This window comes from Vicia villosa, unplaced genomic scaffold (assembly GCF_029867415.1).
Source record: "Vicia villosa cultivar HV-30 ecotype Madison, WI unplaced genomic scaffold, Vvil1.0 ctg.000672F_1_1, whole genome shotgun sequence".
In the NCBI taxonomy this organism is placed as follows: Eukaryota; Viridiplantae; Streptophyta; class Magnoliopsida; order Fabales; family Fabaceae; genus Vicia; species Vicia villosa.
This window is the reverse complement of record NW_026705298.1, coordinates 324,259-382,626: the sequence shown is the minus strand read 5'-3', so window position 1 is coordinate 382,626 and position 58,368 is coordinate 324,259. Positions and strand designations below refer to the sequence as shown.

Below are 58,368 nucleotides of genomic sequence, written 5' to 3'. Positions count from 1 at the left end.
ATTCCCTTATTAGGGGGATCTCACTCAAAAAATTCTTAATACGCCAACATTTGACGTGGTTCCGAAAGATAAGTTAGAATAGAAGTTTGAGAGGAATGATTTGTTCTCTGTGCATATCGCTTATCGTTTTTGTGTTTCTGAAGCCATCGTCACTTCTCATTTTAGGATTAATGAGAGGTGAAATTTAATATGGAATGTTAAAGCTCCCCTAAGGATTAAATTTTTGTGGCGCGTTTGCAGTAATTGTGTGCCTACTAGAAGACATCTTTTAGACAAAGGCGTGAATTGTCCTGCTACTTGTGTTGGTTGTAGGAATGGTGAAGAAAATAATTATCATATGTTTCTTCTGTGCTCGAAGAATGTTGAGTGTTGGGAAAGAAAGGTATTATGACCAATGTTACAACTGTTGATTGTTAGTGGGGAAACTTTTGCTACTGTTATTTTTTCTTCCGTGCAGGTTTTCAACCAAAATTAACAAGCGGTCTTTTATACTACTTTATGGAGTATTTGAAAATGTAGGAATAATAACATTTGGCAAAATATTTTGTAATCTCCCGTTACTATCTGTAATAGAGTCTCACAACTTTGATAAGATGGAAGAAGCTCAGCAGTTACGCGATAATAACATAAATCAGAATCTCAGATATATGGTAACCAAGTGGATTAGACCTTCGACGGGCCGTTACAAATGTAATATTGATGCCTCATTCTCTCACAACAAGGTAGGAATATATGCTTGTATTAGAGATGAAGAATGTGGATTTTATTGTAGCCTGAACCGATTGGTTTTCTCTTATCACTGATGTTGATACTGGAGAAGCTCTAGGACTATTAGCAGCAATCAAATGGATGCACGAGTTGGGTTTTGACAAAATGGATTTCGAGCTTGATGCTAAAATTATGATGGATAGTGTGAACAACTCAAAATTAAATAATTCAAATTTTGGTGTGATTGCTCAAGAATGTAATCGTCTTCTGACCCTTATGTTTTCAAAATCTCATGTTAAGTTCGCTAAGATACAAACTAATGAGGTTGCTCATGCTTTGACATGAGTGACTCCATCTCTTATTAGTTTTCATATTTTTACCGATGTTCTAACATGCATTTATAACTTTATGAATTATATGAGTTTATCTTTTTATGTTAAAGAAAAGTCATATCATTCACCTAATTTGCATATGTGGCGCACTCGCTAGCTATTTTTTTTTTTGGGCCACCTAACGATTTAATGTCACGTTAATAATAAATTAATTATATCTTTTATGAAAGAAAAAATTAATACATTCTCCTTCTTTGGAGAAGACCACATAAGAAAAGTATTTGGAGAAGACCACAAGCTTATGATATCAAGGTGTTGGCAAAAATAGAGTTTTATGGAGTATATAAAAAAAATTAAAGGCTAAATTTTGATGGTGTGAAGAGGATGAAGATAATAGATGAATATGACAATACTTTATCTCTAATGTGATCACTAGTTTTAATATACTCTTTTCCTCTTATGTATAAGCAACTCTACAAAAAAAATCACCCTTTAAAAAATATTTAAATGCATTTAAATCTTACACTTTTCTAATTTTATCCCTACTTTTTACTTTGAAAATCCTTAAAAACATATCAATATGAAAAACAAATAAGGGTATATTTGGAATAACGACATTAAATATAATAATTATATGAGACTTTTGTTTAAATTTTAAGATCATTAAATTTTTTGTTGTTGTTTATATTTAAGACCGGTGAGAGTAGACTAACATTTGTACATAAATGAAGATGGTGAATGAAGATGAAAACATTTTGTCTCTAATTTATCTAATAAGAGTTTTAGTGACCGGTTTTCTAGATTTATGCATGAACACAATAAAGATAGTGGATGAAAATGAAGAATTATATATATTTTTTAGGTTTATATGAAAATTGGGGATAAAAATGTGCAAATAAATTTAAAATTAATCATTAATTCAACCGTTAACGAATAAATTCTGACTAAATTCTAAGTTTATCTTTATATAAGTCCAAAATTATATTTATCAAACAATGCATATGATCAACTTAAATATGTAATATAAAGGCTATGTCATTAATGCAAATTATTAATCACAAATTACTCAAGCATATTAGAAAATATGAAATTCAATCATTTGAATGTTTGATATTAAATTGATATCATACATGTGGGAGTATCATATCTTGTTCCTGAAGATTTGGACAATTATAACTTGCTTTAACATATTTTAGAAAGCAAGACCTGATCAACAAACTACAATAACAAATGAGTCTTATCCTGCCATATTTTTTAATTTAAACTCACTCCTTATGATTAAATAACACGATTAATAAATTTTCCAACTCAATTCTTAAGTTTTGTATATTTAGGTTTTTTATGTATGAAACCTCTGCCCACTTTTGGTTGCTCTTCGAGTATTGTGTGTGCGGGGTTAAAGCATTCAACAATTAATGTTTGATCTTAGATTGTTGAATGAGAAATTATCCATATTGTTAATTGAGTGTGAAATGAAAATTGAAATTTTTATTGGGTAGCCATCCATCCATAAAAATGTATGGGTTTTAAGGATGAACTCATGGAAAAGACGAAGATATGTCGATTTCATCACTTTCAATTTCTTGTTCATAACAAACAATACTAATTTCATTTACTTTTTATCTCTCTTTTTCATTATTTGAAATATTTTTCAATTCAAAAGGTGAAAACATATCTCATTCATATGAGGAGATTTTTCGTATGTACTTGTAAGTACTTCTTCTCTTTCATTTTCAATTTTATTTGTTTTCAATAGTTACTTGTTTATGTCGATTTTATGTTTGTTTTCTAGTTTGTTTCATTGATCCCTTTTGAAAATGAAATTGATATGAACACTAAGGTATTCTGGAACTGAATCCTAGAGAACAATTGTTATTTAATGAAAGGCTTTTTAAGATAATAACACATTTATTGACATTGGATCTGATTTGATATTTCTATCTTTCAGGAATCTAATCCCTTTCATTTATCTCTTTAGTTGTTTCTCTTCTCACTTGTCTACATGCGTTTTCGTTAAATATTCTTCTATAAACCATTTTGATTTCTCTTTCCCTCTCTCTTCAACCCTAATAGAAACCTTGAAACCCTAAAAAAATTTAAACAATTCAGCAACCTAATGAAAATGTTCAGGAAAAACTGCTAAGCAAGATCCTTAACATTTCATCTTCTCCTAAAGATGTAATCGTTGAATTGAAAGAACGAGTACCACAACTGAAGAAGAAACTATTGAGTTTCGATCTGAGTGAAGTTTATTGATGGGAGAAATATAAGCTTGGGCCATTTTTGTTACTCTATTTGTCGCTTTACGTGATTACAGCAGAGAGACCAAGTTGACAAATAACAAAATGTTTGAGTTTGAGTTTTCACTTCCTTTGCCAACCTATTTCACAAGTTTTCCTTTTCTTTTCGAAATTGATTTAGATTTTTTTATTAGTATTGTCTGAGTTGGATTTAGGTTCATCAAGTTTGAATTTAGGATTTAGGTTTTTTTTTCTTTTGGAATTGATGTTAAAATTCAGTTATCATATAATAGTATTTTTTTTCAGTTTGTAGTATAAGTTTATATACTTGTTTTACAAGGTTGTAATTAAACAGTTCAGCGGTAGAAGTTATGAGAGCCCTGATGTTGTGATCATTGATGAAGTTGAAATGCAAAGATATTAACATATGGAGAAGTATATTCAGTATTCATGGTGAGTGATAACAATGTTGCATGCGATCAGGGATCAGGATGGTTAGATTTGTTTATGCAGATGTAGGTCTTTATGCTTACTATTATAAAATCCCGATATTGCTTAGGATATGCATGGTCACTTATGCTGCAAATTCATCTTCAACAATATATTTGAGTTATTTTATTAATTCATAGTTTGTATAGTGTGAATTATAACATCACGCAAATTTGTGCTAGTTGTTTTTTTATGTTCTGATATTGTGTTAATGATTACTCTATTTTAGAAAACAATGTGGATTATAATTTCTTGGGTTTAATATACTTCACCCCCTTGCCAATATAGCGAGTTTCGGTTTGGCCCCCTTGAATGTTTTTTTTTAGCAAAGGCCCCTTATAAAACCCAAAACCTAGATTTACCAAACCCTTTTACCACATTTGCTGACTGGGCTTTGACTTGGAGATGATGTGGCAAAAGAGTTATATAATTAATTAATTGAATTATATTTAACGATTAATACCTCCACTTTCCACCACCTCCACCTCCACCTCCACTTCCTCCATATCCACTATCCCAGCTTGCACTGTTCTTCATGTAAACATCTCTAAACATTCATAGCAGCTTCTCCATGTGATCTGTCAGCACTGCAGAGTTTCCTAGCTTTCTCGGGCACGTCAACCAGCCGCAGTGTTGCCATGTCCAAGGCAGCCCTCCCACCAAAAGATGGCTCTCCGTCTTCATTACCATTTATAGTCTGGTTTTGATCTAAACTTGAACCCAATGCTGAAAAAGATAAAGTTGTGCTTAATCTAGCAAGAGTAGCTCTTAAAGATGCTTCGAAGACAGAGGAACTGCTTGTCAAACTATCTGCAACTGTAAGGATCTGCAGTGCCCCTTGGACCATGGACCATTCCTCTTCATTTGAGACCAAATCAACTCTCTGTTCGAAAGATATATGCTAAATCATCACAATTTTCAACTTCCAATTCTCTATTCGAAATTAAACTCAAAGGTCATTTGGAGAGGAAAAAATGAACGAGATATACAAATATCATGATCCAGTGAGACAAGTGTCAGAAGAACCAAGGAACTGATAGTTACCAAAATTATGAGCTGGAAAAATGACTTAAAATGAAACTAAGTATGGTTTGGCAAGGTCAAAGCATTATCGAATAACTTAAAGCACATAAACTCGTATGATCAAAGTAGAGTTGTTTGGTAACGATATTCCATAACATGCTGAAACAGTTTATTCACTAGCTTATAGAGCTTTTTGAGATGCTACTTCAAGTAGAGTTTGAGCAATAACTTATAGTGTATCATTTTTGAGGGATGAGAACGTGAGGTTGAGGGAGAGAGTTTTACGAGATCATTGTTGTTTGAGAGAGAGGGACCGAATTGAGAGTGACCTTGGAAATCATAAGAGTAGACCTTTTGTTGTTGTTTCGGTCAACACAGAGCAGGGAGATCGTGAAAGATGTTACGGCTGAAAGAGGAGATGGTTAGTGCTTTTAAGGTTTCTTTTCTTTGCTTTAAGTCTAGTTGGGCCTTTAACCTAATAATCGACAATCTTGATGTTGTAGTGCATCGTTTGGTTGAAGATGTTGCGTCTAATGCTGGGATAGTGGATATGGAGGAAGTGGAGGTGGAGGTGGAGGTGGTGGTGGTGGAAAGTGGAGGTATTAGTGGTTAAATATAATTCAATTAATTAATTATACAACTCTTTTGCCACATCATCTCCAAGTCAAAGCCCAGTCAGCAAATGTGGTAAAAGAGTTTGGTAAATCCAGGTTTTGGGTTTTATAAGGGGCGTTTGCTAAAAAAAAACATTCAAGGGGGCCAAACCGAAACTCGCTATACTGGCAGGGGGTGAAGTATATTAAACCCTAATTTCTTTTACACATTAGTAACAAGTTGTTGGCTTTTTAACATCTGAAAACAAAACCTCTTAAGTTTAAATAAATATTTGATTTTTTTAATATATATATTGATTCAGTTTATTAACAAATGTCTTGTTGTCATATCACATACGTAACATTAATGTTTTTTCAGAAAATTTAACGATAATAACTAATTTGACTAACGAAACAATTTCTAATGAACTAAAATATAACATTTATTAAATAAGAGATTAAAATAAATTTTAAAATTAAGTTAAATAACTTCCTCACTAATTAAATCTTTATTATATTTAATACATGTTTAGACACACACAACTCTTTGGATGCAGAGTAAAGCTTCCGCCATTTAATTACTAAAAACTAAACTACCCTTCCCTCTACTTAGCATAAAGGATTAAAAAATTGTAAATATTTGCGTCACAAAAAATGAAAAATCATAAAGAGAGGGACATGAATATTGATTATTTGGAATAGTAAATTGTCTCATTCATCCGTTAAAAAAAATAAAAGAAGAGTAATACTAAATAGTATAAGGTTCAATTTCAAAAATTACAAGAATGTTATTTATTTCAATATGATTGGTAGGTCAATAAATCAACTACTATTTATATTAGTTTATGGGATGGTGGTATTAAACTTCTTTTTATAATAATTTATTTAAGAAAAAATATAGAAAAAAAATAATCTTCACTTTTTACTAGGCATGGCAACGGGCGGATCGGGGACGGTTTTTACCTCCCCCAAACCCAAACCCGAATCCCCAATCAATCCCCGTTACCCGCCCCAAACCCAAACGGGGATGGGGAATTAAAACCCAAACCCGTCCTTAACGGGTTCGGGTTGGGTTCGGGTATCCCCGCCCCGCCACCATGTATTTCGTAAAATCAATTTTTTAATAAAAATATTTATTTTTTCGAAAATCAAATTACATTATAAATAACAATATAAAACAATCTCAAAAAAATTTCATACATATATTTCAAATATTTAAAATAATAAATACAAATCAAACTATTAAAACATTAGCCACATATTTAATAATATAAATTATGAAATATAAATAATAATGTACATATTGAAATAAACGGGGCGGGTTCGGGGACGGGTTCGGGGTGGGTACTAGTGTCCCCATTACCCGACCCATCCCCATGTTTTCTAATCGGGGAAAACCCAAACCCGAACCCAAACCCAGTCAAAGCGGGTTTTCCCCGTCAACTTTGGGGTGGGTTCGGGTGGGTACCCGTGGGTCTGGGTTTTATTGCCATGTCTACTTTTTACCAAGACTTTTGCTGACACCTAAATATTCTTCACTTTTATTATCAATTTCTTTAATAAGAATAAGCATTTTCCATAAAAGAAATAGTTTCTATTAATGTGATAGAGAGTAATTAGTGTGTTATTGGAGAATGGAAAAATAGTTAGAACTATTTTTACTAATTAGAAATTGTAGATTGTTGGATGATAATATTAATTAATTAATTAATTAATAATAATAATAATAATAATAATAATTTTGATAATGAGTTGAGGTATTGGAAATTTATCACTACGTGGGGTATTTATTTTAATTACATGTTTAATTTTTATTTAATTAATTACTATTACTAAAAGTAATAGATAATATATATATATATATATATATATATATATATATATATATATATATATATATATATATATATATATATATATATATATATATATATATATCAAGTGAGAGCATTTTAAAATGAGAGATGAAATTATTGGATTCATCAAGAAAGAGAAATTAATAGCAACATTAATGCAGTAATATTCTTTCTCTTGATGAATCCAATGGTTGATATTTATTTTTCTCATCTCTCATTTTAAAATACTCTCACTTGATATACTATATATATATATATATATATATATATATATATATATATATCAATGAAATCTTCTTTTTGAAAAATGAATGAGTTCATATAGTTCTATATTTAGTAATTCCTGAACTCTAGCTTCTATATTGAGGATCATCGAAATAAAAAAATACTATTTCTATGAAAAATACATTGATAGGTATTTCAATGGAGATACTAGAAGGGGACATTAGTTCGTTCTTTAGTTCTTGAATGGATTGGAATAGAAATGGAATAAGAAATCCATTTCTTTGCCTTTTCGATATATATATATATATATATATATATATATATATATATATATATATATATATATATATATATATATATATATATATATATATATATACATGTTCTTCCTACAAGAGTAAGAAGACTCAAAAGTCTTGGTAAATTTATAACACGATATGGTAGTGAGAGTTTGTTCACAATGGTGAGAAGTCTTTACGATGATATTTTGAGGTGATTCAATAAACATGCTCACGCGAGGTAAGATGCTCTGCTGATATTTGGTGATGCTTGGTAGGGGTGATCGCGGTGCGGTTTGGGCGGTTTTGACGAAAAAAATCATCTGAACTGCAAGAGAAAAAATCGTGCGGTTTGGTTTGGTTTGGTTGGCTTTTAAAAAAAATCCGAACCAAACCAAACCAACCTAATGCGATTTGGTTCGGTGCGGTTGGTTCGGTTTTTTAGAAATATTTTATTGAACCATTCATATACATATAGATGATAACATAACTTTGTATTTAGACATTCATACACTATCAAATAACAACAAAACCCGTCATATTTTGACAATAACTTTCTATTTAATATGTAAAAATTAAATTAGACAAAAGTGGAACAATAAACATAAAATAATAGTATAAAATAATATAAAAATTATTAGAATGAAACAAAAAAAAAAAGAAGATACGAGAGATTAGTGAATGTGAAAAAGAAAAAACAAAAGAGTTGAGAGATTAGAGAAGAAGATGTGCCATAAAAACGAAACTGAAATAGGGAACATTTGCATAAAAATGAGAAGGTGAAAAAGAAAAAATATAAGAGAGTAAAGATTATAGAAAAAGAGGGAAGATGTATGTGGCAAAGAAGAAGCGATAATGCTATTAGAGATTTGAGAAGATCGGGACTAAAATCATGTGTAAGGATGAGAAAATTGTTCATAATCATAAGGTTAAGGTATTATAGATTTAAGTTTGGGTTGGATGCGAGTTAAGTAAAAGTTAGGTTGTAACATAATGCGGTTTGATTCGGTTTGGTTCGGTTTATAAAATACAAACCGCAAACCAAACCGAACCATGCGGTTTTGTTAAAAGATGACCCAAACTAATCCGAACCAAATGCGGTTTTTTGCGGTTTCGATTTGGTTTGGTTTGGTTTGCGGTTTTCTATTGGGTTGGTTTGGTTTTGATCACCCCTAATGCTTGGTAGCAAGTACTATGTACTAACGAAGGTCGTGTATTAAAGCTATAATGAGTGTTGCGCTCTTTATGGTGTAAAGTGTGTATTACTTGAACTATTTCTTTTCTCTCAGAGAGGAGATGTACTTATAGAAATTTTTTGGACCTAGTGTTTTCTCGGAAAAAAACTATCGCCGCTTAGTCAATAATGGATAATTGAATCTTTATTTGCAAGAGAGTCATGGTCAACTAATGACCTTGATTTTCTTTCTACTCAAGAAATGTCTTATATCATATGCTCATGTAGGGGCGAGGAAAAATGCAGGGTTGTACAATACTTTTTTTAAGGAGATATTTTATCGCCGCCTATTTTAGAATAGTCCAAGAGGATCGCCTTAGACGAGATTTTTTATAAATAAAACACTAGTTAATGTAAATATTTATTTTAATTATATATTTAATTTTTTATTTAGTTTAGTTAATTACTAGTAATAGAAAATTTTTATATTTATTTAATTTAATTATTATTTATATTAGTATTTAATTTTTTTGCATTTATTTAATTTACTTTTTATTATAGATTTTAGATGAAGATTTAGGTAAAAAAAAAACTTTTTAGGATTATAATAGATAGATATAGATATAGATATAGATTAAGAAAAATTATAAATTTAGATTTTACATATGATTGGATCTGACGGCCGAACCTGCCAGCCATCTTCTCTCTGTATTCTTCCCAACTCTCCAACGCAAACACACAAACCCCAAACCCTCACGCGACGACAACATTCTTATCATTCACAAATTCATAATCAAACATTAATTAAACATGCACGTGTTATGTTAATCTTCTTTCTTTTCATCTCATCATCATTAATTAACTAATAATTAAACAAAAAAAACAAAATAATATTCCTTTCTCTTTTTCTCATATTCTTCTAGGGTTCCCAAATCCGAAACAATAACATAACCATAACCCCATTTTTTCATTCTCTCCGAACCGGAACAATAATGGAAGCTATTCTCTCCGATCCTGAACCGGTTCGGGTCAAGAGAAAAACCCTTCAAACCGTTCTCGAACAGTGTCAGCGAGCCCTTGAACTCATCAACAACGACGCTTCCGATCAAGTTTCCGATCAAGCTTCCGATCAAGACGCCGACGGCCACGTTTCTGATTCTAACGATGATAATCTCCCTTCTACACCTCCCGATCCAGAAGCCGATCAGGTAACTTTTACCTTTCCCTTTTTTGATTCAAGCAAAATAATTGTACAATTTCGACCTGTTTGGATCAATTAGGACCTGTTTGGATAAACAGCTTATTTACATAAGTGCTTAACAAAAAAAACAAAATAATATTCCTTTCTCTTTTTCTCATATTCTTCTAGGGTTCCCAAATCCGAAACAATAACATAACCATAACCCCATTTTTTCATTCTCTCCGAACCGGAACAATAATGGAAGCTATTCTCTCCGATCCTGAACCGGTTCGGGTCAAGAGAAAAACCCTTCAAACCGTTCTCGAACAGTGTCAGCGAGCCCTTGAACTCATCAACAACGACGCTTCCGATCAAGTTTCCGATCAAGCTTCCGATCAAGACGCCGACGGCCACGTTTCTGATTCTAACGATGATAATCTCCCTTCTACACCTCCCGATCCAGAAGCCGATCAGGTAACTTTTACCTTTCCCTTTTTTGATTCAAGCAAAATAATTGTACAATTTCGACCTGTTTGGATCAATTAGGACCTGTTTGGATAAACAGCTTATTTACATAAGTGCTTAACAAAAAAAACAAAATAATATTCCTTTCTCTTTTTCTCATATTCTTCTAGGGTTCCCAAATCCGAAACAATAACATAACCATAACCCCATTTTTTCATTCTCTCCGAACCGGAACAATAATGGAAGCTATTCTCTCCGATCCTGAACCGGTTCGGGTCAAGAGAAAAACCCTTCAAACCGTTCTCGAACAGTGTCAGCGAGCCCTTGAACTCATCAACAACGACGCTTCCGATCAAGTTTCCGATCAAGCTTCCGATCAAGACGCCGACGGCCACGTTTCTGATTCTAACGATGATAATCTCCCTTCTACACCTCCCGATCCAGAAGCCGATCAGGTAACTTTTACCTTTCCCTTTTTTGATTCAAGCAAAATAATTGTACAATTTCGACCTGTTTGGATCAATTAGGACCTGTTTGGATAAACAGCTTATTTACATAAGTGCTTAACAAAAAAAACAAAATAATATTCCTTTCTCTTTTTCTCATATTCTTCTAGGGTTCCCAAATCCGAAACAATAACATAACCATAACCCCATTTTTTCATTCTCTCCGAACCGGAACAATAATGGAAGCTATTCTCTCCGATCCTGAACCGGTTCGGGTCAAGAGAAAAACCCTTCAAACCGTTCTCGAACAGTGTCAGCGAGCCCTTGAACTCATCAACAACGACGCTTCCGATCAAGTTTCCGATCAAGCTTCCGATCAAGACGCCGACGGCCACGTTTCTGATTCTAACGATGATAATCTCCCTTCTACACCTCCCGATCCAGAAGCCGATCAGGTAACTTTTACCTTTCCCTTTTTTGATTCAAGCAAAATAATTGTACAATTTCGACCTGTTTGGATCAATTAGGACCTGTTTGGATAAACAGCTTATTTACATAAGTGCTTAACAAAAAAAACAAAATAATATTCCTTTCTCTTTTTCTCATATTCTTCTAGGGTTCCCAAATCCGAAACAATAACATAACCATAACCCCATTTTTTCATTCTCTCCGAACCGGAACAATAATGGAAGCTATTCTCTCCGATCCTGAACCGGTTCGGGTCAAGAGAAAAACCCTTCAAACCGTTCTCGAACAGTGTCAGCGAGCCCTTGAACTCATCAACAACGACGCTTCCGATCAAGTTTCCGATCAAGCTTCCGATCAAGACGCCGACGGCCACGTTTCTGATTCTAACGATGATAATCTCCCTTCTACACCTCCCGATCCAGAAGCCGATCAGGTAACTTTTACCTTTCCCTTTTTTGATTCAAGCAAAATAATTGTACAATTTCGACCTGTTTGGATCAATTAGGACCTGTTTGGATAAACAGCTTATTTACATAAGTGCTTAACAAAAAAAACAAAATAATATTCCTTTCTCTTTTTCTCATATTCTTCTAGGGTTCCCAAATCCGAAACAATAACATAACCATAACCCCATTTTTTCATTCTCTCCGAACCGGAACAATAATGGAAGCTATTCTCTCCGATCCTGAACCGGTTCGGGTCAAGAGAAAAACCCTTCAAACCGTTCTCGAACAGTGTCAGCGAGCCCTTGAACTCATCAACAACGACGCTTCCGATCAAGTTTCCGATCAAGCTTCCGATCAAGACGCCGACGGCCACGTTTCTGATTCTAACGATGATAATCTCCCTTCTACACCTCCCGATCCAGAAGCCGATCAGGTAACTTTTACCTTTCCCTTTTTTGATTCAAGCAAAATAATTGTACAATTTCGACCTGTTTGGATAAACAGCTTATTTGCATAAGTGCTTAACAAAATAAGCGCTTATGAATAAGCTCGAAATTCGCATGAGCTGATTTTATAACAAATCCATTTAAACTATTTGTTTGTCATTGTGCAGTTGTGTGACTTGCTGAAATCACGACTTGAGTGTCCTGATTTCCTTGAGAAGTTAGAGTGTGCGCAGGCGTCGGTTTATCAGAACACGGGCGGTATGTAACGAATCGTCTTTGTACTCTGTACTCGGTGTTTGGGTTTTAGGATTTTTAATGAGATTTAGCTTGTTTGGATTGTTGTTGTTGCAGAAGAAGGAAGTTCTTGGGATTTGGTGAGTGAAAATGATCTTTGGGAAGGGATTGACTCTGATGAAGAAGATTATGTTCTTGTTAGACAAGATGATATAGTGGATGGAATTGCTTGCTTTATGGCTGCTTATTTGTTGTCCCTTAAGAAAACCAAGGTATGTATTGTTATCTGCATGTTCTTTTGTTACGTTGTTGGGGGCTCTGCGCCATACCTGAGAATTTGATGTGGTATATGGTAGATTTATGCTATAGTCTGAATTGCTATCGTCAGTTGACTTGCAAATTCCACCCTGAAATAGTTACGAGTTTCCTGAAGGATTGTGAGGAGGGAATTATTTTACCCTAACCTTTTCTAAGGTTGTCTAATGTGTCCTTTCTGTTTGCTTTTTCAGCAACCGGGATTATTTGGTATTTAAATGCTTTTGTTTCTTTGGTTCTTCTTAGTCTTACCTTTGTTTAATATTCAAAAAATGCGAAAACCCTTGGTTGATATCAAGAGTATTGTTGACCAAGTTAAAATGGAAACTTGCATGCTTAAAGACTATGTTAACAAAACTTATTTTAATTACAAAGATGTCCATTTTGAAGACCCAAGTGTTTGAATATCAGGAACAGCATTACAGATTGAGCATTGCATTAACAATAACTTCCAGATAGAGACCCTTTCTTCTGTCTACATCACAGGCAGATTTTTTTTGGGGGTGTATAAATCTAGATTGATCTTGCTTCCATCTTATCTTTAAATTATTGAGTATGAAGAATAGTCGGATCATATATTTTCCTTTTCCGTAGTATAATTGTCTGTAGGTTCTTTGCTTTAGTATTATCTAGATTGTGAATTAAATTGTAAGCTCGCACAATTTTACACTAATGCTACCCTTGAACAAGATTGCATGCAAACTTGTGTCTGAGTGGGATTGTAAGGAAAATCAGTTAGATCTGTCTATCTCAATTTCTCTAAGCAATCCCAAAAATGGTGATTTTTTATGTGACCATACAATCTTGCTAGAAAGGAGGCAATTGGATCCTCCTACTAACAATTATTGATACATTTCTATTGAATGATGTGTTTCTTGCTATTCTTTTCTTCCAATGGAATAATTGGTTTTGACGAAGTGATGAATGTCTTTAGCTTTTTTTTACGGTATTTTGGATTTTGAAGTTTTTGGAGGTGTGAAACTGAAGCATGAGGAATATATGTGTTTTTAAAGTTGGTCTATAGGGGATGCTTCTTTTCTTATTAAAACAATTCTTATTTTATGCTTCTTTATTTTTATAGCTTAACATAAAACAAATCCTAATAAATATGTCTCGACTTTGATCTATAATGGGAAATATATTGTATTTGATGCATCTGTTATATCTTAGTTTCTATGGTTGCTTGTCCTTTCTCTAATTAATTGCTTTTTTTCCTGCAGGATTTGACTCCAAATCAACTCCAAGATGGTGAGTTTGATTGCTTCCCTCCTAATAAAACATCTTTTTCTACAGTTATTGTTAAGTTAGATAAAAGATTGGGAATAAATTTCTGAAACTTCATTTTGGCTTGTTTATATCAGCACTCAGCAAGACATTTTCGGTGAAAAAGAAAAAGGGAAAGCTTCGAAAGGCGTGGGATGGGAGCAGATGGGAGCAAAGTTATTTATAATGTTGCATCATGGGGGGCTACAGCCATAGGGTAAGTGGCTGACTCACTTCCTATTCTCTTCAAATATTTAGGAATTGATTAATTCATAATCAAATCAGCGCTATATGGCTGAATTCTGCGTTTAGTGTTGGTTTGTTTTTTGAGGTTGTTGGAATTGGTTTTTTCCTCTCTTTAGTTAACAATTTAATTCTTGACAGGATATATCAAAATCCTGTTATTCTAAGGGCTGCAACTAAAGCATTCTGGACTTCTTGTCAAGTGATATCAAAGCTAATCTGATCTGGCAATGCAGCTTGGAGAAACATTGTGATATAGTTATTTAACTGTTGTACTTTGCTTTGCTTGCTGCTGCATTTCAGTTTGATGTACAGTTAAATTTGTTTGCACTACAGATCAATTGATCTTAATGTAGCTCAATTTGATTTCAATCTTGTAAATATCTCTATTCAAATGCTCCGAGTGCAAATAAGATTCACTATTTCAAGCCTTGAAACATAACCAATCTTATTTATTGTAGGTCGATTCAATTGGATTTCGATCTTGTAAATATCTATTCATATGCTGAGTGCAAATAAGATTCTCTATTTCAAGCCTTAAAATTAACCTGCATTTTTCTCAGTATCATCACTTATGCTTGCTTTGTTGCTCTCTATTGGAAGGTGTTAGATAATCGAAACGCACTAGGCCATTTGTATTTACCTTTATTTTTGGGTGAAGCGGCTTCGACAACATTATACATTTTAAACGTCATTCATCTTAGAGTTTTTGAATCAATGTGTTTCATACATGTTCTTAAACAATTGAGGAAGAAGCTAGTTGATCGAAGTCAAACTATTCCTAAACAATTTGACAGGGGCATACGGTCACAGCGTGAAAAATATCAGAGAATAAAATACAACATATGTCTACGACGACGAGGGGGGTGAATTAGTCACCAACCATAATTGGTTCTTTTAAAAATTAAGCAATTAAAGTCAACTATCAAGTTATTAAAATTTAAAAAAATTGTAAAACAAAAAAGGTATTTTAGTCATTTCATAAACACCATAATTTTTACACTCATTATAACGTATGTTTATGCCACTTGTCCCAAGACATTTTCATTCATATTTCATTCTCTCTCTTTCATCCATTTTCAATTCTTATTTGATCTCATTTCTCTTTCCACATTTATTTTTCATTTTACTTCTAATTACCTTTCTCTCTTTTGACTTTTTTTCTTCAATATTTTCACTTTCATTTTAATTTTCTCTCTCTCAATTTTCTCTTTTTTTTTTCTAAACATAAATATATTAATAAATTTAATTAACATAATTATTAAAAATAATATTTTCAAATGTTAAAATTAATCATAATTATTAAAAAATACAAATGTCAAAATTTTCTACTTTTCCGACTGATCACTATCAGCAAAACACCTATTTTATTTTAGTTAACACTATATTTATTTGAGACACAATTCTTATTTTCAAATGTCAATATTTTTATTTTTCTCACGGGGAACTATCAGCAAATAACTATTTTATTTTGATTAACAATTATCTTTATTTAATATACAAAATTCTTATTTTCAAATGTCAAAATGTCTATTTTTCTCATGGGGCACTATCAATAAAATACTTACAAGTATATTTAAATAAAAATTTTATCGTATTAAATAAATTTGTAACGGGACACGATGAGTTAAATTCATGTAATTTTTATTTATAAATATTACTTTCAATATGTATTTGAGTACAAATTGACCATACAAATTTATTTTAACATATGCAAACGCATGAATATTATTATTCTTTATACAATTATATTTATCATTTAATCTTATAAATATCTAAATAAATTATATATATAGTATCAAATAAATGTACCCGGCAGCACGGGTAGTTTACTAGTTTATTTGAAAAGCAAATTGAGCGCAAGGTTTTTAGCTTAGATCAAAATAATAGCCTAAACGAACCTAGTTATTTAAAATTCGGATATGCGCAAGTCGTATGGAATTAATACAATGATAAAAATAATCAACACAATTATTTCTGAATTAACTATTTACCACAAATCACAATGGTTGCCTATTTTCAATGATGCATTGATAAAATGGAAAACAAGCAATTTATCAAATATTTGGCATGCGATCAATTTTTCAGAATTTTCCTTTAAACTTTATTAATATGAAAAAAGCACTTACAATCAAAGTGATTGTAAGATAATCAACAAAATAATTTTCAACTTTAATAATCAAGCAAAATAATTGTACAATTTCGACCTGTTTGGATCAATTAGGACCTGTTTGGATAAACAGCTTATTTACATAAGTGCTTAACAAAAAAAACAAAATAATATTCCTTTCTCTTTTTCTCATATTCTTCTAGGGTTCCCAAATCCGAAACAATAACATAACCATAACCCCATTTTTTCATTCTCTCCGAACCGGAACAATAATGGAAGCTATTCTCTCCGATCCTGAACCGGTTCGGGTCAAGAGAAAAACCCTTCAAACCGTTCTCGAACAGTGTCAGCGAGCCCTTGAACTCATCAACAACGACGCTTCCGATCAAGTTTCCGATCAAGCTTCCGATCAAGACGCCGACGGCCACGTTTCTGATTCTAACGATGATAATCTCCCTTCTACACCTCCCGATCCAGAAGCCGATCAGGTAACTTTTACCTTTCCCTTTTTTGATTCAAGCAAAATAATTGTACAATTTCGACCTGTTTGGATCAATTAGGACCTGTTTGGATAAACAGCTTATTTACATAAGTGCTTAACAAAAAAAACAAAATAATATTCCTTTCTCTTTTTCTCATATTCTTCTAGGGTTCCCAAATCCGAAACAATAACATAACCATAACCCCATTTTTTCATTCTCTCCGAACCGGAACAATAATGGAAGCTATTCTCTCCGATCCTGAACCGGTTCGGGTCAAGAGAAAAACCCTTCAAACCGTTCTCGAACAGTGTCAGCGAGCCCTTGAACTCATCAACAACGACGCTTCCGATCAAGTTTCCGATCAAGCTTCCGATCAAGACGCCGACGGCCACGTTTCTGATTCTAACGATGATAATCTCCCTTCTACACCTCCCGATCCAGAAGCCGATCAGGTAACTTTTACCTTTCCCTTTTTTGATTCAAGCAAAATAATTGTACAATTTCGACCTGTTTGGATCAATTAGGACCTGTTTGGATAAACAGCTTATTTACATAAGTGCTTAACAAAAAAAACAAAATAATATTCCTTTCTCTTTTTCTCATATTCTTCTAGGGTTCCCAAATCCGAAACAATAACATAACCATAACCCCATTTTTTCATTCTCTCCGAACCGGAACAATAATGGAAGCTATTCTCTCCGATCCTGAACCGGTTCGGGTCAAGAGAAAAACCCTTCAAACCGTTCTCGAACAGTGTCAGCGAGCCCTTGAACTCATCAACAACGACGCTTCCGATCAAGTTTCCGATCAAGCTTCCGATCAAGACGCCGACGGCCACGTTTCTGATTCTAACGATGATAATCTCCCTTCTACACCTCCCGATCCAGAAGCCGATCAGGTAACTTTTACCTTTCCCTTTTTTGATTCAAGCAAAATAATTGTACAATTTCGACCTGTTTGGATAAACAGCTTATTTGCATAAGTGCTTAACAAAATAAGCGCTTATGAATAAGCTCGAAATTCGCATGAGCTGATTTTATAACAAATCCATTTAAACTATTTGTTTGTCATTGTGCAGTTGTGTGACTTGCTGAAATCACGACTTGAGTGTCCTGATTTCCTTGAGAAGTTAGAGTGTGCGCAGGCGTCGGTTTATCAGAACACGGGCGGTATGTAACGAATCGTCTTTGTACTCTGTACTCGGTGTTTGGGTTTTAGGATTTTTAATGAGATTTAGCTTGTTTGGATTGTTGTTGTTGCAGAAGAAGGAAGTTCTTGGGATTTGGTGAGTGAAAATGATCTTTGGGAAGGGATTGACTCTGATGAAGAAGATTATGTTCTTGTTAGACAAGATGATATAGTGGATGGAATTGCTTGCTTTATGGCTGCTTATTTGTTGTCCCTTAAGAAAACCAAGGTATGTATTGTTATCTGCATGTTCTTTTGTTACGTTGTTGGGGGCTCTGCGCCATACCTGAGAATTTGATGTGGTATATGGTAGATTTATGCTATAGTCTGAATTGCTATCGTCAGTTGACTTGCAAATTCCACCCTGAAATAGTTACGAGTTTCCTGAAGGATTGTGAGGAGGGAATTATTCTACCCTAACCTTTTCTAAGGTTGTCTAATGTGTCCTTTCTGTTTGCTTTTTCAGCAACCGGGATTATTTGGTATTTAAATGCTTTTGTTTCTTTGGTTCTTCTTAGTCTTACCTTTGTTTAATATTCAAAAAATGCGAAAACCCTTGGTTGATATCAAGAGTATTGTTGACCAAGTTAAAATGGAAACTTGCATGCTTAAAGACTATGTTAACAAAACTTATTTTAATTACAAAGATGTCCATTTTGAAGACCCAAGTGTTTGAATATCAGGAACAGCATTACAGATTGAGCATTGCATTAACAATAACTTCCAGATAGAGACCCTTTCTTCTGTCTACATCACAGGCAGATTTTTTTTGGGGGTGTATAAATCTAGATTGATCTTGCTTCCATCTTATCTTTAAATTATTGAGTATGAAGAATAGTCGGATCATATATTTTCCTTTTCCGTAGTATAATTGTCTGTAGGTTCTTTGCTTTAGTATTATCTAGATTGTGAATTAAATTGTAAGCTCGCACAATTTTACACTAATGCTACCCTTGAACAAGATTGCATGCAAACTTGTGTCTGAGTGGGATTGTAAGGAAAATCAGTTAGATCTGTCTATCTCAATTTCTCTAAGCAATCCCAAAAATGGTGATTTTTTATGTGACCATACAATCTTGCTAGAAAGGAGGCAATTGGATCCTCCTACTAACAATTATTGATACATTTCTATTGAATGATGTGTTTCTTGCTATTCTTTTCTTCCAATGGAATAATTGGTTTTGACGAAGTGATGAATGTCTTTAGCTTTTTTTTACGGTATTTTGGATTTTGAAGTTTTTGGAGGTGTGAAACTGAAGCATGAGGAATATATGTGTTTTTAAAGTTGGTCTATAGGGGATGCTTCTTTTCTTATTAAAACAATTCTTATTTTATGCTTCTTTATTTTTATAGCTTAACATAAAACAAATCCTAATAAATATGTCTCGACTTTGATCTATAATGGGAAATATATTGTATTTGATGCATCTGTTATATCTTAGTTTCTATGGTTGCTTGTCCTTTCTCTAATTAATTGCTTTTTTTCCTGCAGGATTTGACTCCAAATCAACTCCAAGATGGTGAGTTTGATTGCTTCCCTCCTAATAAAACATCTTTTTCTACAGTTATTGTTAAGTTAGATAAAAGATTGGGAATAAATTTCTGAAACTTCATTTTGGCTTGTTTATATCAGCACTCAGCAAGACATTTTCGGTGAAAAAGAAAAAGGGAAAGCTTCGAAAGGCGTGGGATGGGAGCAGATGGGAGCAAAGTTATTTATAATGTTGCATCATGGGGGGCTACAGCCATAGGGTAAGTGGCTGACTCACTTCCTATTCTCTTCAAATATTTAGGAATTGATTAATTCATAATCAAATCAGCGCTATATGGCTGAATTCTGCGTTTAGTGTTGGTTTGTTTTTTGAGGTTGTTGGAATTGGTTTTTTCCTCTCTTTAGTTAACAATTTAATTCTTGACAGGATATATCAAAATCCTGTTATTCTAAGGGCTGCAACTAAAGCATTCTGGACTTCTTGTCAAGTGATATCAAAGCTAATCTGATCTGGCAATGCAGCTTGGAGAAACATTGTGATATAGTTATTTAACTGTTGTACTTTGCTTTGCTTGCTGCTGCATTTCAGTTTGATGTACAGTTAAATTTGTTTGCACTACAGATCAATTGATCTTAATGTAGCTCAATTTGATTTCAATCTTGTAAATATCTCTATTCAAATGCTCCGAGTGCAAATAAGATTCACTATTTCAAGCCTTGAAACATAACCAATCTTATTTATTGTAGGTCGATTCAATTGGATTTCGATCTTGTAAATATCTATTCATATGCTGAGTGCAAATAAGATTCTCTATTTCAAGCCTTAAAATTAACCTGCATTTTTCTCAGTATCATCACTTATGCTTGCTTTGTTGCTCTCTATTGGAAGGTGTTAGATAATCGAAACGCACTAGGCCATTTGTATTTACCTTTATTTTTGGGTGAAGCGGCTTCGACAACATTATACATTTTAAACGTCATTCATCTTAGAGTTTTTGAATCAATGTGTTTCATACATGTTCTTAAACAATTGAGGAAGAAGCTAGTTGATCGAAGTCAAACTATTCCTAAACAATTTGACAGGGGCATACGGTCACAGCGTGAAAAATATCAGAGAATAAAATACAACATATGTCTACGACGACGAGGGGGGTGAATTAGTCACCAACCATAATTGGTTCTTTTAAAAATTAAGCAATTAAAGTCAACTATCAAGTTATTAAAATTTAAAAAAATTGTAAAACAAAAAAGGTATTTTAGTCATTTCATAAACACCATAATTTTTACACTCATTATAACGTATGTTTATGCCACTTGTCCCAAGACATTTTCATTCATATTTCATTCTCTCTCTTTCATCCATTTTCAATTCTTATTTGATCTCATTTCTCTTTCCACATTTATTTTTCATTTTACTTCTAATTACCTTTCTCTCTTTTGACTTTTTTTCTTCAATATTTTCACTTTCATTTTAATTTTCTCTCTCTCAATTTTCTCTTTTTTTTTTCTAAACATAAATATATTAATAAATTTAATTAACATAATTATTAAAAATAATATTTTCAAATGTTAAAATTAATCATAATTATTAAAAAATACAAATGTCAAAATTTTCTACTTTTCCGACTGATCACTATCAGCAAAACACCTATTTTATTTTAGTTAACACTATATTTATTTGAGACACAATTCTTATTTTCAAATGTCAATATTTTTATTTTTCTCACGGGGAACTATCAGCAAATAACTATTTTATTTTGATTAACAATTATCTTTATTTAATATACAAAATTCTTATTTTCAAATGTCAAAATGTCTATTTTTCTCATGGGGCACTATCAATAAAATACTTACAAGTATATTTAAATAAAAATTTTATCGTATTAAATAAATTTGTAACGGGACACGATGAGTTAAATTCATGTAATTTTTATTTATAAATATTACTTTCAATATGTATTTGAGTACAAATTGACCATACAAATTTATTTTAACATATGCAAACGCATGAATATTATTATTCTTTATACAATTATATTTATCATTTAATCTTATAAATATCTAAATAAATTATATATATAGTATCAAATAAATGTACCCGGCAGCACGGGTAGTTTACTAGTTTATTTGAAAAGCAAATTGAGCGCAAGGTTTTTAGCTTAGATCAAAATAATAGCCTAAACGAACCTAGTTATTTAAAATTCGGATATGCGCAAGTCGTATGGAATTAATACAATGATAAAAATAATCAACACAATTATTTCTGAATTAACTATTTACCACAAATCACAATGGTTGCCTATTTTCAATGATGCATTGATAAAATGGAAAACAAGCAATTTATCAAATATTTGGCATGCGATCAATTTTTCAGAATTTTCCTTTAAACTTTATTAATATGAAAAAAGCACTTACAATCAAAGTGATTGTAAGATAATCAACAAAATAATTTTCAACTTTAATAATCAAGGAAAATATTTATACGAATTGATCAATCAAAAAACTCATTCAACAAATTGCATATAGAATTTAAATGAGAGTAGGAGAGAAAGAGATAGAGAGTAACACAAAGATTTGGTAAGGCAGTTCCCCAAGTCGATCTCGCATGTGAGTACGCATGCCCTCAATTTCAAATGAAATTGGGAAGTTCTTTCTTACTTTGCAAAAGTAACTGTAAAAGAAGTGTTCCGAGAGCAACTGTTACAAACCCTAATTGTTTGTCGTTGATTCAACTCATTCTTCCAATGATCTTTATAACAAGATTCAGCTTGCAATCAATTGCCAATTAACTTTTCGACTATTGTTACTTCTTTGCGTACAAAGCTTTCGTGCACGATCAATTGTAACTATTGTACACAAGACTTTCAATTCAATCCGTCATTCTCACGCTACTCTTTTGTCTAATTTATCTCTAAAGCTTTCATTAGGCGTGATTTCCTCTTAACTTGTCGCAGAACCCCCAAATCAACGGATCTTTGAGGACAAACCCTAACAAATAGTTTTTCTGGATAAATCTCCCTACAAATCTCAACTCAATATTCTCTAATACAACAAACCTAATTGGACGTTATCAAACCTCGTCTAGATGACACCCCGACAAAAGATGATTATGTGTGATTTGTCAATGTGTATGCATAGTTTGGAGGTTGAAGATAAAGAGCAAATGCACTACATATCAATTGATCTTAATGTAGCTCAATTTGATTTCGATCTTGTAAATATCTCTATTCAAATGCTTCGAGTGCAAATAAGATTCACTATTAAGCCCTGAAACATAACCGATTTTATTGTAGGTTGATTCAATTGGATTTCGATCTTGTAAATATCTATTCATATGCTCTGAGTGCAAATAAGATTCTCTATTTCAAGCCTTAAAACTTAACCTGCATTTTTCTCAGGATAATCATTTATGCTTGCTTTGTTGCTCTCTATTTGGAAGGTGTTAGAAAACGGAAACGCACTAGGCCATTTATATTTACCTTTATTTAAATCTGCAGTCTTTATTATATTTTAACTATATTTTAATTCTCCACAATATACTTCACGATATATTGCATGTGGTAAGAGAAGAACCTATTTTATAAATATAGATTAAGAATAAATAATATTTTTGAAAAATTAAACTTAAAATTTTGTGATTTTGTTGGAACTAAACATATTTTATCCTAAAATTTTAGCGGATTAATAATAAACTACTCTAATCCTAAAATTTTAGCGGATTAATAATAAACTACTCTATTGAATTCAACAGATCTACTTAATATAAATGTAAAGAAGTAATGATGATAACCCTAGCAAACTCTAGCTTATGTGTCAATCTCACAACAATCTAAGCTTATGTGTCAATCTCACAAAAATCCAATCTTATTTCAAATTTTAAAAACATAATAAAATTGATATAATTATTATATAATACCAATTTTTTTATCACTAACAATATTTCGTTAGTCATTTATATAAATATTTTATATTAGAGAAGAAATAATAATATTAATATTTTTAATAAGAATAAATTACAATATTTCTTATTCTATTGTATATAATATTTATATTATCCTAATTCTAATTCTTTTTATAAAAAATATTTAATTTACAAATAATAATAATAATAATAATTATAATTATAATTTTCGTTTTATATTTATACAAACAACTTTACCAATCTTTCAACAACTCACCTAATAGCTTTATTAATATGAAATTTTAATAACCAATTCATATTTTAATCTCTGCTATTAGAAATCTCTAACCTCTAATTTCTTTAATTTATAATTACTATGAGACTCTTCTTTAACTCATCGTTATTCATACTTTTATAACTACAAATTATCTTTTAATAATCAAAGATAAGTTTAATTGATTTTTGGAGCTACCACAATAATGTTGTCATTATTTCATTATTCAATGTGGAAGTGTAGTACTGGTATATAAAAAACGAAAAACAATGTAATCGCAAGACAAATAAGGTCACTGATATGTTTAATACTTTCCACTAAAAGTGAGAGCTACATCAAGAAAAAAGTCATCATTTATGCATGAATAATTTTGTTTTGATAATTTAATAGTCTAGGTTCTATAATCCTTTCTCCGCTCCTTAAAATATGTCATCTAATGATATTGTTGTCAACCTTTCAGCTTCTAAATGATTTCTTTCTATCTTTTAATCTAACTATTATTTCTTCTAATTTTAAGAAGTTGGCTTTAAATTAGAATTTTATAGGCAGTTGAATGTCCAAACATTTGTAGGCTAAAACAATTTCACAGTTCTAAGAAATTTAGAGACCATGGGATATATGGTGGTGGTTAGCTTGAAAATGGATATGAGCTTGGAAAAATTTGTTTGTAAATTGTCGTGTAATTACAAATCAACACAAGTAATTTATATATATATATATATATATATATATATATATATATATATATATATATATATATATATATATATATATATATATATATATATATATATATATATATATATATATATATATATATTTCTGCAATTTTTATTCCATTATTATTAAATTAAATCGATATTAATACCTAATAATAATTATTAATTATTATAACTACGACTAATCCTAAATATATTATTTGCTCACCACTTTTATACTTTGGTCGTCTATTTCACAAATTCATTTTTTTAAAATTGGCACAATATCATACGAGTAAGATTTTTTCCCCTTATCTCTTCTTAATCGATCAAATTAATTTATATTCTTTTCATTTTTAACACCAAAATAACTCAAATGATTAGAGTCCTATCTTTTCTCAATGATATCACAAATGATTGAGATTAAATTAGCAAATCATAAAAATATAATGATCTCACAAATCATTGAGAACATAACTAAGCGAAAGAAATTTATTTACATTATAATTTAAGTTTTTCTTAAAACTATTTCTTACTTTAAATAGTTTAACATTGTATTACTTATCTTTCTATTTCTATTACATGATGTATTGTTATTTTTGTGATATGATGTTTTTTTTCCTCTTAATTCACATATATTCATACCATCTTTTTTTAAATTCATTTTCTCTAATAGATGTATATCATTATCCACACCCAAAATATAAATCTTTATTATTTTTATATTTTATATTTTTAATTGACATGTGTCTTCATAATTGTTGATTTTTATTTTTATTTTTTGTGCATGAGAATGAAATATACATGTTTTAGAGTTATAGTTAAACTTATAGAAGGTTTGTCTAAAAAATATGTGGCTAATCATTTTTTTTCTTTCTTTTTGTGTAGGAGAACAAAATATACATATTTTATATTTATAGGTCAACTTATAAAAAAATTGTTTAAAAATTTGTGTCTATCCCATTTTTCCATGTATTTTCATATATATATAAATATATAAATTAATTATTTTTATTGAATTTCTCATATTTGTCATCTAATACTAAATTTTCAATGACAATAATATCTCAATAGTTTAAAATTTGCATAATTATGTATACATACCATTAATAATATATTTTCTTTTATGTAGATTATTTATTTATTTAAATGATGACCACATCATTTTAAGAAATGCTAAAAATATATGAGAATATATTAATATTTAAGTGACAATTTTAATTAGATAATAAATATTTTAGTGAAAATAATATGTCATTAAAAAAACTATTAAAATAAAAAAACACTAAATTTGATTTAAAGAATAACATAATAATATATTTATATAATTATTTTAAATTAACATTAATATTAAAATAATAATAATAATAATAATAATAATAATAATAATAATAATAATAATAATAATAATAATAATAATAATTTTCAATTCTAAGGTACCCGTGCATTGCACGGGCCAACAATCTAGTTTTTTACAAAAAAAATCATGAAGATTGATGGGAAGAGCTTATTATGAAAACTCATACATGTTTTTTTATCTTTAACTAGAGTATTCAGAATTGTCTCTTGAGACAATAAATATTCCATTAAAAAGCGTGTATTCAATGTTTTAAAACTTTAAATATGACATTATTATATTTAATTATATTTAACTTTTTCTAACTATGTCATCGACATTCGACACTAAGTTTCCAGACACTGGCACAAATATTTGTTTTTAAAGGTGTTGTTTAGAACAATGACACGACACAATTTTCTAACAAGACACTAATATGAACACTAGTAATAATTTAAAAAATACTGTAAGACATTGGTAATAATTTATAAAGTTAATAGATTAAACATATCATCGATTTTATACGCTAATACAGACACTTTTTTCAAAGATATTGACTTCAGACACTGATATATGGACACATTTTTTTCCAGAAACATCGGTTTCAGATATCGACACTAACATGAACCCACTTTTTTCAAAGGTGTTTGTGCTATATGGCATACCGTTTTTAATACCACTAAAGAATTCGATTAAATAACTGATGCATGGTATGAACAAATAATATGTTGAGCAAAATTTGGATTGCATTTCTTACAAAAAGGGCAAGAGATTAGATTAATGGAAAGCAAAAAGCTAGTACAAGTATTTAAAAAATGCACTATTTTCCATTTCTCAGTAAGTAAAAATCATATGAATATTGGAGTTCCTTACTCCTGCAGTCCTGCTACAAAATTGGTAACATCATCATATTATTTACATGTGTATTAATGGCCTAATAGTAAAAACTGTTATCCTTGTGGTTAGGTGCATCTTTACATAGCATAGATCGAACTTCCATGATGCATCTAGGTGCCTCCATGTCCTTCTCTTGTATTGCATTTCCTAGAACTTGTTGCATCTGCGATGCAAATGTATCATCCAGAACCTGCACACATACATTCATGTTACAATCCATAGAATCCGGATGCCGAGCGTGCATTAAGAGAGCTTGTTACTTACAGAAACAGCCACCCTTGAACCCTTGTACCACGATCTGTTCTCTTTTCGGTTCTCCAAGAAACTCAAAATTTCCTGTCACATAAAGGACATATTACATGAGCAAATTTTCCATAGAGGTGGAGAAATCCGAGACGGAGGTGAAGTTAGTTACCTGTCCCATTCGATCCCAATAACCTCAACAGATGGAAATGAAAACATGAGTCTCGCAGACACTGTGAATGTGACTTATGGTACTGGCTATCTGCTCTTTCAATGGCAGCATTCTACCTTTTAAATCCGACTCTACCACTGTTTCCTTGGATTCTTGAAGAATCTTTTTTAACTTGGTAGCATTCTGTAACTTTGTCTGAAACAAAATCAAAAGATACATGTTAGCACGCTATTTGACAACACTTTGTACTAAAATGTGTATCGCAGAACAATAGCTTATGTTCAGATTCGGCTAAGCTAGAGCACCGCTATTTGACAACACTAGTCCTCAGCGCACCGAGTATTGAAATAATAACAGCAATAAATTTGATTTCAAAAGTCTACTAACATTCTCGACAAGTTTTTCTACAATTGCCTGCAGGTAGTTTCGGAACTTCGCTCTCAGCATCACTGTCACTTCACTGAGTCGCTCACCAGGTGCTGTATTTCCAGGATTTGGCAAGCAAGAGCCCCATGATTTGAACTGCGATTCAATCCTAGGGCGCAGGGTATCGAGCATTCTCTTCAAAGAATTCAAAAGAATTCCAACCTGTCAAAAGGTAACATGATTTTAATTGTTTGAACAAAGTCTTATCCCAAAGATTATTTTTCTGAAATTCAGCTCACCTCGTCAGGAACCACGTATGCGCATGTAGACCGTTTTGCAAGTTTCTGAACATATTTCAGCCCAAATTTCTTCGGATTCATGTTTTCTTTAAGAGGAGCTAATACATCCGCATATTGTTTATCTAAAGCTTCCACAATGGCCTTTTCAATATCAGCTATTGCCTGTCATAATTTTTTCCATTAGTTAAAATCAACTAAATTACGATGACAGCAAGAAAATTGAATTTTGGCATCATCTAAGATTCACGAGAAAAAGAAAAAAACCAGGACGAGGAAACGGAAAAGTGATAATAAGATTTGACGTACATTTTCTAAAACCATTATATACTCCGGCCAACGGCAAATGATGACCTCATAGTCAGTCAATGTCTCCTTCAGCCGCTCATACATGTCATCAACAAAGGGAGTAGTAGAATGCTGTGTTCTAACACCAGACCACTTCACCTGCAAAAACAAAGCATTTAAAAATCCTGGTCAATATAAGACAATTTTATTAATTAAGTGCGTCCTTCAAAAGGTTCTTTTAAACACTGATCAACAGAGGGTATCATGAAAAAACGACGCGTTAGTGAAGAAAAAAAAGGGTACCTTGTCTAATCTGCAAGACTCTAGCAAAGATTGGCGTTTATCTTGGATCCAAACAAGAATATACAAATGGAACAGCTCTTTTGCATCTACTCCACCTTTGATCGGACTGAGAAGGAAATAAAGTATATGACGTTAACGAAAGGCATTCATTCTTTGACTACGTAATTAGAGCTACGCTCCTAGTCAAATGCTAACACTAGTATAGATCACTTACTTAATATTCCAGGCTGAAAGATCTCTTTGAAAATCTGATGTAGCAATTAGAAGTTCTGCTACGGGTGATGATGGGCCTGTCGGTGGACAAGATATGAGGAAGGCTCGTAATCTGTTGCAAAGCTCTGTGCTGTATATGGAAGCAGAAAGATTTGGCAAGTCTACAAAGCTGTAAAGTGATTCAAATGATGATTTCTATTAGTCAAGTTTCAAACAAACAAAAGTAACCATACCAAGAAAAATCGGTTACCACGTGCACATACAGACTCTAGATAATAGATATTGTTAATGTGACAAACATGCAGCAAATAAGCAAAATTCAAGATGAGAAGCAATGTGCAACATGTATTAAAATTCTAGCAAGCAAAGCAAATACAAGAGAGTTTGAGAAATGAATAATACCTTGGAAGTATATTTTGATTATGAATCTGTATATCTGTATAGATCTCATTCCTAAGATTTGTGCATAGAGTTTTCATCTTCTGGTAAGCAATAGTGATAGTCATGTGATCCATCAAACAACCTTCATTGTTCTGTGTAATATATTCATCTGTATCAGAAAGGTGTCTTCTAGCCCTCTTTTTCGCCGCAACCTGAGGATATATTAATTGTCAATTAAACCGAAAAGTGTATTCGATTAGCGATTGTCATAATCATCATCAAAAACTCAAATTTCTCCAACCTGGAAATAATGACAGAAAGCAGTCTGGGCCTCAGGAGATAGGATATCGTGAAGAAGCTTGTAAAGTTTAACGGCGGGTTCTAAGGCAGGTGCTGCACGATCAGATGCTGGTCTGAAAACCTCGATGATACCAGATAAACACGATTCATCAAGTGACTTGTAATTCTCAAAAGTTAGTGAGAGTATCAGTTCAATTTCTTCCTTGTTTTCTCCTAATAGTCGATTCTGATAAGTTGACAAATTGAGCCGTATTAGATAAGGCACAAAAAAAAGTCAATCTATTTGAAAGTAAGTAAATGCAAATTAAAATTAGTATAATGACTAGGATATAGTCCTTACAAAATAGAGGACATTAATCAATCTTAAGTAACATTGGAGGAATCTTTGGATTGACTTATTTGAGATTATTTGCAGCACAAGTACTTATGGCATGTCGATAAGTTGTTTTCAGAATATTTCCATAAAATCTCTGGGATAGCTTATACTAAAACAATTTGACTTTATTTTTGTTACAGAAATAGATTATACATAAGCACCTATACAATAACGCTTAATTAAGCTGTTTATCTAAACAGGACATGTATCAATAGAATAAAAGAGATGCCAATGATACCTCCTGATGACTCAAAGAAGTCTTGCTATTTCCCTTCATGATAACAGGTGCCAGCAGAGTATATACCAAGTTAAGGCAATCGGCTGTTGGTGTAGCTACGTCCATTACATACGATAGATATCTATTCCAGTAGAAGTGTAGAATATTATGAGTATATGATTAATGCAATAATTTAGAAAAAGTTCAATAAATTAAATAATTTGGTAGAAAATTGGGCATCAACTTCTCATTACCTCAGCTTGGTATATATCTCGGATACGCCATAGTATGAAGCAAACTCTGTCAAGAGCCATTTCCATGGACCATCTAGCAATAGGTTCCTTTGTTGGAAGCCTTGGACTTTCATCGCAACTTCTAAAACTAAGTCGTATGCAACTGTCTCTGCTACAGAACCACACTGAAACCACAAGAGAAAAATGTAATGAGAAATATTCAATTTTGAAACTCGTTGGTATAACAGAAAACAAGCTACTGTTCTTCGAAACTAACCTTGAGATGATTATTGTCATCTGCGCTTATAGTATAAGTTATAGAGAGTTGTATTTTGCCAACAAGCTCATGATCTGGCTCACGATAAATAGGCCACCAACGTACCTTGTCAGCCTGTTTTCAGATTGAACATGAATTATTATATCATAATGATCATCACTTGCGACATGCACTAATAATTTCCTGAAATATAAGTTCAACAAAATATTACCTGATTATCAGTTATGGCGGCCACTTGGACAAGAACACGGCCAAAATGTTTTCCCTTAGAATCTTGAACTTCGATAATCAAATCGTCTCCAAGACTATCTGGAAAGCTGTAAAAGTAAGCAGACTATGTTCAACCACCATTAGCTGTGAACTTGTGAATGTAGAAAAAGACAAAAACGAAGAAAAAAAACTTACAACATGTGAGTTTCAGCAGATCCAGGATGCAACTTAATGGCATCTTCTTCAGCTAAGCTTTTCAGTCTTAAAGAAGACGAGAATGTTTCTGATGATAAACACACACAGAAAATAAAACTGAATGAAATAAGAAAGTTAAAGCCAAAACAAGTGAAATTATAATACCGAAACCTAGGCACTTTAGATGACCCAAATTTCACTTTCACATACCTTGCACAACTTCATAGGATGATGAATTGCTCCGTAAAGTTGTTACACCAACTTTCAGGAGTCCAGAGACTTGCTGTATATAGCGAGTGCTAGCATGCACATATGCCAAGCTTTTGTGAGTGAAGGAGCCATTAGCAGGCAAATGTGGTACAAAGCGAACTTTCCTAAGAGCGTGCCAACCAGAAGATATTTTTGACTGTAAATTTGAGAATTTATATCGTACAGATTCCATTTTAATTTTGTCTGCCACTATTGTTGACATGCTACAGCCAGTAGGAGGTTCGACACCCCTTTTGACTTTACGTACTGAAAAGTGAAGAATGTTTCAAAAGACTCGCTATGGAGAAGTTAAATAATTTGAACAGTAAACAATAACACGAGATTATACCTTGAACCTTCATCTTGCCGATAAGTATTTTTGGTTTAGGTACAACACCCTCACTGGAAAGCTCAGCATTGCATTTCACCAATAATTCCTCTTCGGGTTGAAGTAGCACTTGTCGCAATCTACATATTAAAACTGATTGATTACATCAACACTTTAAGGAGAAGAGAGTAGTAGTGATGGAAGAATTTAGAGTCTTAACTCACCCAAATGCATCCCTTAGTAGAGAACATTCATTTTCCAAGAACATAGGAGCTTCCATACATTGCATTGCCCAAGCATGAAGGCAAAGACGCGCGCAAGCATCGTATGCAATTACTGCTTGCCATGGTCCAAGAGAACTGAAATGAATTTATTTAGTTATATAGTACACATGTGTGAGGAGAAAAATATTCAACATGAACAAGAAGTCTAATATTGATACCTTGCATGAAATGTTGGAAGACGGGGTGGTTGTGGATTAGAAGATGCAGCACCGTCAGAACCAGTAACAGGTCTGTGTTAACACATCAAAGAATAAGATGATATCATAATAAGTGTGTTTTGGACTCATGATAAGCCACCGTTTTTTTGCAAAAGCTTCAAACAAGAACATGGTGCCAACCAACACGATTTTTAAAACTCCCCGCGATTCCAACTATGCACTGAATTAAAACTACTATACATATGTATATGTTGTATGGTTACAATGTCATGTATGTTTAATGAAGATTAAGAAGTCAGTGTTGAGAGGCATGCAATTACTAACTAGATCAAATATACTAACCTAACAAATTTTTCCGAGCTTGCATCTCCATGGTGCTCAAACTTATCCCTGGTTACAGATTTCAAGGTACTTGATTCTGCTTTATTTGGAGTACTACGAGCTGTAGAAGTTGAAATTTGCTCATTAGTTGGTCTTATCTCTTGAGTAGAACCACAAAATGGGGGTGCACTCGGAACGTCGTCATCGTCAGATAATCTTCCATTCTGAAAATTACCATAGCACAGATCACAAAGTTAGGCTAATCTCGGCCAGCCAAAGACACAGACACTTGTAACAATTTGAGAAAGTGAAATATTATTTGAATGTAAACCACATGTGTCGGTGTTATGTTCAGGTGTTATGTTAATGTTGAACGCGCCTTCAATTTGAAGTGCTGGTGCTACTCAGTATTCATTCACCAACTGAATGCAGTAGCAAGCCCAGTAACACCGACGCCTCTGAAAATAGGTGTGTCCTTGTCGGTGTCCAAAATCGACACAAACATTTGTGATTACGTTTAATTTATTCATTTTTTCAAATTATTACTGGTGTCCACGTATTAGTGTCAGTGTCGTGTCCGTGCTTCATAGGTAGCAAGTGCTTAAAAATAAAATAAAGAAAAATTTATAAGGAAATTGCACCTTTTCGGCAGAACTTTGTTGATTCATCCTTGAAGGTACACTGGAAGCATACCCAGCTGACATATAAGCCCTACTTTTCGGAAGAGTGCCGTTGACACTTCCTACTTGTGTCGACGAGAATTCTGAGCTGGCCGCCGAATCCGACGATTCATACTCGGTGAAGCCACTCTGCCTAACATTAGAATCAGCTCTCATCATCGGATCCCTCGCCAATCCCTGTCGTCCTGCCAGTGTTTCTCGAGATGAACTAACATCAGAAAACGTGTAATCACTCGCATATCGAGATCGTGGCATCTGGGAACCATTCCCGTGTCTCCTAGCAACACCATCGGGGATTCTACTGTCTTATGGTGATGACTCCAAAGAATACTTGCCACCATAAGCATCCTCCTCCGAATCAACACTAACGTCCATATCAGTATTCGAACCACTGTCGAACCTCTCCTCTGCTGACACAGTGAACGCATTTGCAGGAAGATGACCACTTCGAAATTTTGCCGGCGGTGGTAATCCAAACCCTCTTCCTCCACCACTCATCATTCCATTCATCGGATCGTTTCGAGATCTCGTTGTAGTAGTGTTTGAGAATGGAACTTCCTTCTAATCAACAACCAAACACAAAAAACAAAATAAAACCCAAAATTAGAATTTCATAAACCTCAACATGATCTCAATGTAGTGTCCTCCGAATTCAATTTCCTTCTAACAATCATCATCAACAACAACAACAACTAAGAAAAAAACACAAAAATAGTAACGACCTAAAAACATAAAAATCAAAACTTTACAAATCACTAACAAAACAAAAGAAAAATCACAACTTTATTAGAATTAAAGTGAATTAAGAGAACCCCATTAATATTATGATAAAACCCATATTAACAAAGCTGGACAAAGCTAAAAAGTGAAAAGAACAGTAATGGTGAAGATTACCTCTCTGACCCATCGAAGTGCATTTTTGTCAAGTCCTTCAGTGAACATGTTAACCTAAACAAATCTGAGAGAACCAAGCTTTCAATGTAGATGCAATAAAAGAATGAAGCTAAAATGCAGAAAAAATGGGAGTGTCAAATGTGAATGAAAAATGAGGGTTTTTGAGTAGTAAAAAAGAGAGAATGAGAAACGGAAAAATGGGTGTGAGATTTGAAGAGAGAGAGAAAAAAAAAGGGTTTGTTTGCTTAATCAAAAAGCTTCCTTTGTTAATGAGCTTAACTCAGAAAAACAAAAAACCACAAAAATTGAGAACACACAAACAACACACTCTCTCTCTACCACTGCTGTTTTGTCTTCTTTGTTTGATGGTTTTTTATTACTTCTTGTTCTTTTATCATCATCTCATAAATTCTAATTTGGGCCGTTTCTATTTTTCACATTATTTTTTGTTTTGGTTTCTTTGATTTTCAACAAAAATATATTTTTTGTTTACTTTTATTTTCAACAAAAAAATATTTTTTGTTTACTTTTGTTTACTCACATATATTGTATTTTTTAGGTTTTGGGAATAAATTATTATGATTAGGTTTTGTATGGCATAAGTTGGTCGGTTGGAATATTTAAAGTATAAATAAATCTTATTGGTATCTATCTTAAATTTATTTGCATGTTTTGTGGATTGTATTTATAGAAATTTGTTATTATTTAAAAAATATTTAAAATATTATTTTATATTAATTTTTTAATTATTTAATATATAATATAATAATTAAAAAAAATTAGTCAGTCCTTCTGAATCACGAAATTAGTTAGTCAATTCACTATGTAGATTAAAATTAATCGACTAAATCTGATAAAAAAAATATATCTAAATTGACTATCATGGTTTTTGTTTTGGAAGACATGAAAATAGTGTTAGAAATATAAAATTAAGTACAATGTATTTCACTTTTTCAAAAACTTTAAATAATTATATATTTTAAAATTGATTTTATTTGATTTTGAACAAATTTAATTTTTTTTAATTTAAACATGAATATCATGTTAAAATTTATTATTAGTTTATTATTATAAAAATATATTTAAATATAAATGCATTTAACTTCAACTCATTTTTAATAAAACTAATTTATAGAATCAGTTCATTCTTAAGTCAATCTTTATCATTACAAAAATAAATATACACTAACTTTATTTCAAGATTAGAGATGGTGACAACATATTTTAATTTTATATATAATATAAAATATATTGAAAACAACTAATTTCTATAAAAAAACAAAAATTAACACAAGATATAAAAATCTAATATTATAGAACAGAAGTTCATATTCATAATAGTAATCATTTAATATAATCAAGCAAAAGGAGTATTTTGGCAAGTTTGTCAAGTGTCACTCCCTTATGCATTCTATCAATTTTTTTCAATTCTATTTATAGTAAATTTTATTACTTATTTATTTATTTTATTTTATTTATTTAATTATTTGGTTATATTTACTTAATTATTTAAATAACAAATTTTTTTTGAAACACGTGAAGTTATTATTATTAGTTTCACTATTGGAAATCTCAACAATACCTTATGAATATACTTTATTCTCAACAATCCCTTATGAATATATTTGTTCTCAACAATAATGGTTGGACCATTGGGAAGATCAAACATATAGCTCATTCAATAATTTAGGTTTTGTTTTGATTCTCACGTTTGGAATTTATTGGGCCAAAAATTAATCAATGCAAAGCTGTCCAAATTCACTCATTCCTCATGCTATAAAACCATACATTCACTTCCTTAAAGTCATCTACAATTCTCATAACAAATCTCTTCCAAATTCCTCCATCATCCTTTCCACGTACAAATACGAAATTCGCTCAACCAATCCTAATCCGCTCGCATGCATCTGCATCAAGCCATCTAATTGTAACAGTAAAATTATATAATGGATTGGGATTAGGGTTTCTGGGGTTGAGGGTATTTTACTTGATGTTTTGATTGTTAAATCGTAGAGGAGAGAAAGGTTTATATCATTAGTTGTATCATTATTTGAATCATAATTGATTTTGGTATAAAACCAAATTTATACAGTAATATCACTAGAGGACGCATAAACCTAACAACGCACAACAACTGTAAAAATCACAAAAACGCCATAAGGAGAGTCCGATCCGTATGCAAGAAGTATAAAAGCAAAAAATTAATATTTACTTTTATTACCAGTTCCCATTAAAACAAACAAACCATTATCAATATATCTCTTGGCATACTATAAATTATGACAATATTTAAATATTAATGAATTGTTATTTAAAATAAGTTATAAAAATTAAAAGAATAATAAATAGAATAAGAGTAATATAATAAAAATTAAGTTCTCTTTCTTCTTTTTATCACATTTTCTTAATCCGTATGAGAAGCTCAATTGCCACAAATAATATAAAACGGATTGAATAATAAATATATTAATAATTAATTTTAATATTGAAACAACATACTCCCTCTGTCCCAAAGTATAAGAGAAATTCTCTTTTTTGATTCATTGAATAATTAATGTATCTCATCCATATATAGACCAAATACATTAATTATTCAATGAATCTAAAAAATGAATTTCTCTTATAATTTGAGACGGAGGGAGTAATAATTATTGGGGACAACTTCTTTACCCATCACAAAAAGTTGGGTAGTGTACATTCAACCATTCATATGATGCCATCTAATTTTAACACAATTAATTATTTATTAAATATTACAATTAATTGTTGTTTTCAAGGTATTTTATACAGGAGGTAAACTTACCCAACTTTTTGAGTTGGGTAGATAAGAACTCACCATAATTATTTATTTTGTAAAATATTTTTTTATGATTTATTATTTACAATAAAAAATCATATGATAATTTAATTTCAAATTCTTATAACTTATTAATAAAAGGTCTTAAAGTGTGATTTATCACATTTTGATTTTAAATTTAAATTCCATTAATAAGGAAACATTTAATAAATAAAAAAAATGAATGGGGTTGAAAATATTCTATAACTTTCCACGTGAACGACAAAATAGGAAAAAATGAAATTTAGAGTCATAAAATAAAATAATATTAGACTATAAATTGAAATCAAATAAGTTAAATAGGTTATAATTTATGAGTAGATCAAAGAATCATGCCATAATATAATGATGGTTTTAGTTTGTGTATTTTCTTTTTAACTTTGTCAGATTTTTTAGACATTAAAGGAAGAGCTAAAGTTTTTGCATTGCTAATAGAAGAAATAAACTTTTTTTTATTAACCATTTTTCGTGTAAAAGTCATAATTATTAATTTTAACGTTAATGTTGTATTAAATTTGACAATAGTAATTTTATAATTAGTATTAAACAAAAAAATATATACTAATTAGTAGAATAAAAAATATATGACACAAAAAGATCTCATTTTATTTAATACAAACTAAATAATTTTTTTTTTACAATTGTTATGATACACAAAAAATGACTAAAAAGATGTTAATAATTATTTTATTAGCCTAATCAATAAATTTATTAAACGAAAGTTTACGAGTTATATATAAAAAAATCTGAATTTAATTTGTTTTGCTGTAGTGAATGAAATAATATATTTTTATCCATAAATCAACTTTTATTACGTATTATTATTACATATTAATATTACCATTATTACATATTATTATTTATAATAAAATATAGTTAAAAAATCAAACTCAAAGGGAAAATATTTAAAAAATAACGTGGAGATTCTATGGTACATGGATCCTCTAAAATGGTAACATTTATACTAAAAGTTGATATAATATTTGTTTTAACAAAAAAAAATGTAAGATAATTATGATGTATAGAAATCACAAAAAAAACAAATGGATAATTATATATTTAATTTATTTTATTATATATTAAATATTTATAAGAAAGATGAATAAATGTAAATGTATTATATATGAATTTATATTCCTATGATATTTTTGTTAATGTAAATTCATACTATATGAATCTTATGTACCTTTGTAAAAAAACAATTTTTAATTTTAAAACTTGAGTCAATAAATAAAAATTATTTTTAATATTTGAAAAATTCTATCTCAAAAGTCAATATTTCTCGGAAAATAAATGAATTATCAAATATTTTTTATTGAATGTTTGAAATGAGAGAAAATATTTTTATTATGTATAAAATTCTATTGAATCCTTTTATCCCATGTCTCGCACGGAGACGATCCAAGGCCGTGAGTATATTTCTAATACTAGTACTTAGACCCGTGCGAGGCACGGGTTAAATATTTTCTAAGTAAAAAAAAAAATTAAATACATTTATAATATAGAAATTTTACGTATAGTTTAGAAATATATTGATATAAATAATTTTGATATAAGTTGCATTTGTAATTTGAAATATAAGTTAATTATTTTGATTTTTTATAATATTATTTAACGGTTTAAAATAAATTTAGATAAAAATATTAAATACAAAAATATTATTTATTTATAACATAAAATTAATAATTAAAGTAGAAAATAAGTATAAATGTGAAATTGAAATAGAAAAATCAAAAAATTTTATAAATGGTAGAAGATAAATAAATTTAATTATAAAGCTATATAAATCACAGAGCTGAGGAGACAAATACTTCAATCCATCTTTTAAACTCCTATCTTATATTATTCAAGTTCTTCAACAATTTTTTAACAAAAAACAAATTAATTAAAATTTATATATTTAAAAATGAAAATAATTCTTTAGTTTTTAAAATATAAAATTGTCACATAAAATTCTTTTGTAACGGTTGTGTTTTGAAATAAAATTCTTTAATATCAAAAGTTATTTCAATTTACTACAAATCTAAAATTACCTAAAAATAAAATACATTAATAGTACATTCATTATAATTAATTAAATTTAAAGATTAAAAAAAATTATTAAAGAAAGAAAATTGATTAAGGAAGATTTAGGTATAATTTCGAAAATATTGTTAATTCAATAAAATTGATTCATTTAATAATAATTGTTAATTTTGATTGATTTAATATTTTATAGATCTAATGGCGTGATTAAATATAATGATCAAAATTTTAATTAATTTTAAAAATTAGCCAAAAATGTTAACTTAGAATTCGACATTCTAATATGATATGAAGTGTTTATAATATTAATAATAATAATAATAATATTAATAATAATAATATAATAGTAATAATAATTATAATAATATGTAATAATATATGTTTTATGTAATAAAATTATATTATGTCATTCACTAAAACAAAAACAAAAAGTTATATATTATTGTCAAACTATATTAGCTTTTAAAATTATTTACAATCACAGTTAATAAATGACTCTTATAATATTGAGTGAAGACCCATTTTGGTCCCTCACAAATATTACACGAGTCAAATTAGTCCTTCACAATAAAATAGACCCAATTTAGTCCTTTATAAAATTTAACTGGATCATATAAGTCATTCTCTTAATATTTTTTTCAAACCGGTTTTTTCTTAGTTTTAAACCGTGACTGTACTGCCACGTTGGATTTTATTTATTTTTCATTTTCTAAATTCTAAATTGATTTTTATTTTTAAATTCATTTTTAAACAATTATAAATTAATAATATAAAAAAGGCAAAATTATTTCTTATAAGGAGTTGAACTCAGGCTCACGTGGTTAATCTTAAACAATTCTAAATTTAAAATAAAAAATACAAAATTTGTATAAATATGGTCTTGAACCTAAGTCTCTTCAGATTAAATGAAAGTCAATTTAATAAAATAGAAATTAATTTGTCTATTTGTAAATGATAGTCATTTTACTAACAATAGATATTGATTTGTCTAGTTGTTATTGATAGTCACTTTACTAACCATGGAAATTGATTTGTCTAGTTGTAAATGATAATCACTTTATTAACAATAGAAATTGATTTATTTAGTTGTAAATGATAGTCACTTTACTAACAATAGAAATTGATTTGTCTTGTTGTAAATAATAGTCACTTTACTAACAATAAAAATTGATTTTTCTAGTTGTAAATGATAGTCACTTTATTGATAGAAATTGATTTGTCTAGATGTAAAGTGAAAATCATTTAACTTGAAGGGACTTGGATTTGAGATCTAATAGGTAAAAATTTATGTATAGAATTTGTTAATATTAGTAGAAATCATGGAAATTACTTGTTTAAAAATAATTTTGACTTTTTTGATATTATTCATTGATAACTACTTAAAAATGAAATTAAAAATAAAAATTAATTTAAGTATTTAAAAAATAAAAAATAAAAAAATCCAACGTGTCAGTCCAGTCACGGTTTAAAAGGATTGAAAGAACCGGTTTAGAAGTAGGAAAAAACCAATTTGAAAAAAATATTAGCAGAAGGACTAATATGATCCGGTTAAATTTTGTAAGGGATTAAGTTGAGTCAATTTTTTTGTGAGGGACTAATTTGACTCGTGTAATATTTATGAGGGACCAAAATGGGTCTTCACTCTATAATATTTAAAAATAAAAAATTGAATGATAATGAAATATATCAAATTAATTGATTGATCATTATTAAGTATAGTAAAAGAATAAAAATTGTCCAAATTTTACCATATCAAATTTTATTGTAACAAATTTATGTATTAATCAAATATTTTTAGAATATTTTAGAATAATTATTAACATTTTATTTTAAAAAATATAAATTTTTTTGATAAACAAATATTTTAATATAATTTATTATAATTTAATGGTGTTTATAATTATAGTTAAAGTCCATAGTAAATAAACTTTATGCACTGTAAACTTTATGTATATTGTTATATATTATGTTATACATTTTTTTATAAGATGAAATTTACTTTTCATGCACAATAAACTTTATGCATATTTAAAAAAAGTTAATAAGTTTAAAATATAAAAAGCAGAAAGAATTTTAAATTCGAGTGTAATATTAAATTCAATATTTATTTATAATTTTTTTTGACTTTATAGCTCTCTGGTTCTTAGAAAAAACGACCATATTAATTCAGAGTTTGCGAACTGACCTACCTTTTTGATGGATTATCATGATGCTTTATTGTTTAATATGTACCACAATCATTCTGAAGTAAGTAATGTTTTTTTATCTGAGTAAGTGACTTAGAATTGAAATTAATTTTCATTATTCATTGAAAATAAAATTTATTTATAATATTTAAAATGATATTAAATGTATAATTTTATATATGATTAAATAATTTTAACATAACCATTTAAATTGGTATTAATATCAATTATATAAATTTAATGGAATGAGTAGTATAGTAAATTGAAATTGGTATCAAATTTGTTGGATCACTACAATTATTTAAATTGAATGTAGTCATTGGATTAAATTTTTTTTAATTAATGTAGTTTTAAATGATATTAGTAGTAATATTTTCAAAATTTTGAAGAGATATATGAAAAATAATATTTTAATAAATCATAAGATTAATAGTAATACATACATTTAATTAATTAAAATAATATTTATAATTATAATGAATATTTTTAATAAATTTTGCTATAAAAGTACTTTAAAATATGTATGTATTAAAATTTTAAATAACTGCAGTCAAATTATTTTGTAGGATGTAATTGTAGTCAAATATATATATATATATATATATATATATATATATATATATATATATATATATATATATATATATATATATATATATATATATATATATATATATATATATATATATATATATATATATATATATATATATATTGAAAACTATTTATTTTGGTCTTAATTTATTTTGGTTTTCTTTGTAGTGCTCAACTCTTTCCATAAATGTATACATCCGGTAAAATATACAATAAAAATAAGATGTTGTTTATAATATTATCATCATAAAAACAAGTAGAAACTACAAAATACAAATATAAAATGTATAATACATATATTACAGAATACATATAGTAATTATAAAATACAAACAAAAATGGATACATCATAATTATCATAATCAAATTTCTCTTTCTAAGATAAATATCAAAATTTTAAGGAGAATAAATTATAGAACGCTTTTAAATTGACTTTATTAAAAATAGAAGAGCATAAGTCTAATAAAAAATTTTCTCTTTATTAGATAAATATTAGACTTATAATGGAAAACTTTTCAATTTTCTATATTGAAAATGGAAATAGAAAAGGTCTACCAAAAAAAGAAAAATAGAAATCCTAAGGATAAAATTGACAGTCTTTTTTCTTGATGATATCATAGATTGTTTTTATTTTTATTTTAATTGTCAATTAAATAAATTTAAAAAGTTGTTAGAAAAAAGAGAATGTTATTTGACCAACCAATTAAAAAACACTCATTATTCGAAATGTTTGGTCATCTAATTAAAAGAAAAGAAATAAAATTAAAAGAATAAAGGAAGAAATAGAATGAGAGAGAGTGATTCAAGACCCAACTCACTTTTTCAACCCTTTCTTTCATGTTGCTTCGTCTTCTTAGTTTCTCCAACAAACAATCCGTCGTAGACTTCCTTGTTAACCTCATATGGCAACAGCAAGCGATAAGTAAAGAAACAACTCTTCCTGTTTTCTTCTACTAATTCTGAATCCTCTCGCCAAAATACCAGTAACACCTACCTACAAAACACCAAATTGAATGAAATCGAACTAAAACCCTTAAAACTCTAAAAAGAAATTAAATGGATAGCAGGAAAAAATTTGCACAATTGGTTGGGGGTTTACAATTAGTACATCATAGGCTACATAACGGTATCAAGAAAATTAGGAAAACATCTATATGGTCGAAGCTAGTCCGACAGAACTCCGACTCCGGCAACGGTGCGGTTCAGGTAGACATCAATTCTTTCTCTACTTTCTTTGTCTCCATTCTTCTTATTCTCTTTCTTCCTGGTTCGAATTCTCTATTCTTGCTCTGACTGCGCGCATGTTTATAGTTAATGCTCAAGCTTTATTAACTTTGCAATGACAAATTAATGGATTAACTAAAGAAGTTTGTAGAATAACGACATGACCCACACCAAATGAATACGAAGAAGAACATGATAAAGGACGATATCAGATTTCAACAAAACCCACAACAATCACAAAATCAGATTTCAACAAATGCAAGATTAGCAAGGAAAACAAAAGAATGGAAGGACCAATGAAAAATATCCTTTTGAACCTAAAAATTCTTTTTGCAGGCTGTAGTATTTTGAAAAGGGTAAATTTGCAAGGATAAAACTCATTGGTATTCAAACGTTTTGATTGTTGCATATCCATTGCATATTGCTTGATAATTATAGTGGATGGTTTTGATAATTATAGTGTAGGGTTTTCATTGTTTACATTGGTAAGTGTTTGTTGTCTTTACGTTTTCCACTGCAATTTCATTTATGCATGTCACGTTGGTAATTGAAAAGTTTTCCTATTATCAAGGGATTTCCACAACATGTTAATTAAATAATTAATTAAATATAAAAATAAATATAAAGATAAATATAGTAATATTTCTATTAATAGCATTTTTAAAAATAGTAAGGACTCTAATATTGTGACAAATGGCAAACTTGCCAAAATACTCATTTTGCTTTATTATATTGTATGATTATATAGTTATTTTGAATTTCGTTATAGTTATACTGATCGGAATCAATCATACTAGATTTAAACCCGAGCCTTGTACGGGTATACACACTAGTTTAGTCTAATAAGCACAAAAATAATTTTTGATGAAGGAAACTCAAACTAGACCCCTTGACCGGTATCACTTATTGCTACTCTTATTATAATATAAATATTAGTAGTTTTTTTATAAAATAAAAAGTTAACTTTTTTCACTGTGAATCAAAAATTCAATACAAGAGAGAACAAGTTGAAAACTACTACGTCTTACTAGTATTTTATTACTTAATACATAAAAGATGTGTGACTGTTTTGTATTTGCAACTCAATTATAGAGGTAAGAACGTTGACATGTAAGGTATTGATTTAATTTAATTGAATGGAGTACTATGTTACGTAAAAAGTTAAATTTATCAGAAAAATTAGATAATCTTGCCGTAATTACAATGGAGAAAAATGTCTCTTTAATATTTGACGACGATCCTTTAAACTTAACACTTAAGTTTAGTATAATAATATGTTGAGGTGAATTTTTTATTTAAACAATGCATATACTCAATTAAAGGGTGATACATATATGATATTTATACATTCTTAAATGAGATAGTTTTGGGTTAAATTAAATTAAAATTCTATATCTTGAAGAGTGGCAGAACAGGCCACTTCAAGAAGGATTGTCGTTTCGATAAAAAGCACAACAACGCGAACGCAAGTGGTTCAGGAAAGGGGTCTAAGGACCAATCCGAAAACCAAGGTCAGAAATCAATTTGTGATTTGAATAGTTTGATTAAACATTCGGTTTCACTAACTTCTGAGGCATTTTATGTGCAGGATGATGCTATCGCGTGGTGGATTGATTCTGGTGCCACAACACATGTTTGCAAGGATCGTTTCTGGTTCAAGAATCTTGTTCCAGTGGAAGATGGTTCTGTTCTATACATGGGAGATGATCATTTCGCTCCCGTTGAAGGCAAAGGAATCGTGGTGCTAGAATTCAGTTCTGGAAAGACTATTACTTTGTTTAATGTATTGTATGTTCCTAAGTTACGTAAGAATTTAATTTCTGGTCCTGTATTGAATAAGTTTGGATACAAGCAAGTGTGTGAATCCGATAAATATATTTTATCGAAGTCTGGTGTGTTTGTAGGATTTGGTTATTATAATAATGGAATGTTTATGATGAATTTGAATGGAGTTCCTAAAGATTCTGATTCTATATTTATGTCTTCTTCGAATGTTATCAATTTTTCGTTATGGCATGCTCGTTTAGGACATGTACATTATAAAAGAATGCATGAAATTTCTAAAGACGATTTAATTCCTGTTTTTAATGAAAATAACGAAAAGTGTAAAACTTGTTTGTTAACAAAGATCACTAGGCAACCTTTTAAAAGTATAACAAGGAAATCTGTCATTCTTGAGTTAATACATAGTGATTTATGTGATTTGCATTCTACTCCATCATTAGGGAATAAAAAATATTTTGTCACTTTCATTGATGATGCATCGAGATTCTGCTATGTTTATTTGTTGCACACTAAGGACGAAGCCTTAGATAAATTCAAAATTTATAAAACTGAAGTTGAAGTGCAACGGAATGTAATGATTAAAACATTACGTACCGATAGAGGTGGTGAATATTATGATCATGTATTTTTCCAATCCGTAGGAATCATTCATGAGACTACGGCACCTTATACACCTCAACAAAATGGTGTGGCTGAAAGGAAAAATAGAATTCTTAAAGAAATGGTAAATGCCTTGTTATCTTACTCTGGTTTGAGTGAAGGGTTTTGGGGAGAAGCTATGTTAACGGCTTGCTATTTGTTAAATAGGGTTCCAAATAAAAGGAACAAGACTACCCCATATGAACTTTGGTATAAGAAACGACCCAACTTAACATTTCTACGTGTTTGGGGTTGTAGAGCCGTGGTTAGACTCCCGGATCCAAAAAGGAAAACTTTGGGCGAAAAGGGTGTAGCTTGCATCTTTGTTGGATATGCTGAACATTCCAATGCTTATAGGTTTTATGTTATAGAACCTAATGACTCGATTTCTATTAACACAATTATAGAATCAAGAGATGCCATATTTGATGAGAATTGTTTCTCTTCTATACCTAGACCAAAGTTATCTATACCTAATTCGGACGAATCTTTAAGGGATGATCATTCAAATGATGTGCCAAGTGAGACACTTGAACCCCGTAGAAGCAAAAGAGCAAGAAAACCTAGATCTTATGGATCTGATTTTCAACTATATTTAGTTGAGGGATCAAAGGATCAGATTGAAACTCAATACTATTATTGCTATAGTATAGAGGAGGATCCAAGAACGTATGATGAAGCTGTGAAATCTCGAGATTCAAATTTTTGGAAAGAAGCAATTGATGAAGAGATTGGTTCTATCATGGAAAATAATACTTGGGTATTATCTGATTTACCACCAGGCTGCAAACCATTGGGTTGCAAATGGATCTTTAAAAAGAAGATGAAAGTCGACGGTACAATTGATAAGTTTAAAGCTAGATTAGTTATCCAAGGCTTCAGACAAAAAGAAGGGATTGATTATTTCGATACCTATGCTCCGGTTGCCCGTATCACTACTATTAGATTGTTGATTGCCTTGGCGGCTATTCATAATCTAGTGATTCATCAAATGGATGTCAAAACAGCATTTCTGAATGGTGATTTGGAAGAAGAAGTGTACATGAAGCAACCTGAAGGTTTTGTAATGCCTGGTAATGAGCATAAAGTTTGTAGGCTAGTTAAGTCGCTGTATGGGCTGAAACAAGCTCCGAAGCAGTGGCATCAAAAGTTTGAAGAGGTTGTTTTGTCTAATGGTTTCATTCTAAACCAAGCTGACAAATGTGTATATAGCAAATTTGATACATCCGGTAAAGGAGTTTTCATTTGTCTATATGTTGATGACATGTTGATCTTTGGCACCGACCAAAGTCAAGTTGATAAAACAAAGGTTTTCTTGTCATCAAAGTTCTCCATGAAGGATATGGGAGAAGCGGACGTTATTCTTGGTATTAAGATTAAACGGGAGAATAAGGGGATTGTAATTACGCAATCTCATTACATTGAGAAAATACTCAAGAAATTCAATTATGAAAATTGTTCTCCGGTAAGTACTCCCATGGATCCAGGAGAAAAGCTTATGCCAAATACAGGTAAACCTGTGGATCAACTCGAATACTCAAGAGCTATAGGCTCTTTAATGTATGCTATGATTAGCACTAGACCGGATATTGCTTATGCGGTTGGAAAGTTGAGCAGATTTACTAGTAATCCTAGTAGACATCATTGGCATGCAATAACTAGGGTATTCAAGTACTTAAAGGGCACTATGAATTATGGATTGTCATATATGGGATTTCCTTCGGTGTTAGAAGGTTATACGGATGCTAGTTGGATAAATAATGTGGAAGATTCATCCTCTACAAGTGGATGGGTGTTCTTGCTTGGGGGAGGTGCCATCTCATGGGCTTCCAAAAAGCAAACATGTATAACTAGTTCCACAATGGAATCTGAGTTTGTAGCATTAGCTGCTGCTGGTAAAGAAGCAGAATGGCTAAGGAACTGGGTATATGAGATTCCAATATGGCCTAAACCGATATCACCAATTTCAATCCGTTGTGATAGTAGTGCCACACTGGCTAAAGCATACAGTGAAATATACAATGGAAAGTCTAGACATTTGGGTATTAGACATAGTATGATTAGGGAATTAATCATGAATGGGGTGATATCTATTGAGTTTGTTCGGTCGCAACAAAACTTAGCTGACCACTTGACGAAGGGGTTAGCAAGAGACTTAGTAAAGAAGTCGGTAATTGGGATGGGATTAAAGTCCATTTAAATCTATTAGTTATGGTATACCCAATTCCCTTCTAATACAATGTTAGAAGCAGAATTCAATGTGGAAAGATCATAGTTAAAGATTGGAGCAATTGTGTTTATCTTCCCAAAGTATGTGCTCAGACCTGCAAGTGATGGTTAGGTTGAAGTATATCTTCTTAATGGTTCTTTTGAAAAATTGTGAATGCAGGTGCAAGATTAAAAGGATCACCTATGTAAGCATGAAGTTTTGCCGCTTCAAGAAGCTTGGACTTGGCTTCCTATATGCTTATTAATGGATAAGGACACATGGCTTGTAAAGTGTCAAGTATGAATAGTAGAGTATTGTAAGAAACATATGTGTACTATATCTTTAGATATTCAAATGGATTGACGGGTTCAATCATTATGACACCCCGATTTTCGAATATTTGGAATGTGTATTTGTACTAAGATGAAAATTCAATCGTAAGACATTTTCTTCTATGCATTTGTTTGATCGTTATACCTGTAAAGTAAAATCAAGGATTATACTAAAATGGGGGGAGTTTGTTGGTGATTTTAGTATCATCAATGCATTTTGGTAGTAATGTGATTTACTATAGGCCAATGCAATTACGCGTTAAGTTTGAAACGAGTTAGGGTAGTGCGGAGTGCACGCTCGTCAAGCCAAACGTATAATTGAATATGAGTAATAGAAACGGGGTTCCAAGGGGCGGAGCCCCTGGCGGGGTGCGGGGCAGCGCCCCGTCGGGGTCCAAGGGGCGGAGCCCCTGGCGGGGTGCGGGGCAGCGCCCTGCCAGGGTCCAAGGGGCAGCGCCCCTGGCTGGGGTCCCGCTGGTGTGTTTTCCGAAAAGGTGTGTCTTTTCGCCTCTATTACTGGTCTCCTATATAAGGAGTCTTTTGGTCTCAATTTGGTTAACGAAATTACACTCTTCCTCTCTACATTCTGATATGTTCTCCATTGTCAGAAACAGATCGTTCTTCAAGAATTATCCCCGCAAAGATTTCGTGAACCCAGACAAAGAATAGGGTCGAAATACTTTGTTCGGAAAGTGAACAAACACGATTCTTGAAGATATCCAGGATTATCATACCATATTTCTAACATTTAATTCATAAGCATGCATTAAAATGAAAACGGACTTGAATTAAACTAAAAAGTCTATATCATAAAGAAATTTGATTTGGTCCATATCATGCATTCAAATCAAATCATAACGTCATTTTTATAAATTAACCCATCCTTATTCAATGTTTGAGCTTGAAGAGCACATTGATAAAAACAAGAGCGCGTTGATAAAAAGAAGAGTGAAGATTTATTTTGATCCTTAAATTGTAGATTATAAATTAATTTGTGTGAAAATAAAAGTCTGTATTTAATCTCTTACAAAATTAAGTCGGATATATTAGTCTCTTTATTAATATTTTTTTCAAATCGGACATATTAGTCTCTTTGTTAATATTTTTTTAAATTGGTTTACTTTCTATTTTAACTGTGAGTGTAATGACACGTGTATTACTTATACCATATGTATTATTTACAAAAGAGACATTTAGGTCTTTACATTAAATTTTTGGGATAATTTGGTCCCTAACAAAAAAATACTATGTTTAATCTCTTACAAAATTTAATTAGACCGTATTAATCTCTTATGTTCAATCATACTACTATTACATTAAAACTAGTGAGCAAAAATTCTACATTACCATCTTCACATATATTATAGATATACCATCATATTCAAAATATTATAGTATCATCAAATTTTAAAATATTGTACCAACAAATAGAACTTCAAAATTCAAAATATTTATATCATCAAATTAAAATCAACAAAACAAACAAAGTGTCATTAAATTATTGAGACAAAACTAAATAAAATAAAAGAAAACTTTAAGGCATGAATCCAAGAGTCGTAGGTCCAATTTGTGGAGGTTGAGATGACTGTGGAGGAAGAAATGGAGGTGTTGATGATCGGGTGGATGAAGTCCCAATTGTTGAAGGACATGCAATGAAAAATGGTGATGGCATCCTAATTAAAGGAGGTGATGGCCTAACAGAAGGATGTGGTGGTGACCTAATATGAGGACGTCCTACAAATGGTGGTAGCATTATTGAACATATCGGACTAATATGGTCCAATTAAATTTTGTAAAGGATTAAATAGGGTTTTTTTGTTAGGAACCAAATTGTCTCATAAAATTAATGTAAGTACCTAAATGTCTCTTTTTGTAAATAATACATATGGTATAAGTAATAAATATGACAATACAACGGTTAAAAAAACTAGTTTGAAAAAATATTAACAAATAGACTAATATATCCCAGTTTAATTTTGTAAAGGATTAAATATGATTTTTTTTCACAAAAATTAATTTGAACTCTGCAATTTTTGTGAGGATCAAAATGAATCTTCACTCTAAAAAAATTGATTTATAACATAATATTTTTCTTTTTATAAATGGATTTTTTGCAATAATAATAGAAGGTTACGATGATTATGATAAAATGGATACGAGCACCAAAGGAAAATCAAATTTACTTTTCCTATTATTTATTTATTGTTATTTGTTTATAAAGGTCTAAAGAAAATTATAAATATCAAAATCCCCTTCGGTAAATATTGTATTTGGATTTTTTTTTCAAGATATTTAATATTTAATAATGCGTTCTTAAATTCTTTCTTTTTAAGTTTTCTATTGAACGAATGTTGTTTTGATCTTTGAATCTTAACGTTATTATTTGTTAGAGATTAAAAATATAATTAATTTATTTGTAAGAAAATGTATTGAAAAATAGATTTATGAATTTCTTTTTTTTAATTATTTTGTTAAAAAATTGAAAATTAAAATATATGGATATGGAAAAAACTCAAACTATTTAACATGAAAATGAAGTAAAGTAAATTATTTTTTTGAAAATTAATTCCAAAATCTTTTATAAAACATTTTTTTTAAATTAAAAATAGAATTTTTTTCTGAAAATGAAAATAATTCTTTCAAAAATAATTTCTAAAGTATTTTATTTATTTAGATCACCGACTAAATTGAAGAAAAATTCCTATGAATCCGAAATTAAAGCGCACGTAGTTTATTTATAGTAAATAAATTGACCAAGTATACAAAGTGGGGGTAATTAATTCATTTCTTTTATTTCAATTTATTGATTCAACCTAAATCTAAACAAACCCAATTTTCATTTTTCAAAAAATTGAATTGAAATTGAAACGTTGTAGTAGTGGGGACACTTTATGGTCTTTTGGTTTTTTTCCTACAATTTTCTAGTGTGTGTAAGCTGCTAATTAGGCAAAAGAGTCTCCACTAGTAGCAGCACAAGCACATGATAGTGGGTCATACACTTCACACATACTCTTTTTTATTTATATATTTATATATTTATATATTTAAAATATGGATATGTTTTTTAGTGATACTCAAAGGTGGGGAAGAATCTATATGGAAGCTTTGAAAGAATTTGGTGACAACGTGAATGACTGAGTTAATGCTTCGTTGACGGCTATAAGGGTCTGTTTGGTTCAACGGAGGGGAGGGGAGGTGAGGGGAGGGAATTTAATAGAGGGGAGGGGAATGGAGGGGAAGGGAGGGGAGGGAATTTAACTAAATATATGTTTGGTTCAAAGAAGGGGAGGGGAGGGGTTTTTACCAACATGTATGTTTGGTTCACAAGGGGAGGGGAGGGATTTTAAAATTAAATTACCTTTTTATCCTTATAAATATTGTTATTTGTTCTTCGTAAAAATAATTCTAAATAACAATAGTATTGAGTAAATTTCCCCAAATTAAAACTTGTTCGTTCATAAATCATACTATAACAGTAAACAACAGCACACATTAGTTGAACTATAGATCTTCAACGCAAATCAAACAATTATCTGATCTTGATGATTCATCTAACCCAATAAAACAATTTTTATAATTAAAAATACATAAAATAATGTTAAAATGTTAAAAAAAAATTGGACAAATAATATTAAACTTAAAATCTTTATTTATAGCATAAACATAATATATTTGCATATTGTTATTATTATTAATAGTATAATAAAAAAATCGTATTACTATCATACATTATAAATAAGAATTGATATAAGGATGTTATTATTATTAAAAAACAACATAATATCAAAAAAGAAAATTCAACAAAATAAAAAGGAAAAAATTCACCTGAGAGCAACAAGGCACAAATAGAACCGCAATGAAACGTGAAATAACATAGAAAAATCTAGTCTTTAATAATTCAAAAAGGACAATCTTGGAATTAAAAAAATAATTGAGGATAAAATAGGAAAAATAATAAAATTTTGATTAATGAATCTTCCCTCCCCTCCAAATCCCCCCAATTTGGAGGGGAGCAAAAAGTGAGTCTAGGAGGGAATTTGCTCCTCTCCCCTCCCCTCCCCTCCCCTCATAAAACATGAACCAAACACATTTATTTATAAACATCCCCTCCCCTCCCCTCCCCTCCCCTCCATCTACTTCCAACCAAACGGACCCTAAGTGAAAATTTGTTGTGAAGTGACTTTAATTTGTATATATTTAAATGTTGGTATTATAAAGATAAACTTTGAAATATTTAATAATTGGCATAGTCCTAGTGGAACTTTGTTGGTAACATGGCAGTAGTAATAGAAGTACCTTATGCATTCGGTATTTTAACTAAAAACTTTTGAATATTTATGTGATTGACGCTCCCACGAACATTCATAAACCAACTTAATACTAATAGTTTTAGTTACTGTATTGTGTTAACCTTAATAAAACTAGCATTTTTTATCACAGACTTTTTTTCAGTACACTCTACTCAATTCTTTAAAATTTTATAAAATTTATATGAAACTCACAAAATTTATAACCAAAGTGTTTTGTATGCAAGTTTGTATTCGACAAGTGTATTTGACATAGTCAAAATATTAAAATTCCGTTAAATTTGATAGACAAAAATATAGTATATAGTTGTTGTATCAAATTCAAAATATAATTGTTAGGGTCGGTCCTGGATTCGGAAAAGAAGGTCTACAGTCCATGATCTCATAATAATGGGGCATCATTTTAAGAACTAAGGAATCTTTAACCTATCCTTATATCTTTTTAGGGATCCCTGGCAAAATTACTTAAATGACTCCATGTTTCGGATATACATATCTGAACGAATCACCATTCATTTTTTATCAGGTTAATTAGAATATGCATTTTCGAAACCACCAAAGATCAATTTCTAATATGCATATGCGAATTATGCAGAACCAGTAGCAAAATCAAATTCATCAAAACCACATACATAATTAGTCGCAATTAACATAAATAGTCGAAAATACATAGATAGTTGAACAGAAATTTAACATTACATATTGTTATAGACGGATAACTAGGGACGTTGCAACATTATGATAACATTTTCTCCCAATCTTCGAAGTTTCACATCCACTTCAATCGGACCCTTATTCGAGTATTGTTAAAAAGCATTTCGCATGACCTTTAAATCGTCATCCATCTTCAGCTCAAACTTGGTGAACTTGATCTTTCCTTCAATGTCCAACGAGGGCGAACGATACTTGACATTGACTACCCTTCGATTTTCTGGATATCGCAAGAGAAAGTTCAGTGTGGTAATCATGTCGGTGAATGGCATGTTCTCATAGACCCGTAACTGAAGTGGCGGCGTGTTACCATTGAAGTAGACAAAAGCAAGGTAGGGATATGTTTGGAGTCATCTTTGTTTGTGGTGTGCAATGTTGAAGAAATAGATTGGGCCACCTATTTATAAAAGATTTAGAGCATTTTGGACCCAATATTTCTTATCTTGCACAAGGAATGTTTCGAATAAACACATCCAAATTAACCTTAAGGTTGTTTCAGATGTATATATCTGAAACAACCCCTATGTTGTTTTTTTTAATACGAAGATTCCACCTCTGGTAAGGAATGTTTCGTCCACTAAATTGATGTAGCTGGAATAAGACACTCCAATTTCAAATAAACCTAAACAAAAGCAAGGTAGGGATATGTTTGGAGTCATCTTTGTTTGTGGTGGAATTGTTCTTTGAATCTGAGGTATTATTGGTGGTTTTATAATAGGCGGTGTACGAGGTGGTTTCGAAGTGCGAGCTCCATTGAAGACACTTGTTTGGGACTTTGATGTCGAAGAATCCGGGAATAGTGAATCAACAACTCCATGATAAGACGAAGTCTGCTTTGTTGAACTGTCATCTTGAGTATTTTTCACCTTTTTAAGTGCAACTTTGGTTTTTACCGGTTGCGATGGAGGTTTTAAATCAGTGGTTTCAGGATATGCAATTTCCCGAAACTGTTTTTTGATGTGTAATTTCATAGTGTCGTCCACTTTATAGAATCTATCCGTGATCACTTCCAACTCGATTGTGATGGTAATATCCGATGAATTTTCCTTCAGAGTAACATAGTCATCAAACTGCGGCTTTTTCAAATGAGTGTATATCTCGTCCATACGAATGAGGGAATTTAGCTTCATCTTCTTTGAAATGATACAATCACATGGAATTCTATAAGTTCTCCTAATTGTACATCCATATTTCGAGCTATCCAGACCCGTTGTTTCAGCATGTTTGGCTTCATGAAAAATATAATTTAATCCCGTCTGGGACATGTTGAGAACCAATTGTGAGTAGAGAATGTTATCTTTGAACCGATGTTCTATAACAATTGTGCTTCGACCAAAAGTACTTTGAATTTTGTTATGTTGATTTCAGAGTATTTGGTTCATCGTGTCCTATTCTCTAGAAATATCTCCCTTGATATCACCCAACCATTTCTTCAACGCCGAATATGCGGATTCGACTTTATTAGTCGTTGTGCTTCCCAAATGTCTAACATGGTACGTCTAAGCACAAACAACTTTCTCTTTCACCTAATCAAGAATAATAGATTCCACATATTTCAAAAAAATCGGGATATTTTACACACAAGTTCCTGAAATGTATCACATTCTCTTTATACAAGTCTTCCATCGAAGAATTTAATATATTCATCCATCCATACATTATCTTCTCCACCATAATAATAGGCTTGACCACTTTTCCGTCTTCATACTTGATTTCTTTGGTGCCAACCGTCGGCTTTAGCCGAGATCTCACATTTTTGTTATATGATGACGACATAGTAACACGTATGATGTAGGAAACACACTTCCTACAACATTCATAAGGGAATTATCTCGGTCGGTTACAATGATACTTGGCATATTTTGTGGATCTTCAACAAACTCTTGCATATACCTAACGCCCATGTAACATTGTCTTATTTCTCCGACTCAAGGAATACAAATCGAACCAAATATGTCTTATATGTAGAAGTAACACCAACAATTTATAGAAGTGAAAGCCTATATTTGTCGGTCTTATACTTTGAATCAATTATAAGAATGGTTGGAAATATGCTGAACAACTTAATACTCTCCGGATGAGTCCAAAAAGTATCACGAACACTAACTTTGTCCTTGCAAACTCTGTACCTTAAAATGTAGTGGATATCATTCAAAAGTTTCAAAAGTTCTTGCATCTCGGTTCTCAGACCTATAATCGTAATATTTTGTTGATAGAGTTCATTATAAACATGCCTTATATTTGAAATACTTTATGGTCTTTTACGTTTCAAATCGGCAAGTATGTTTCTCAGCGCAACTGTAATTACCGACATCTCTGAAATAATCACATTCTCCTTCGGCTTAAGCCGACACATAATCGGGTGGTTGTGTAGTTTGATGTCCAACACATGATTATGTAAACCATAAATGACATTGAACCACCATTTATCATCCATCCTACAATATATACGTAATTTAAACGAACAACCACATTTCCTCGATCAGGTGTCTTCATGTACCAACTTCCAGATTTTAGGAACATACTTTCCACTTCTCTCGCAGACCATCGTAACAAATGCATACCTTCTACTAGTGTCGTTGTCAGACCTTCCAATGACAATGTCAAACCCGAGTTTGCTAGATTCCATTCGGACCCATTCAAGCATATGTTGACGTGTATTGAAAACTTGTTCATTTTAAAATTCTTGTCTAACATCTATCGCCATAATAATTGATTTATTATCGTCCTTCATCTCTTTCAATTTTGGTCCCTCGTTCACATTGTCTGGAACCTTCACTAAAGCTTTCAGGCAGTTGTTTGGGTGCACCATATCTATATTAAAAAAAACATAAAATTGTTAAAGCAGAATTTTGTTTCTGCAACAGATATAGTTTCAGATATGCACTTCCGAAATATGTTAAGTGAGTTTCAGAAATGCATATCCGAAGTGACATTGTCTTTTCATTCAAAAAATTAGAATCAATGTTATGGAATGAGGAGGAAAATTAGAGATTTTTACTTGAAATTGAAGTTTTTTATGCTCCATTTGGCATGATAAACCACTTGGAACTTTGTTTGAAGTAGAAAAAAATGATTGTGAATGGTTGAGGTTTGAGAGGGTTTTGATTATGGAGGGAAGGAATGGATGAAATAATTGTAAGGGGTGATAAAAAATCAGCCTTTTACAGTAAAGGTATTTTCATAAATACATTTCCGTAAATACCTCTGAGATTTAAATCCAACGTTTAAAATATAATAACGTGCAAAAAAGGTTCGTTGGGATATGCATATCTGAAACACTTTATTAAAGATTCATTCGGATATGCATTTCCGAAGAGTATTTTGGAATTTTAGAAGGTGAATTTCACTCTATAAATGTATAATAACATATTCACAAAAATTATGATTAAATTATAATACTGAAAAATTAAAAAAAAAAATTAAAAAAAAATATTTACATTTCCTTTGTTATGGTGCAACGCCTTGATTCTTGTGTTGGAAGGCTAATGTTAGTAGTTCAAACCTTCATCATGCCTTCCAAAATTTTCAATTTTATTATTTTTATTAGAACAACTCAATTATTGTTAATTAGTTCCTTTTTTCATTACAGTTCAATTATCTAATTATATACAGGGACAGCAAAACGGGTCGTCCTTCCCACCCCACCCCGCCTTATGACCGCCAAAAAAAAGGCAGGGCGGACAAGCCCGCCAAGTGAAATGGGCATAAAAATCTAGCTCGTCCCGCCAAGGTGGCGAGTTGGCGGGCAGCAGGTTTGCCCGCCTATTTTTTTATTTATTTATTTTCCATTTTTAATAAATTAATAGGCTTTTTTTATTTTCGCCCGATGATGCATGCGAAATAGAAATTTCTCGTTTGCGATTTCTACACTAGTCCAGCCCCAATTTCCATCCCGAATCTAGAACTAGTACAATCTAAATGCACAAAAATCACCATATTATCATACAACAACAATATATCATCACATATTTTACGGGCATCAAATCATTGTATATTAACATCATCATTTACAAATTCATCATGCTTTTTCATCAATTCATCACACAACAATCATCATACAAAAGAAAACCTTCATCTTCCTTAATCCCCATATAAAATATACTCCCTCCGATCTTTTTTATAAGAGAAAGTTTAATTTTTACATTCATTCAATAATTAATGTATTTAGTTCATAAGTGAATAGATTCTAATTTGGCCACTGGTGCAAAGGTTTCTGTATAGTCAATCCCTTCTTGCTGACTATATCCCTGAGCCACCAGTATGGCTTTGTTTCTTACCACTTCTCCCTTCTCACTGAGCTTGTTTCTGAACACCCACTTTGTACCAATGATGTTGAATCCTTTAGGTCTAGGAACCAAATCCCATACATCATTCCTTGTAAACTGATTTAGTTCTTCTTGCATGGCAATTATCCAGTCTGGATCTTCTAGAGCTTGAGCAACAGAAGTTGGCTCGATCAAAGAAACAAGACCTAATTGACATTCTGCATTGTTCTCAAGGAACGCTCTTGTTCTGATGGGATCATCTTTCTTTCCAAGGATCACATCTTCTGAGTGAGCGGAGGTGAGTCTAGAAGATCTTCTGACTGTTGGCTCTTCAGAAATTTGGAGATTCTCTAAAGATGCAGCAACTTGATCTTCTGATTCTTTGCTTCTTAGACTTTCAGCTTCTGGAGCTTTGCTTCTTGGTTCTACAACTTCTGATAAGTCAATATCTATATCTGCAAAATTCTCAAACTGCTTTGGCTTTTCAAGACCAAGCTTATCATCAAACCTGATATTGATTGATTCTTCTACAACCAATGTCTCAGTATTGTATACTCTGTAGCCTTTAGAGCGTTCAGAATATTCAAGAAGAAAACATTTTTGTGCCTTAGAATCAAACTTACCAAGATGATCTTTAGTATTCAGAATAAAACACACACATCCAAAAGGATGAAAATATGAAATGTTGGGCTTTCTGTTCTTCCACAATTCATAAGGAGTCTTATTTAGAATAGGTCTTATAGAGATTCTATTCTGAATATAACATGCAGTGTTTATTGCTTCTGCCCAGAAGTGCTTAGCCATATTGCTCTCATTGATCATGGTTCTGGCCATTTCTTGCAGAGTCCTATTCTTTCGCTCTACAACTCCATTTTGCTGTGGAGTTCTAGGGCAAGAGAAATCATGGGCAATACCATTTTCTTTGAAGAACTCCTCAAAGAACCTGTTCTCAAATTCGCCACCATGATCACTTCTGACCTTTATGATTTTGCACTCCTTCTCAGATTGGATCTGAGTGCAGAATTCAAAGAACACTGAATGAGACTCATCCTTGTGTTTTAAGAACTTTACCCATGTCCAGCGACTATAATCATCTATAATGACTAATCCATATTTCTTCCCTCTGACAGATGCTGTTTTGACTGGTCCAAACAGATCAATGTGCAGAAGTTCTACCGACCTTGAGGAAGAGACAACATTCTTAGATTTGAATGCAGGTTTGGAGAACTTGCCCTTCTGACATGCTTCACAAAGAGCATCTGATTTATATTTCAGATTTAGGAGACCTCTGACCAGATTTAGTTTGTTAATCTGAGAAATCTTTCTCAAACTAGCATGTCCTAATCTTATGTGCCAGACTCATTGCTCTTCATAAACAGACATAAGGCAAGTCACCTTCTGCTTCTCAAGATCAGAAAGATCAATCTTATAAATGTTGTTCTTTCTCTTGCCCGTAAATAGGATTG

The 58,368-nt window shown here is 31.1% G+C and overlaps 1 protein-coding gene and 2 pseudogenes across 1 annotated transcript; 2 read left to right on the top strand and 1 right to left on the bottom strand.

Moving 5' to 3' along the window:
* Positions 1–12,040: 12,040 nt before the first annotated feature.
* Positions 12,041–14,971, top strand: LOC131630314 (uncharacterized; annotated as a pseudogene).
* A 2,631-nt stretch (positions 14,972–17,602) lies between these two features.
* On the top strand, positions 17,603–20,529 carry LOC131630313 (uncharacterized; annotated as a pseudogene).
* Positions 20,530–26,643: 6,114 nt separating this feature from the next.
* Positions 26,644–34,144, bottom strand: LOC131630311 (uncharacterized). Its single transcript, XM_058901095.1, has 22 exons — positions 33,787–34,144; positions 32,854–33,453; positions 32,234–32,436; positions 31,892–31,963; positions 31,674–31,808; positions 31,471–31,589; positions 31,083–31,388; positions 30,873–30,960; positions 30,679–30,784; positions 30,468–30,581; positions 30,212–30,375; positions 29,979–30,099; positions 29,366–29,590; positions 29,086–29,276; positions 28,685–28,852; positions 28,471–28,576; positions 28,189–28,326; positions 27,883–28,044; positions 27,605–27,805; positions 27,218–27,412; positions 27,067–27,138; positions 26,644–26,992 (listed from the first exon to the last, which is right to left on the bottom strand). Exons 2-20 carry the CDS (start codon positions 33,145–33,147, stop codon positions 27,242–27,244), a joined length of 3,084 nt encoding a protein of 1,027 aa, XP_058757078.1. The 5' UTR covers positions 33,148–33,453; positions 33,787–34,144; the 3' UTR covers positions 26,644–26,992; positions 27,067–27,138; positions 27,218–27,241.
* Between the last annotated feature and the right edge of the window lie 24,224 nt (positions 34,145–58,368).

Coding starts and splice junctions, on each gene's coding strand:
- LOC131630311 (XM_058901095.1), bottom strand. CDS start 33,147: ATGCCACGATCTCGATATGCGAGTGATTACACGTTTTCTGATGTTAGT. Junction 31,590..31,673: donor CTACTAAGGGATGCATTTGG/GTGAGTTAAGAC, acceptor TTTAATATGTAG/ATTGCGACAAGTGCTACTTC. Junction 28,045..28,188: donor ATATAATGGTTTTAGAAAAT/GTACGTCAAATC, acceptor AAATTATGACAG/GCAATAGCTGATATTGAAAA.